Source organism: Peromyscus leucopus, chromosome 15, assembly GCF_004664715.2.
Source record: "Peromyscus leucopus breed LL Stock chromosome 15, UCI_PerLeu_2.1, whole genome shotgun sequence".
Taxonomy (NCBI): domain Eukaryota; kingdom Metazoa; phylum Chordata; class Mammalia; order Rodentia; family Cricetidae; genus Peromyscus; species Peromyscus leucopus.
This window is the reverse complement of record NC_051076.1, coordinates 8,547,503-8,608,450: the sequence shown is the minus strand read 5'-3', so window position 1 is coordinate 8,608,450 and position 60,948 is coordinate 8,547,503. Positions and strand designations below refer to the sequence as shown.

The 60,948-nt window shown below is 51.5% G+C and overlaps 1 protein-coding gene across 3 annotated transcripts; it reads right to left on the bottom strand.

The window, feature by feature from the left end:
- Positions 1 to 212: 212 nt before the first annotated feature.
- Smyd2 (SET and MYND domain containing 2) lies at positions 213 to 50,404 on the bottom strand. Of its 3 annotated transcripts, XM_028876766.2 has the most exons (13): positions 47,027 to 47,426; positions 45,947 to 45,998; positions 28,464 to 28,527; positions 20,736 to 20,846; positions 18,661 to 18,721; positions 17,808 to 17,932; positions 12,695 to 12,762; positions 9,863 to 9,965; positions 7,084 to 7,194; positions 5,435 to 5,555; positions 3,879 to 4,053; positions 2,023 to 2,131; positions 313 to 587 (listed from the first exon to the last, which is right to left on the bottom strand). In XM_028876766.2, exons 1-13 carry the CDS (start codon positions 47,031 to 47,033, stop codon positions 507 to 509), a joined length of 1,188 nt encoding a protein of 395 aa, XP_028732599.1. In that variant the 5' UTR covers positions 47,034 to 47,426; the 3' UTR covers positions 313 to 506. The 3 variants fall into 3 exon arrangements, with proteins under 3 accessions (XP_028732598.1, XP_037067043.1, XP_028732599.1); XM_028876765.2 differs by lacking the exons at positions 45,947 to 45,998; positions 47,027 to 47,426 and adding an exon at positions 49,963 to 50,402 and having other exon boundaries at positions 213 to 587; XM_037211148.1 differs by lacking the exons at positions 2,023 to 2,131; positions 45,947 to 45,998; positions 47,027 to 47,426 and adding an exon at positions 49,963 to 50,404 and having other exon boundaries at positions 213 to 586.
- Positions 50,405 to 60,948: the final 10,544 nt, after the last annotated feature.

The window sequence follows — 60,948 nt, the reverse complement described above, 5'->3', positions numbered from 1 at the left end:
GCACCTTCCCTCCTGCCCGCTGGATTCCTCCAGAATCACTGTTCTGGGAAAGTAACTGCAGACCAAAGATGACTGGCCCCACTCCTGGGCAGAGACCTGGGCTCCAGGACTGAAGGAGCCTCCCCACCGCACACTCACGCACGCACGCACGCACGCACGCACACACACACACACACACGAGCATGTCCTCACAGATGCAAGAAGACAAACACTTCAAGGACTGGCTTTTATTCTTTCCTCATTCAGCTCTGTGCAGAGCATTCCAACAGGCACGGAGGAAAAATAATTGCATTTTTAAAGCTCAATCTGCCCCCAAAATCTATATTACATGAAACCATGCCATGACCCTTACTAAAAAGGAAAGCACTGGAGATGAATTTAAGGCCAGAGCTGAACATGAACCTGAAGACACAGCACGAGCTAGGCTTTGCAGAAGGCTGGGGTGGCCCGTGGGGTTGGAAACATTCAAGTCCTCTGAGGTTTCTGAAGGAAAGCTGGGGATACAGTCAGTGACTCTCGATTTCCTGCTTGATCTCGGAGATGTACGGATGGTCCTTGCCGTGAGCTACTTCCATGATGGCAATGGCCTGGGAGAGAGCAAGACAAGGGACAGCTGAGCCCACCCCAGGCTCCTGGCCCACTGCGCCCAGTTCAGCAGGAGGTCATGCTGCGCGTCAGCGCTTCAAGACACAGCATGCAAGCGTCCTCTCACGGCCTCCTCCTCACCCTGCAGATACCCCGGAGGAGACCCAGAGGGCCTCACCTCACACCATGCCTTGAACCCACCATTCTAGACATTTTAGACTCACTGATGTTTTCCAACGGTGACCTAACTGGGTGTTCTTCCCTGGCGTCACCGAGACAATGGACATGACACCAATAGACAATCACACAACTCACACGTCACCTTAGCCAGACCCTGATTCTTCAATCTGGGATATGTGGGGTGTGACCCCATTTTCCAAAATACTCCACAGATGCTTTGGGAAATGTGGGGGACTGGGCAGACCAACTCTGAAGTCTCATTGCGCTGTCAACATCCATGTAAAACAAAGGGATTCTTCCTCTCAGGAGGATGACTCCTCCTCGGGAGGACGAGCTCCCAGAAGGGGCTCTCCACAGGGACAGCAGGGCTGGGGCGAGAGCTCAGGAAGTAAACTGTTGTCTCAGGCCCAGACCTGAGTCCCAGGCCCAGACCCACGGAAGGAAGCTGAGCACGGTGGGCGGCCCAAGCTGGCACTGGTGATGGAGGATCCTGGGAACGCAATGGCAGAGCAGCCCTGCCCTAAATCCGTGACCTCCAAGTCACCGAGAAACTCTGCCAACACTGTGGACTATCTTGAGGGACAACCTGAGGTTGTCTTTTGTTTATAAGTACACCTGCACATGTGTACACACACACACACACACACACACACACACACACACACACACACACACATGCTTGGGGCCCTGCGCCTTCTGTACAACTGTTTTATCCCAGCACAGCTGGTGAGGGTAAAGCTTCCAGCTTCAAGGTTCCTACCTGAAGGACCACCACCATGCACCCTGGACTCCTTAGGTGGCCCCCTTTGAGCCTTCCCCTCAAGAAACTCTACCTCACTGCTCTAAGAGCAGCCCACGTGACTTGCTTCCATGAATGGAGACCACAGTTAAGTTCATTTCAGAGTTTGCCCATGCAACATCCTAACCCTGAGTGACTCTCTAGACCCAGCCCCTGACTCCAGACCAGGCATTGGGTTCTCAGTGCAGGCAGGTGGAGAACTCTCCCCGCTCCCAGCTCAGTCCCCTTGCTGTGTGCACTTCTGTCCTGAAGGGCCTGGTTAGACCAAGCGTGGGCTTCGCAGTGTACCCCGCCTCCAGCTGCTGAAAGCATCCTGGAAGGCCACGGCCAGAGGGTAGTCTAGAGCTGGTCGCCCTCCTCAACCCCTGTGGCCACCGGCCTCCCCTGGCACTGGGGCACATGTGAGTGCAAAGCAGACCTCACTGCCGGGACGCCCCAGCCTCAAGCCCGAAACGCACCTTCTTCAGGGCTCTCTCGCCAGCAGCCTTGTTCTCCAGGCCCATGTACAGTCTTCCCAGCTTCAACCACATGGAGGCCACATTGAGGGAGTACACGGGGTAGTGCTTACTGGAAAGAGACAACACGTCACCACATCAGAGGCTGCCCAGCTCTCTACAGCAGCAGCAAGGCTTCCCCGGCGTCCACCAGGTCCTGGGCCGAGGGTGGGGATGGGCTAGCATGTACCACCAGACACTGGAAGTACTCTGCAGTTGGTGTTCAGGTGAAGCTCCATCAAAGCTGTTGGGGAAATCTTACCATGAGGTGTGCATACACACACCCAGCTCAGACGTTTCTATTTCAGCTACTCTCGGGACAAGGCACTGGGGAACTCTCAAAGCAAGTACTGCTTTCACAGGGGCAGCAACCAGGCCTCTCCCCCCACGCCCCCATCAAACCAGAGAGGTCTCACACACACACATGCACACTCACACACATGTGCATGAAGAGCCCAACCGTCCGCTGTACCCTAAGCCTGCGGAAGCCAGAACACCTCTGATTTCTTTGGCTCTCTCTGCTCTCTAGCAGAGGACCGTGTGTCCGGGTCAGGTGTTCTCTCTGGTTTGAACTCAGGTCTGCTTGATGGAGTATGCTTAAGAAAGAGCCGTTTCCCTGGGAACGGAGCCCAGGATATAGCTGCGGGTGAGTGTCTGAGCAAATATGGAAGATGTACTTATTACAGGCAGTCTGCTCATTTCTGTCCATGCTGATTGTCTGTCCTGAAGGCTGAATTCCCAGGCAGGAGGCAGCAAGCTGCCTAGAGAAGCCTTGGGCCTGTAGTCCACCCACCCCCACCCCCCGAAGCTGAGGAAGGGGCAGGTGGGCTGGGGTGCTGTCTGCCTGTGCCCCTCTCTCAGGGGAAGGTTAGAGACCAGAGAACTTCCTCATCCCTCCTGGAGCAGCAGGGCAAAGGTCAGAGATCTCCCATTTAGCTCATGCCAGGAGCAGGTTTGAAGAGCTGGCTTCCTCGCTGGCTCCCCCTGCTGGCAATCGAGGGCACAGTGGGTGAGTGGACGGCAGAGATCCAGGGGGCCAAGTTTCCAGGCCTGTCTTAGAGCCAGGGCGTCTCTGGCTCCCAGCATATTCTGGGGGAAGGGAACTTGCAGTCTAATGCCTACACTGTTGACAGCAGATTCCCCAAATGCCTAATGTACAGGCCGTGGGGGGCTCTGCCAGGATGGGGCCCCAGGCTTGGAGTGGCTGGCCAGAGGCAGATGACGGTGCTAGCTTCCTGTGCCCCACATTGATGTCTGCTAACCCTCTAGGGTGGGCCATTTCTCCAAGTCATCATCACTACAGGCTGGAATCCCATCTTGTTTTATTTGACTCTGAGAAGACACCAGGAACCACGGCCGGCCCACTGATCCGGGAGATGCCACTGGCAGAAGCGATGGCGTGTATGAGCAGTGGTGGGAAGCAGGCTTCTGAGATGCCCCCCTCACCCCATACACATACACACACACACACACGCACACACACACACACACACACACACACACACACACACATTTCCACTCACCAAGTCACAAGTACCATTTAATACAGAAGAGGTTGGTGGGCACAGATGTAAACGACTGGCCTTCCAACTCTAGCCTGAATGAACTTCTGTGGGTAACCTGTGCCACTCTGCCTCCTGAGGGAGCTCCTTGGGAGGATGGAGGAGGCAGGCTCAGTGGGGCTGAGCCTTGGACCTACACCCAGATGTGGGTACCAAGAAGCAGTACCTATTCTGGGCTGGAGTCCTCCAACACGGGGCGTGAAGGACTACACAACCACCACGCTCATTCCGCGCCTCCCAGTTCCACTCAGCACTCACCTGTAGGGCTTGATGATCTTCTGCCCATATTTCAGGGCTCCTTCCCAGTCCTGCATGTACAGGCAGACGCCCATGGCCTGGTACATCATGTGCAACATGTACACATTGCTGTCCTCGAACACGGAGCTCATCTTCTCCTGGCTGAGCTCGCAGATCTCCAGCAGTTCACTAGGAGGTGCTGAAGGTCAAGGAAATGACGGCATCCCAGGCGGGGCGGGGCTTCCCAGGTGGGCAGGGCTTCCCAGGTGGGCAGGGCAGGGCATCCCAGGTGGGCAGGGCATCCCAGGCAGGGCGGGGCTTCCCAGGTGGGCAGGGCATCCCAGGCAGGGCGGGGCTTCCCAGGTGGGCGGGACATCCCAGGTGAGGCGGGGCATCCCCTGTGGGCCGGGCAGTATTATTTCTTCCCCCTCCACCCACCCCTCACCTCTGGGAAGAGTAAAGTACAGAATGGCAAACAGAATGAGAGAGAATTGCAATCTCCTTGCAGAAACTAGGAAAAACCCCTTATCTGCGTAGCCAGTGCTAGCCTCAGCACAGACCCACAGTGAGGAGGGAGCCCGCCATCTTCAGTGAAGTTCCAATCTCACCCAGGCTCACACTGAGCACCTCAGTGTCTCCGGGGGGAGCATTTTAGGAAGCTGTGCCCCACAGAAGCATTTCCCAAGCACAGGAAAGGACCCCACAACCCTGCCTCTCAAGAGGTCTCTAATGTTAGGAAAGAATGTATCTCACGGGCCTAGAGGTTCAGGTCGCCACCCAGGCTGGTTAGGAAGGAGACCAAGGAGGAGTACAGGTTCAAAGCCCCCCTGGGGATGCTGTGGAAGGCCTTCTTTGTCAGCCTAGACCACATCTTGAAAACAACACTTGAGTTACTGCCCAGCCCACCATCCTTCTGCATGGTTCTCAAGAAACCACTCCTAAAAAAAAAACCCAAAAACCAAGAGGGAAGGCCTGGAGACAGAGCTCAGAGACAGCATATACACGGCCTTAGGTTTAAACCCTGACACAGGGGTGAGAAAGAAAGGGAGGGAGGAGGGGTGGGGGGGGGAGGATAGGTTTTAAACTCTGTCCTCCGAGATGCAGAGTCCAGCTCTTTTCAAACCCTGAGAACACAGTGCAGTGCTGTGGGAGAACATGGACTCTGATGATCCAAACCCTGGATCTGCCACCACCAACAGCGTCCCTCCGACCACGAAGCTCTTCCCTCATCTCTAGGTGGTGATGGCTGCTGTCAGTGTCCCTGTGACCGGGGCTGGCAAGTCTCCCAGCGCTGTGTCTACCTGAACTACAGCATCAACACTCGTGGTCCCCCAGGGGTCGCTTCCCCCACGCGGCACGCCTAACCACTGAGGTCTAGTGAGGACAGTACCCTGGACTGTGGGCAGAGCTGACACTGCCGTGAGGCCATCTGTCTTCCCACAGGCACGCACAGGAGACCTTCTTCCTTCCATATTCAAACCCTTACTCCCAACTCTCCTCCTCCTCCTCCCTTTTCCCAGCTTCCCACCATCCAGCGAGATGGTAGCATGCCCAGACGGGACACACAGAAAGGTTATATTTGTAGTGCTTAGCTCTTCGGAATTCCTCAATGACGTTGCGTGCGTATCTGACCATGTCTCGGACGGCTTCTGCCTGTGGTGGACAGCTGAGCTTCCGGATTTCCACCTTGGCCTTGTCCTGAGGGGGATGTCCACAGAGTCAGGTGTCCCCTCCAGGGCAAACTGCTCAAATCATACCTGTGTTCCCATCCAGAGGTCGAGGCTCTGGTTCTGGGTCTAAAAGAAACCTGACACTCTGTTCCCTTTTTACAAAACCATAAGAGTGAGCTTTCTGGCCAGTCCTCCCGAGGCTGGATCCCAAGTGTGTTTTCAGTGGGTGGAGGTCAGTGTTTGCCCATCTATAAGTCAAGAGAGACCAGTCACCAGGGCTGGCCCTGAAAATCCACAATGTGGGCCATGCAGAACCTGGAAACAAGTTAAAAAAGCCTGGGCCTGACTGTGTGTGTCTATCCATGTGGAGGCCAGTGCTGTGGAATAATGCTTTTGTACACTGGTTTAATAAACGTTGACTGGCCAGTAGCCAGGCAGGAAGTATAGGCGGGACAAGCAGATAAGGAGAATTCTGGGAAGAGGGAGGCTGAGTCAGGAGACACCAGCCCGCTGTCCAGGGAGCAGCATGTAATGGCGCACAGGTAAAGCCATGGAACATGTGGTGACATATAGATTAACAGAAATGGGCTGAGTTTAAGTGTAGGAGCTCTAGTCAGTAGTAGGCCTGAGCTACTGGCCGAGCAATTCTAATTAACATAAGCCTGTGTGTGTTTACTTGGGTCTGAGCGGCTGTGGACTGGGCGGGACACAGGAGAACTTCCAGTTACAGGCCAGAGGTCAGCTTCAGATGTCATCCTCAGGCACTGTCCACCTTGGTTTTGCTTTTGCTGAGCATGGGTGGTGGGGTGGGGGCATGCCTGGGCACAAGGGGTCAGGGAGGGTCTCACGTGCCCTGCTCTCTCATTTCCCACCTTGTTCCCTTCAGATGGGGCCCTCACTGCACCTGAAGCCAGGCTGGCAAGCAGCGCCAACAATCTTACGTCTGTGCTACCTGCACACACCCCCTCCGGGCTGGGGTTTCAGGCACACACAGCAACATGTGCCTTTTTAAATGTGCTACTATGTGAACTCATGTTTACCCCGAGGGAATCACAGCAGCCCCCACTTTGCTTTTTGGTGCAGGGTCTTTCACTGGCCTGGAGCTCGTCAAGCAGGCGAGGCTGGGCTTCAGTGGTCCACCTGTCTCTGCCCCTTCCTCTCCTCGGCCCTAGGGCAGGGATTCTAAGTTCACCTCACCTCATCTGTCTTTATGAAGTGCACTGTGGGAATTGAATCCGGGTCTTTGTGTTTGCGGAGGCAGCGCTTTGCTGAGGGCCATCTTGGCAGCGCAGGCTGCCACTTTTTTCTACCGAATCTACAGAATTTCTACAGAGATCCGGTAGATCCTTCTCCCACCTGCCCAGGGGACTGGGGATGTTTCTCCAGCTGAGCGGCAGATCTGAGTAGAGCCTCGTCTAGCTGGACTCCGTCTGTTTGTCTTTGTCACCCGGGTTAAAAGGGTCAAAATACCCAGTGTGGGGAAGGGCTGCAGCAGGCTCACGGCGGGGGCCCTGGCACCAGTGTGTGCCCTTCCCTCCTCCCATCAGGGAACTGACCTTGTCCTTGGTGGTGCACTCCCGGCACTCACAGGTGAAGAAGTAGGAGTCTCTCAGCCGGTCGTTCCTGTCTTCCGTTGGATACAGCAGGTCGATATAGCTGGTAAACACCTAGGGTGCGAGAGGCCGGAGGTCTGCCACAGGGAACCCACTTCCTCCCACTCTTGTGGCTTTGCAAACCTCCGAGGTGGGGTTATAGGGAGAGAGAGCAAGCAGGGTCACACGGCTTACTCTAACACTGGATCTCTGTAGAGGCTGTGGAACTGTGTCCATCTCCTTGCGGTGGCAAGAAGGTCTATAGGCTCGGTCCCTAAACCGGGAGCTAAGAGATGGAAGGACCCTTCACTTTCCCTCGCTAAACATCAGGCCAAGGACCGCGCTGGGCTCAGGGACAGGAGCCTCAGGACTCACCCCCGTTATATCCTGACGTGGGATGGCTCCACTCTCCCACTGATGTCTCTGCTGGGCACATACAGGGGAGAACAAAGACTTACACACCAGGTCTGTTCATCTTTCCTCCTGACGTCAGTAATAGACCAAGAGCTGGGGGGCGGGGTGCCCTGAGGAGCCCCCAGGGCAGTGTGGCAAACATGACCTCCAGGATGTAAGTGGCCGTGGCCTCACTCAGCAGCAGCTGTGACCCTGATGGCCAGGGAACATGGAAGGGTTCCTTCATTCTCCTGGCCTTGCCTGTTACAGAACAGTCTGGACCTAAGATCTGAAGCCTACAGAGAAGGTCATCCCATCCAGGTGTGCCTGACCTTTTGACCTTGCAACAGGATGTTATTTATATAGCTCATGCCTGAGAACATACGATCAAGTTTTTTTTTTTTAAAAAAATTGATCACAAGATTTGATAATATTTTAAAGATGTTTACGAATTTGTGTTAGGGCCTTTCAAAGCTATCCTCAGTCACATGTGGCCTGCTGGGTAGTGCCATCAGCTACTCAGAGGGACAGCAATGCTTGCGTCCCACACACCCAGGCACTGTCTAGAAGTCTTCAGCGTGGCAGGGTTCATGGGCCCTGCCAGCCAGTCAGGGACAATAGCTCAGGGCTAGAGGCTGTGGTAGCCAGTGCCTCACTGGGGCGTCCCCGACTCAAGGGGCAAGCCTGGGGCATATTTTGGTTCCTCCTTTCTGTCTGAGGGCAAATAACCCCGGAAGTACCGGCTTCCCCAAACTGAAGTCACCGCATGAACAATCCATGATCGCATGCCAACAAAGAAGGAAAACACTAGCCGGCCAGGCCCTGCAACACCCGTGTGCCAGACCAGGCCTGACTCCTTGACATGACTGGCAGACAGTGTAACAGACAGACTCGTCCAGAAGATGGCGACAAAGGCCACTCCAGTGGTGCCACTCAAGGTCCAGACAGCCTATGTGGGAAGGCAGGCCTTCGCCTCTCCTCTCTGGCTCCTCTCAGAAGCCAGGGTTGGGCACTTTAGTCTGCTTCGGTTTAAAAGAGGCCGGAGGCTCATCCCACAAACCACTGAGGATCCTCACTGTCCTGGCTCCAGACTTGGATTCCCACCTCATGCAGGACTTAGCAAAGAGAAGGAAGGGGGCTTGAATGTCAGCTCTGAACTGAAAACCTTCCAGAGAAATCAAAGCTTTGGTCGCTTAGCACTGATAATTCTAAAGTTTTTAAATATTCAGACATGTCCCTCAAAACAGCAGTACTGGTTCAACCAAAACTGAACCTAGAAAGGATGATCACGCAAGAAGACCACAGCACCAGAAAGAGAAGCGGTTCTGGGAACAGGTACCATGTGGCTCTCTCTGCACTCTGCACTAAGGAATGCGGCTGATGGCACCTCCTGTCCCCAAAGTGCCTCTACTTCCCTGATCTGGGCATGCACCTGGACACCTGAGTTCCCTTCTAAGAAAGGAACCTCAGAGACACCACTTGGAACGGTGCCTCGTCAGTACTGCTGGGCTATCTGTTCAATAATGTGATCGCTAACACTGACTGTCAACTGGACACAGCTGTACCCACAAAATGAGAACACTCCTTAATTTAGCTGCCTTTTTTTTTTTTTTTTTGGTTTTGTGAGACAGTTTCTCTTTGTAGCCCTGGCTGTCCTGGAACTCACTTTGCAGACCAGGCTAGCCTCGAACTCACTGAGATCCACCTGCCTCTGCCTCTCGAGTGCAGGGATTAAAGGCATGCACCACTACCACCCAGCAATTTAGCTGCTTTTGTTGAGTATTCTGTCACCACAAGAAAAGGCACAAATACAGACAACCATGTTAGAGCTTTGATAAGTATTAGGGGACGGGAAGGAACTCGCCAGCCAATTGTCTGGAAACAGGGAAACACAGACTGTAAGCCTTGGCTAAGAACTTAACTGAAGGGGGCTGGAGAGATGGCTCAGTAGTTAAGAGTACTTGTCTTTACAGAGGACCCAGGTTCAATCCCCAGCACCCACATGGTGCTGTAACCCCAGATCTAGGGAAATCAGCAGGCATGCACGTGGTGCACATACATATACATGCAGGCAAAGCATTCAGATACACAAAGTTAAATACATGAATTGGGGGGGGAGACTTTAACTCAAATTTATTTCTTATTTCTGTTGGCCTAGGGACATGGCAAAGCACCCATGTATTCAGCAAGGGACTTCAAGCCAGGTCCCAAATCTGATCGATAACAGGGGGAAGACCCAGGGACCGATACCGTTCATCTGCAGGAGTCACCATGGTGGTACCACGTGGATCTGGCGGCTCTGCCTGTCAACAGCTTGAGTCCAGTGCCCGACCACCATGGCTACACTCACCTCGTCTCCTGGGTGGATCTCCTGCACTGCTCTGACTTCGGCCAGGGTCCCTTTGTAGGTCACAATGACATTAGGGCAGCAGCTGTGATTCATCAGTGCAACACTGTCAATCAAAAGAGGAGACCCAGCTGACTGAAGGCGGCGGCGGGCAGACTGCCGGGGCCACCCATTGCTTACCTGGGGCCACCCATTGCTTACCTGGGGCCACCCATTGCTTCACCTGGGGCCACCCATTGCTTCACCTGGGGCCACCCATTGCTCACCTGGGGCCACCCATTGCTTACCTGGGGCCACCCATTGCTCACCTGGGGCCACCCATTGCTTACCTGGGGCCACCCCCCCCCCATTGCTTACCTGGGGCCACCCATTGCTTACCTGGGGCCACCCATTGCTTACCTGGGGCCACCATTGCTACTTGATGGTTAAGAGGGACGCGTCTCTGTAAGATGGCTAAAGTACAGAGCCAGCTCCAACTATTCTAAGAGAATGTTCTCTGTGCATTTAGACTAGCACCTAGCCTTTTTGGGTTTTGTTGTTTTATTTTCTTTTGATTTTTTGAGATGGGGTCTCACATAGCCCAGGCTGATCTAGAATTCACTACGCCAAGGGTGACCTTGATGGCTGCATCCTCCTGTGCCACCATGCCCAGTTTATGCAGTGCTGGGGCCCAAGCCCTCGGCTTCATGCATGCCAGGCAAGCACTTTACGAAGTGAGCCGCGCCTGAGCCCTAATGTCTAACGTGTTACTCTTTCAACATACTCCAATGTGAAATCCTCCTATGAAAGAGGACCTCTAAGCTCCAAGTGAAAACTCTAAGTTTCCTTCCGGGTAGACTCAAAGAACAATGGGCCATTGACTGCCCCCCGAGTACACAGGGACACAGGACAAAGGGACTGTCCTTCTGTCTAAGTGGATCACTTCTCAAATGTTCCCTTCTGATGTTGGGAAGTCCCAGCTGCTTGGGGAGGGGCTGTGAACCCCAAAGGACCCAGAGAAGCACCTCAATCTCCAAATCCAGGAAATTGGGACATGGCCACTCCTGCTGCTCACTGTCTGCTTTTTAGGGACAGGACAGAGAGAGACTCGCCTAGTCGAGGTGCTTTGAGCTTTCTGATTATATCAAGGTCAAAGTTCTGAGAACAGAAATTTCTAAACTACAGGGGAAAGTGCTTGATCTCTAAATGCTGCCTTTGAAATCACACACTCATGTGATTTCAGCCCCAAAGGATTTTTCCCCAATTAAAAATTCCCAGAAACTGGGGCTTATGCTCTTGTGGACATACCTGTCTGTGTATCACCACTCAGAGGGCCAGCACTGCCTGACCTCCCTGAGAGGCCAGACAGAGTCCTTCGCTTGCTTGCCCCAGGATGCGGAAAAGGGAAAGGGCCTCAGGACCACTGAAGGTGTACGGACGGCACCAGCGTGCCTGTTCTGGAGGGGAGTGACCCTCCCTCCCGCTCTCCTGCCTGCTGGAGGTGTAAGCAGAGTGGGTGACCGGCTTTACACCCGGGATAAACAGGCAGCTGGCTCCTGGTCTTGTTCCTGGGGAGGAACATCTGCACCCTGTACTACAGCCTTAGATTCCTGACAAGGGATGTACAGGGCATCAGGCCCCAGAACATCTGCTAAGCCAAGCTCCCAAAGGTCACGTTAAAAGCAAAGCAGAGCAGGCTTCTAGGACCATCTTGGAGAAGTGTTGGGCTATCTCTCTCTGAACAGACTGTTGAACGTGGTGGGGATGGCGCTCAGACAGATAGCCAAGCAATATGGTATCTAGGATTGCCACTTCTGGCCGCCATGGGAGACGGTGAGGTCTCAAATTCAGACACCCTCAGACATTCATAAACAGAGGCCACCGTGCGAGTTCAGCTCAGTACCAAGGTTGTCCAGGTTGTCCTCACAGAGCCCCACGCCTGTTCTTTTCTCTGTTCTCTTCCCAACTACAAAAGCCTGAGAGAGTCTCTGCATTCTGACCCTGGCCATGTTTCCACCTGCAGCTGACCACTGTGGCCTCAGGGCCAGCGCCAGGACCTCTCTCTCTGGTGCAAGCTGCAGGAATCAGGCTCTGCTCACTCAGGATCCTGCCTTCAGACTCCCCTGACGTCGGCAGCCTGCAGCAGATACCCACACCAGGAACTGGTGCATGGCAGGAGGAGCAGAAGGCATCCTCAGCACAGTGTGGATTAGCTCAGGGTGCACAAAGGCTTCCCTGGCTCCACCTGGGAAACGGGGACCAATCATTCTGGAATTTTCATTAACAGCAGAGTCATAAACCTCCATGTTAGCTAGCCTTTCGGGAATTATCAAAATATTCCTGAAGGCACCAGAAAAAAAAAAATACCCAGTAACACTTTCAAAGTTTTCTCTAGCTCACTCTCGGCCTAGCATCCCTCCAAACTGTGCCGCTTTCCACGGGCATATTCCAAAAAGCAGCTCATATATTCCCTACTCAAACCAGGGCTAATTCTTGCATCAGCAATTAATGTCTCACTTGGAGCACAAGAAACAAGATCTCCAGAGCCACAGGCCTGCAGAGAGCTGGCGTCCCAGCGGGCGCGTCCCAGCGGGCCACAGGCAGCTCCTCTGCACGCCACACTCCTTAACCACAGCTCCGGGCCTGGTGGGCCGCCGCCGCCGCCACAGCTCTGCTAACTGCCACCTTCGGATCCTCAAGTGTAGGGGAAATATTTTGAAATGTGGCAGATTAAAAAGCTGTCTTAATTCACTTGGAGTTTCACGTCTGCCACACGCAGTCGGGTGGGTTATGTAAAAAATCAAATCAGTGTTGAGTAAGTACAAAGGGAAAGGAACGGAGTCAGACTCAACCTACTCAGGAAATATCGCCGATCCCAAATGAGAGAGCTCTTCATCTTCAATGGTGAAGCCATTACAGTTCACCTGCAGCGAAACGGGGTGGGGGGGTGGGGGGGGGGAGGGGGGGAGAGAAAGCTCCAGTTACACAGCTCCCCTACCCCCAGCTGCCCGTCATTTCTTCAGCTTCAGCCCTCGACAAATTATCCAAGATGTCCTGGCGTGGAGGTATGGAGGCTGTTCCTGCAGCGTGGCACCCTGTGTCCACATAAATTTACTCATCAGCTCTGAGTTTCAACAAACAGAGTAGACGTGCTGCCGTCAAAGCCTCCGTGTGGCTGCCCTCAGCCGCAGAGTGGTGTGGGGACACTGTGGGGACACGCCATGGGGCTTCTGGGACTGAAGTCTCGTCCATGTGCTGTGGAGAGTCAGATACTCGAGAGTCATGAGCTAATGAGACGAGAGTGAGTGAGTGAGTGATGTGTGTGAGTGATTTCGATCGTATCCACAAATTATCTGCCCCTAGAAAAGGAACCTGGTGACCCAACGTCTACCTCAGAAGGTGAGATGGTAAATTCAAAAGCCTTTCCTCATCTTTGGAATTATGGTCCCTTCCTCTGAGAGGTAGAGGAACGAAAAACCCTGAGGCAATGACTGTCTTTCATGTGTCAGACAAATCACTCTGGCCCGGTCTCGTCTTGGAGAAGAAACGCTGTGTTTAGAGCACTGAGGATGTACGGTTGGAGCCGGGCTGGGGGAACGGCTCAGTCATAAGCCCTGCAAGCATGGGGACCTGAGTTTGATCCCCAGACGCCATGTAAAAAAAGGTTGGGCAGGCAGTGCACTCTTGTAAATCCCAGCCCCGGGGAGGTGAATACCGACAGATCCCTGGAGCTCCTTGGCTGTCTGCCTAGCCTAAGTAGTGAGCCCCAGATCCCAGGACAGGTCCATCTCAAAACACAAAGTGGACAGCTCTAGAGAAAGAACATGCAAGGCTGGCCCCTGGCTTCCTCATGTGTGCATGTGTACACACACACACACACACACACACACACACACACACACACATTCCCTCCCTCCAATGGCAACTCTCACCATGCTGGAGGTCTAACTCAAGGTCAACAGGCTGAAAATGGTGGCTATGAAGGTCAGTTCTGCACATTTCTCTTTCCACATATAGTAACAAGCATGTGTAGGGCACTTGACACAGGATAACCAGGGCGACTTTCAGCTGGTTAGGAGAACATCCCACAGGTGTTCTCTGTAAGTACTGAAGCTCAGGGCTGGAAGACTCAGTGTCTTCTCTTTGTAGAAGATGAGAGAGGAACCAGAGTTACAGTCACAAGGCTTTACAGTCAGTGACGAGGGCTGAGGTGGCTGGGACTCCTGGGACTGGGAGATGTGTGCAAACAGATTTAGCCCCAATACCTCTCAGAGGCCCCACTTCCTCCCACTCCTGGAGACATGGCTACACCTCTGAAGGTTTCTTCCCAAGAGCATTGCTGAGCGCCCCCTCCATCCAGGCACCATGCCGGGTGGCCCAGATCCACCACCTCATAACCCCTCAGTATCTTGCTAGCATGAATGTAGTGGCCCACCTTACAAATATGGAAACCAGAGGTCCCAGGTCCCCATGGTTGAGTGACTGGTTCAAGGATTGTGAGATGTGAGTGGCATAAAGGGAGCCAGAATCTGGGCAGGACATTCTGACAAAGTCCAGGGTCTGCACACCAGACAATGCTTGCCCCTTTCTAAATTTTTTTTTCTGTGAGAGAACTGGGGTGGGAGGGTGGTATGTGGAGGTTCAAGGACAGCCTCTGGTGCCAGGCCTCACCCTCCACCTCACTTACACAGGGTCTCCTGTTTGCTGCAGCATAAGCCGGGCTCGCTGCCCTGCAGTCTTCTGGGGTCTCTCCTTCTCTCCCTATCACATTGCCTTAGGACCACTGCTGGCTTCATCGGGGCACTGGGGATCTGAACTTGGGTCCTCACACTTGCGTGGCCAGGGCTTCAGTTTTGATATCGCTCTGTGTTTTCATAGTATTTTTATTGATTAGTTGGGAATTTTGCATCGTGAACTCCAGGAGTCTCCCATTCACTCTTTCATTTAGCAAGCGTTTGTCAGCCATTGTGGGTTCACTCAGCCACCATCCCTGGTCTGCCATTTCTCATGATAAGCGGCATCTATTACCTGTAAATGTGGCAGTTTTTAATAAATTAAAGGGTTGTTGGAAAAGTGGAGGGGGGGTCTTGGTACAAACCATAGTAAAGGCTGTGGTAACTTTACTTGCAGTACTGAGGACCAGAAAGAAGAGGAAGGAAAAGAAAAAAGGGGAGGGGAGAAAGGAATAGGAAGAGGCGAGTCCTACAGGTTCATAAACCAATCCCAAAGATCTAGGCGTTCCTAAGTGGAAGATTCCACGCTATCTTTTCATGCATCCTGACCAAGCGCATCTTTGGCATTTTAACCAGTGGCTGCCAATCCACGTTAGGTAGGATGAATTGGGATTTTCTTCCATTCAATAAAATGTCTTTGAGCGTGAACTCCATTCCTCGGTGTCACTGGCTAGGTACAGGGCAACAACTTTCTCCTGCTGGACTCATGCCTCATGGTACCCACAATGGCTGACAAGTGCTTGCTAAATCCAAGAGTGAATGGGACATTCCTGGGGTTCGTGATGCAAAATTCCCAAGTAATCAATACAAATACTATGAAAACACAGAGAGATATCAAAACAGATGGAGGGAGAGTCAGCTCCCCAGCCTTCGGGGACTGAGCTCTTGGTCCTCTGGTCCGCAGCCCCTCTGCTACAGTAACTCTGACCGGATCAGCCTCTGATGCCTGTCTTTCCACCCCTTCCATCCCCCTCATACTGTGGGAGTGTGCGTGTATCTCCTATGAACCCAAGGGCCATCACTCTTCCTTTTGGAGAGGCCGTGATGGTGCTTGAGCCAAATTGCATAGCAATTTTCCTGCCAGCCTCCCTTCCTTCCGAGATCTCCCTAGAGAAGAGAAGCGAACTTGCACATTAAGGAAGATGCATGGACTCTGGTGCTTTTTTTCCGAGTCACATCAGGCGTAAGTGCCTTGCGAAAGCTATTCTCATAATTAGCATTTAAACTAGATGTAGGCTGCACACCAAAAATACCCTTCTCAGCCATGCACAGGTTTGCAGTGATTAAAACAGCTCAAAGGAGTGCAGTCACCCTCAGCTGCCAGCTGCTTCGGTGAGGTACCCAACAAGAGCCTCCCGAGCTGGAGGAAAAGGTAGAACAGGACACACAGTTGGGGGCCCAGGCAAGGCCGGAGGCAAGGTGGGTATGGACCATATTTCTTTTGTGCTTTAGCATTTTCTTCAGGGGTACTGAATTCCCCCTAAAACACACACATGGAATATTTGGTGGGGGGCTTAGGATGTGGCTCAGTTGGTGGAGTGTTTGCCCAGAATACAGGAAACCCTGGGTGTGGTGGCGCAAGCCTGGAATTCCTGCACTTGGGAAGTGGAGGCAAGAGAATCAGAATTCCTGGCTACACAGTGAGTTTGAGACTAGCCTGGGCTACATGAGATCCTATTAAATGAAAAATAGGAATGAAGCATGCAGGTGTCACATGAGCAGTTTGGGAATAGATACTAAGATGTGATCAATATAAAGGTTGTAAGGATAAATTACCTTGTGATATATAGGTATGCACATGCCTGTGTGCGTGTGTTCTCTAGGGCACACACACACTTGATTCCATTTCCCCACACGTACACTTGACCTTTGATGTGAACATGTGGTCTCATCTGAGCCAAGCACATCAGCACACGGAAGGCCTACCAGTGTGCATCACTCTGTTAAAGGTTTTCTTTGCCATCGCCTGGGACAAACTTCACTTGGCTGTTCTCCTTTCTCATATAACCACATCTCAGTGAGAAAAACCTCCTGCACACACAGTTTCCCAAAACTCTCTGCCCCACATCCACATCCAACCTCTTCGGGAGTTGTGATGATTAAAACTGACTGCAAACCTGTCAGGATTTAGGTTTGCTCCAGAAACAAACCTCTGGGCATGTCTGGGGAGTGCCTTGATTAGGTTCACTGGAGTAGCAAGAACATGGGTGGCGACATGACATGGGCTGGGGTCTGGGACTGAATGAAAAGCATGCATCATTGACGCTCTGTCTAGCCCCAGCCACCTGCCTTCCCACCGTGGGCTGCATCCTCAAATCATGCGCCCTAATAAACTACTCCTTCCGTAAGCTGCTCTTGCTGGGTGTCTCCCCACAGCTGTGAGAAAAGTGGCCCAGATGCAGAGGAGTGTGCAAACCCAGAGTGTGGAAATGAGCAAGACCATTGGCTTCCACCTGAACATTCCTAACTGGAACCCAGGATTCCTTTTACAAGGAGGAACTTCCTATTATGATAATCACGTGGTTGAAATATATCTACATAAACATTAGGTCTACAGATAATTCACCTAACTAGTAACAGTGTTTCTCACTGGGGTTGAAGTAAGGACTTCCCCCTTTCATCTATAATAATGTTTATTGCGCTTTTACCTTATTCATTCATTATTAGCATATGGAGAGTGTGTGTGTGTGTGTGTGTGTGTGTGTGTGTGTGTGTGTGTGCAGGTAGGTATGAAGACCAGAGGACAACCTTGGGTGTTGTTTCTCAGGCAATGTCCACCTTGTTTAATTTTGTTGTTTTGGATTTTATGTGTATCAGATGCTTTGCCTGTACGTATGTACAGTGCATGCCCAGGACCCATGAAGGTCAGAAGAGGTCATAGGATCTCTCAGAACTGGAGTTACAGATGGTTCTGAGCCACCATGTGGGTGCCGGGAACCGAACCCAGGTCCTTGGGAAGAGCAACAAATGCTCTTAACCTTCAAGCTATCTCTCTATCCCAGTCCACCTTGCTTCTCGAGTAAAGGTCTCTCGTTGGCCCAGAACTCAACAAGTGAGCTAGGCTGGCTGGGCCAGTGAGCCCTAGGGATGCACCTGCTACACCTCCCCAGGGTCCAGGACCTGGTCAGGTAGATACCGTCACCATCTCCACGTGTCTTCATGAGTCAGTGCCGTAGGGAGGGCATGAGAAGGGAAGGGAAGGGAAAGGCGGTCTTCCTGGGCGCTGGCATCCTTACCTGGGCAAAGAGCACCACAAGGCTGCTGTGGTCGGGGAACTCCAGGTGTCTGGAGTAGAACTGATGGAGGGCGGCAATGTCACTCTGGATCAGATCCTTCTTCTCATTGTCTAGCTTGTCCAGATCTGTGAGAAACAATCCGTCACCACAGAAACCCTGGGTCCTTCTTGTTAGAAACATCATGGCGGGCACCACCGAGCCTGGAGAATACTTTCCCCATGACATGGTCTAAATGAAAAACCGTCTCTTCCTCCATCAATCAAAGGTCACGCAGACACAAACTTCCCTCTGGCTGTGAGTAGTGAGGTTAGAAAGAAGCAGCTGTGGGTGACACCCAACCTCAGTGTTCCTTCTGGACCCTGGGATCCAGGTCGCCGTCATGCAGCTGACAGCCCTGACTTAATGTCTTTGGTAAGGCCATCACCTGGGGGCTGAGGAAACAGTTCAGTTGGTAAACTGTGTGCCCAAGGCTGTCCTCTGGCTTCCACACAAACCGGTACATGTGTGCGTGAGTGCCTGCATACATGCACAGCACATGCGTGCATGCACAGCACATGCGTGCACACACAGACATCAGTTTTTCTAGACTGCAGGGCAGCTACTACCCAAAAAACACCCAGCATGTCGGGAGCAGAGAGGACCACTGCATGAGCTCCTACCTCCCCTTAACATTTCCTAATAAACTTATAAACCCAAGGGAGAAACAACGTTAGGGACATACCTCAAAACAGCACGCGAGTCAAAATACAACTAACAGTTTTAAAAATCGCCATCCTTACTCAGAGAATGAGTTATTTCTGCCTTCAATTCATCTGATACATATTAAAAGAGCATCCATTAGAGACATACTTACGGGATTCAAACTCCTTCACAGCCAACAGTTTCTCTGAAGGCGTCCTCTCCGGGTGGATTTTCTAGCAATTGGAGACAAAATCAGAGAGAAACGTTAACGCCTGGGTTCAGACCCAGCACTTGCCTTGTTCTGTCCAAGTGAAGACAAGACAACCATGTTCAAGGAAGAACACTACCCAAGGAGTCCACACTTGGCTCTGAGTCTGCCCGCCCGCCCTCCAGATCCAAAGGGCTTGTTTTAAAAGCTTTGAAAAGACCTGCAGCCTCCCTAACACAGTGCACACACAGTAGGCTCGGAAATGCTCATTACAGAAAAGAACAGGGCCAGAAAACAACTTTTTAGGGACCCGACTTAAAAGGACCATGTCTACAGACAAACCATCCTATTTATTACTTCTCCTTCTAAAAAAGAACAAAATGAAAACCCCTGTCCATTTCCCACTTTCTTTAAGCATAGGCTAAAATGATCTCCAATTCCACATTTCAAAAGGAGCACTTTGGGTTGTATCTGCAAGCCTAGCCGCACTTGAAACGCATGCTGCCTTTTGTTCTAGGCGTCCTGAGAGGAGCTAACAATAGTGAACCCACGAGGCTTTGAGGCCATGAATAAACTTGGTGTTGACAAGAGTTCAAAGGCAGAGCTCGGGAGCTGGCCTGAGGCCTGGGCTTTGTAATCTGGCCATTCAATGTGGGGATACAGGTGGTTGGTCTGGCGGGGCGCTCTCACCTCCCTAGTTAACATGTTAAGCTTCCCCTGGGTAGCTGGTCACCTGTCTCCCCTAATCTTTTGCAAGCTCCTAGAATACAGATGGTCTGTTTTTCTTTTTTTTTTTAATCACCTATCCCTACGGAGATGAAAAGATGGCCAGGTAACTTTTCATTTAATAGTCGATTAGTGGTAATTATAAGGAAAACTAAAGGGAACCTCTAAACTCATTCCAGCACTCAGACAGCAGACTTCTGTGAGAAGTCATCCTGTCGGGGGAGGGGAACACCTCACTCAGGAAAGCACACAAGCTCCATCTGGGTCCTTAGGACAGTACCACCTGAGATCCTGGGAGAGCGAGCTGAGGAGGGAGAGAGTGGTCTCTCAGTGGGCAGAGCTTGACGCAATCAAAGACTGATCACCCCCAGACCTCCACCATTCACATCTTTCCTCTTTCGCCGCCACAGACCTTTAGTTCATAGAGAACTGTCATTTAGGAAGGGGCAGGTGGCCTTCCCCAGGAAAAACCACCCTCATCTCTGTGTCTTACTCTGCAGGCCACCCCTGCTCCACTTACTCAGGGACAGAGAGTCACTTGAGTCACCTGACCCCAGCTGAACGCAGTGGGAAGATGAGCTCAGAGTTCTAGAATGTTCTTCTTCTGTTTACACACCCAGGATCCTAAATTTGATCTGGGGACAGGCACATGCTAACCATTACAATCATATTCCTCTTAGATTGAAACACCAGCAGACAAACTGGAAGAGGAGGGGGTGCTGGTAGGAATGGGAAACAGAGGTGAATGAAGTTCAAGCTTTAATCAAATCTGCAGCTCAGAGCCCCACACGGACACGGACAGAGACCTCGACCCTCCACCGGCATGCTGCCTCCAGTGGATCACAAAGACAAGCCCTCGTGTCTCCCCGCTGACTTCAAAACAAAGGCCTTGACAGCCAAGGCATGCAATTCTCAAGCACTTGGGTAGGACTGGCCACGAATGGACACACAAAGGGGACAGGATGGCTCCACACAGCACAAAGGTCCCTAACCCACCCGGCTCACAGAAGCTCTGGGAATTTCTGGCCAGGTTGCTCGTCCATGCTATAATGTCATGACTATGCTTTCCTATGTAAATAAATTCCCAAGAAACTCTGAACTGGTAAGGCTATGTTCCTGTTCCAGGGTAAGCAATGTCCTAACTGCCCAGGAGAAGCAGCCAAGATTATGCCTGAGTGCCCTCCCATTACATGTGGGTGTGACTGAAGCTGAAGTCCAGGAATATTTAACCACATGTTCAGCCTAGCTCAGTCACTCATCTTTCTGACCTTTAATGAAAACTAATGCGGCTGAACATTATCACATTTCCTCACCTGTTTGGCCAGAATCCTTGCCGTGAGCCGCACTGTCTCCGAAGGATTCCAGTTCTCCCCCAAAACAACCATGGATGAGCACTCTAGCTTGTGCAGAGGCCAGTCTTCTCTCTGGGTGGGTTTTGTAAAATAAAACTGTCAGCATCCACACACAGAGACAGACAGACAGACAAACACACACATATACAGACACACAGACATTGACACACAGTCACACACAGATGGACAGGCACACACAGCCACACACGCATGGTCACACAAACAGACTAAATTTTGAAGAGAACTGCAGTAAGACCCCCATTCCAGGTTGGGTAGAACACACTGTCTTTTGGAAAACTCAGGAATGCTCACAAACTAGAGTCAACAATATATTTTAAAGATAGATACAATCCTCTAACTTTGACACTAGCTTGGTCAAGGTGTTTCTTGTTGTTGTTTGGGGGATGTTTTTAAGGGTCACATGCTCAGGCTGCCTGGAACTCACCATGTAGTTCCAGACTGATCTTCATAACTATCCTCCTGCCTCAGCCTCCTGAGTGCTGGGATTCCAAGTGTAAACCACCATACCTGACTGCTTCCTGTTTCCTTCCTCAGCCGCTCCTGTCTGGAAGTTTATGTGGGCTGAGACTTACTGAGGGCAGGGCCCTGGCCAAGGGGTGTATCTATACGCTGCTGCATTACGACCTCTGGTCTCAAGTCGGGACAAATCACTGACAACCCTCTCTAGGCCATTTTGTACGACTGAGGGTCTGTCACGCACCCAGACTCCAGCAATAATATCCACTGGGGACCTGGTGACACAGGTCCCTCGGATACCTTTATTAGAGCAACTATATCCCTTCCTATATCACCTTGAAACCTTTCTGCCCCTGGTAGAGGGGTGAAGACCGCAGTCATCAACAAGGTGGCGGAAGGACACAGTGGTGCTTTGAAGACCAAAAAGGAAGTACCTTGGGGTGAGAGTAAATGATAACACAGAGGCTTCTGTCACCACAGAAGACCACTGAAGAAGACCACAGAAGACCACTGAAGAAGACCACAGAAGACTCACCTGTCACCACAATGTCAATACTGACTGATTTCAAAACCAAAACCAAAACAAACAAACTGAAAACTAAAACAAAACAACAAACAAAAAAGTTTGGTGGCGTGCCAACGTGGTAGCTCTCACAGAAGACTGGGAGTCAAGGAAGCAGCCATCTTGGTTAGTGTTTATTGTAAACCTGTGGGGGGCCTTCCCCGACTTTTCCCAGGGTACTCTTAGCAGGGAGAAGTGAGGAATATTTAGATAGAAAGAGATATCTAGACAATGAAGGGAAAGACAGAAACACAGGATAGCTTCAGGAGGGCCTGGATCAATACTCAAGAGCCCAGAACTTTATTCAAAAGGGCTTTTTGTAACAACGCTCAGGGACAAGGCAAAAGACCTCCTCTTTACTAGATAAAGCCAAGTGTAGACCCTTCCAAACACCTGGTAACCACACCCATGGTCAGATCACCCCCTTATGCAGCCCTGCTGGGTAAAGCAAGCTCGGAGTCTCTGACCCTGAGTAATTTGGACCTCCACATAAATCTGACACAAACTAGAGTCATCTGAGATGGAAACTTTAAATGAGGAATTGCCTTGATCAGACTGACCTGTGGCCATATCTGTAAGAGAGTTTCTGGATTTATGACTGATGTGGGAGTCCATTGTGGGCAGCACCATCCCTAGGCAGGTGGGTCTGGGCTATAGAAGAAAGCAGGCTAGCATAAGCCTGACGAAGCCAGTAAGCAGCTTTTCTCCAAGGCGTCTGCCTCAGTGCCTGCCATGAGTCCTGCACTGACTGCCTCCTCTGATCACGACCTGAAAGAACAACCTGAATAAACCCTTTCCTCTCCAGGCTCCTTTTAGTCTTGGTGTTTTATCACATCAACAAAAAGGAAACCTAAGCCGTGGCAGAAATGACTAAGAGCTCCAGGAGGAAGGGCTGGAAGGGAGTGGGAAATGCCGTTAGACGCGTGTGTACTTATGGAAGCCCAGGGACACTCTCTTGTGCACGATGGAACTGGTCTGCCCCACACTGCCCTCTGCTTTCCCCAGCCCAGGAAGCAGCAAGCCCACACAGAGGCCAACAACAAACACTAAAGTCACCCTGCAGCCAACGGGACTGATTTGAGTCCCAAAACCCTTGTAAAAAGCTGAGTGAGGTGGCGTGCTTGTAATTTCAGCACTGGGGAGGCAGAGACAGGAGGATCTCTGGGACTCACTGGCCAGACAGCCCAGCCGAACGGGCTAGCCCCAGGCCAGTGAGAGACCCTGGCTCAAAAACCCAAGGTGGACAACTCCTGAAGAATAGCACCCACAGTTGCCTATGATACACACACACACACACACACACACACACACACACACACACATGGGGAGTGGGGTGCAGAGACTCCTCAGCTCTACCAAGATGACTGCCACGTTCCTCTAGCTGCACGCTTGTCTTTGCCCTTCGCTTTGTGAATTTTGGAGAGTGGGGAGGGGGAACTCTTAAGAACTCAGGTCTCAGCTCCGAGCCCTGGATGATTTCTCACCCTGCATGGAAGGTCAAGGCTGTGGGGACAGGCGTTCTCCCGGTTTGCCCCTCCACGCTCTCCTGACTCTGCTGCCACAGCATTTTCCTTCCTGTTCCCTCTCTCAAGGTCCCGGTGCCCCTGAGTCCTTGCTGTGTAGCTCTAGCTCCTAGATTGTCCCATGGCTCCCTAACTGTCCCTGGTCTCCACACCTCTCTTCCTGCCACAAGCCCACCTGCCCCAGACAGCGCTTTCTCCTCACTCTCCTTCCCGAGACTTCTGCTTCTCAGTTCTTCCCACTGCCTGCATGTGACATGAGGAGCCCCATGAGAATAAAGGAATCTCCTCCGCTTTATTCACAGGTGGGACCCCAGGTCCTATACCCAAGTCTGGTCTTCACAAGGCACTCAGGGGAGTTGCTGGGTGAGGGCCCTGGCCCCTCTCCCCCACCGAATCCCAAGGGAAAGACACACAATCCATCCTCATGATTTACTGCAGTGCCCGACATATCCTTGGGACGTGAGTGCTGGGCCAAGATGCTCTGTGGAGTTAAATAACACCCTGCCCAACATAACTGAGAGCGGGGAGAGGAAATGAAGATAAGATATGCCCTCGGGGGCACAGGAGCTGTTTTTAGCTGGAGTCTAAACCACAGAGCCCAAGGTGAGGTGGAGGAGGGAACGGGTCCAGCAGACTCCTCCCCAGACAGAGCAGCCACAAGGTACAGAGGAAGGGACGAGGAGGCCCATGACAACTAAGGGAGAGTAGCACCAGCAGGAAGGACAGAGGGACAAGAGCCCACTGGGGCTCCAGGAACGTGAAAGAAAGCCTAGCCTAACACAGGATCTCAAGCCAGGCCTGGTGGCACAATCCTTTAATCCCAGCACCGGGGAGGCAGAGGTAGGTGATCTCTGAGTTCCAGGCCAGCCTCGTCTACAGAACAAGTTCCAGACCAGCCAAAGCTACACAGAGAAACCCTGTCTTGAAAACCCCAGGGTCTCTACACTTGTTTCCTCAACTGTGAGCAGAGCTTGGTGTCTCCCAGGCAAAAACTCCCTGGAGAAATAAGTGAAACATTAACGTTTATCAAAATTAATCAACTGTATCAATATAGCATATTCATTCAAATAATTAATCTAAAATTAATGTTCATGTAAATAATATATCACCCTGACTTTGATGATGGGTCTGTATTCCAAGGGAAGAGAAGCTCACTGAGTGGAGCCCTGTGGAGGAAAGCGGAGGGCCTGGAGCAGGATGGCTACCAGCCTGGGAATCTCAGAGACCCCCATCTGGACTCTGCTCTGCACCAGCTATGGGAGGCCATGCAGGCCTCTTAATCCCTGTGCACCTGTCTGCTAGGCTGTAAATAACATGATCCTCCGTTACTTAGCAAGTCTGGAACTCTGAGTCTGTGATTTCACACCTTCTAACAGTGATAAATGGACCAAGGCCTGTGGTGCATGGAGGCCCTCAAACTGGACAGTTGGCATTCACTCACACAAACCGGGTACTTCATGGGTACCCGGGGGCCTGCACACAAGAAGCAAGAAGCCTGGCCCATGTCCACTCTTAATTAGTGCCAGTAATTAAGTCAGCTTTGCTGCTGACTTCAAGTAGTTTATGACCAATGTTAGAACCGGAGGTGAAATCAATCCAGGACACCAGGAAATGCGGAAGTTAAGCCGCATGCAGCTAGATCTGCCGTGACAACAATGATCCATGTAGAGTTGACTTTGGTTCATCTGGGATTCCTTCTGGAAGGTGATGTGAGAGATACGGACTAAGAGAAGAATGACAGATATGTTCTCCAAGGACACGGTTCATTTTTAATTGAAAAAATTAGGGCCTGAAGAGATGGCTTGGTGGTTATCTGGTCTTCCAGAGGCCCCAGATTTAATTTTTAGCACCCACATAGAGGCTCACAACTGTGTGTAACTCCAGTTCCAGAAGTTCTGACACCCACTTCTGGCCTTCGTGGATACCAGGCACTGACATGGAACACAGACATACTGGCAAAACACCCATACACATTTTTTAAAATTAAAAATTTTTGAAAAGGAAAGAGAAAGAGAATCTGGTAGAAGTATCAGCTGGCTGAGCATTTTGTTTGTTTTCCCCGTTTTTGTGTGTGTTTTAAAAAACGGAGTCTCTCATGTAGCCCAGGTTAATATATAACTCCTACAAAGCCAAGGCTGGCTTTGAACTCTTGCCTCCCCTCCCAAGTGCTAAGAGGACAGGTGAGTGACATCCAGCTTGACTGTGGACAGTCGGAGAGCAGAGTGGGTCACGGCAGCTGTGTCTCAGGACTGGGTTAAGAGACCACAGTGAGCTAGCTTCACCAGCACTGGACCCAGGACTCTGGCCGCATTCACAGCCTCCCCAACAACGGCAGGGGCCTAACAGCACTGAATCAGACACACCCTCAACTCAGCCCTGACACTGCTCTCTGTTTCAAGGCATTGATTTCTCCCAACTCCGTGTGGCCACGATCACCTAGTTCTTCATTACTAAAGGTCAAAAACCCTCTGTGGCCATGAGCCTTTTTCTTCAAGAATTTCAAGAAAAAAAAAGAAAAAGAAAAAAAAAGAAATTTCAGGTTAAATCCAGCCTGCTACCTTTAGAAATAAGAGGCTCCAGAAGCCACATCACAGGTGCCACCTACAAGGTTACTTGGTCATGTGACACTAGGTTGAACCACAGAAGCTCACAGCTGCAGAGGCTGTCCCCAGGCACCCTGTCCCCAGACAGAGGGACCAGGAGGCTCCATCCGGGTCTAACGCAGCTTAGCACCTCTGAACAGTTCAGTCTCAGGGCTCTTCCCTACCATCTCACTATGACAGAGCCACCTTCCAGCTGGCCTTCAGGGGCTGACGGTGCAAACCCAGAGAGCTTCAGGGAGAGCAATCACTCTGGCTGTGGAGACATTAGTTAATGTGAGTCTGCCCCACAGGAGCTTTGGGGGTCTGCAAACCCAGAAGACCAGAGCATCAGGAACCACGTGGACACCTCAAAATCCCAACACAGACCGGGATGATTCATTGAAATATTGCCACCTTCTGGGACCTACAGAAATATATTTTTGTCAGTGTGCTCAGGGGGTGTGGAGGCAAAGCAGCATGTCACACATTTTGAGATTCTCTACTGCTGAACTGTTCTCAATGTCTCAGAAGGGCGACTCGCCTTAAACTAACCATCATTCACCCACTGCATACCACCAGAGCCCTGGCAATCTCAGAAGCCAGCCATCTTCCCACGCTAGAAAGAGAAGCCTCTTAGCTTTATCCTCTACACACAGCTAGGCTTCCATCCCAGCTGAATCACAGAAAATCTGCTTTGCCGTGGAGTCTAATACTATTTGTAACAATTCTACACGCTTGCCCAGGGCATCACCATTTACACAGGCCTCTCCTTCGCATTCTTCACTATGGGCACTGTGTCCTCACTTGAACTTGAAGAAAGTGTCACATCAGAGATGTCCTGTGACCTGCCAGGCTCCGAGAGCTTGTAAGTGGGAACTCGGGACCTGCCACTTGGCCATTGCCTTGTACTTCCTGCTCTTTCGCCTGGCCTGTCCACCACTGCCTACGCTTGCTTCTAGAGGAACCAGGAGAGAACGAGTTAATTTTTCTAGAGGTGTCTGGCTTACATAGAGACAGTCCCTTGAGTATCCCCCAAATGCCATGGCAATCTAAGCACAGAGCACCCTGGTCACAAGAGGCCAGAGCATCTAAAGATAATGCTGGGCCCTGAAAACTGGACCAAAGCTGACTTCTATGTTCGCTCAGCCTGGCCACCTCAGGGAGCCTGCTGAGGGAGACACAGGCGCACGGCCTCCCGAGCCAAGGCAGCCTCAGCTTCCCACGGCAGCATGGCAGTGTCTGCTCTACCCTGGCAAGGGGCTGTCGTCCCCGGCACTCTGCTGTCTCAGGGCTTAGCGGCGACTCCCACTGCTAAGTGTTCTCTGAGGAGGCAGGTGTGCTTCCGGACAGGGAGAACCACTCACCCCCCTCAAGAGTGGGAGCGTTTGCTACGGGGTGGGGGTGGGGTGGGGCGTGGTAAGAAGCCCCTGTAGAAAGAAGAGGCTGCAAGGCTCGGGGATGGGCAGGTCAAACAGGAGGAGGCAGGAATTCCTACTGCAGGCCGAGGAGATGGCTCTGGGGAGAAACTCTAGTGAGAACGGAGTTCAGATCCCCAGACCCTGTTTAAAGCAGGGCCAGCCTGGGTGCCAGTCTGTAATCTCAGCACTTGATAGGTACAGAGAGGTAGAGAGATAGGTAAGCTAGCTGGACTAGCTGAACCCGTGAGTTTCAGGTTCAACAAATAGAGAGCAATCAAGAAAGACCCCTCCACACACACGCATCCGTGTGTGCACCTACACACCTGTATGCCTACACATGTGAGAACAAACATGCATATGTATCACACACAAACACACATTCTTTGAAAAGACGCAATGCCTAGTGTATCCCACGCCTGAGTGACTATAGACAAGGTTGTGATGTGAGACCGCACGTCCCTCTGCACGGACCGTGAAATGCTTCTCTATGAAGGAAAAGCATCTTTTGCGCAGTGGACGTTTATTGGAAGTTAGGGGACACCCTCCTCAGTCCCTCAGGATACCCTGAGAGGTCTCACCACAGCCTCCTTCTCTGTCTCTCCAGTCCCGTCCTGCAGGAGCCAACCAAGGTGTTCCCATCCCACCTCCGAGTCCCCAACTCAGGCTGCTCACAGGGCACAGGCTCTGTTCCAGTGCACAGCCACAACCCTCTGCTCTGCCGGGCTAGGGGCTGAGTCCGGATGCTATGAGGCTGGGCTTGAACAGGCCAAGAATGAGGAGCCCTGCTGCTGTAGGAATTCTAATACCCCGGCAACCAATGCGCATGCCAGGAAGGCAGGTTTCTTCTTCTCACATCTCTGCAGTTCCCAGCGTTGGCTGAGGGTGTCCTTGGTGCGGACCGCCACCCTTGGTGTGACCCCCCAGCTAACCTAGCCCCCTTCCAGTGTGCGTCTTTCCCACCTCTTCTGCCTCCCACTTCCGCCTGACCCAGGGGCTTCTGGGAGGTGCATGCACACACTCTGGATGGAGTGGGGAAGCTGTGGAGCAGGACACCAACAAGATGACACCCAAGTCCCAACCTCCCCAGGAGAAAGAGAAGCCTTGCCGCCAGCTGGTCCCACACCTACCTGACATTCCGCATCGCAGTAAAACGCCTGCTTGCACCGTCCACATTTTGACAGCCCTTCTTTCCTTCAAAACAGAAAAGGCCATTGCGGCAGTGAGAAGAGGCAGAGACTCAGAGCCAAGGTTCACCTCGCCTGACTCCCCACAATTTCCCAAGAAGGTTTACACCACATTTGGCCCTTGAGGAACAGTCACTGACGCTCACCAAGGCGGCCAAAGACACGAGGGCACACACTCTGGCTCAGCAACCACAGCCCAGACCCTAACACCAACATCACCTGTACTACAGTACTCAGAGTATCAGACTCTTGTATGTCCCGGAGTTCTGGGGCTTCCTAAGACTCTTCAGAAATCAATGAACTCACATTGCTACAGCCCGTGAAGGGTGTCTGGACACAGCTGTGGGACTATTACAGCCCATGAAGGGTGTCGGGACACAGCTGTGGGCTGTTACAGCCCATGAAGGGTGTCTGGACACAGCTGTGGGCTGGTAGTTACAGCCCATGAAGGGTGTCTGGACACAGCTGTGGGATGTTACAGCCCATGAAGGGTGTCTGGACACAGCTGTGGGACTATTACAGCCCATGAAGGGGTGTCTGGACACAGCTGTGGGATGTTACAGCCCATGAAGGGTGTCTGGACACAGCTGTGGGACTATTACAGCCCATGAAGGGGTGTCTGGACACAGCTGTGGGATGTTACAGCCCATGAAGGATGTCTGGACACAGCTGTGGGATGTTACAGCCCATGAAGGGGTGTCTGGACACAGCTGTGGGATGTTACAGCCCATGAAGGGGTGTCTGGACACAGCTGTGGGATGTTACAGCCCATGAAGGGGTGTCTGGACACAGCTGTGGGATGTTACAGCCCATGAAGGGTGTCTGGACACAGCTGTGGGACTATTACAGCCCATGAAGGGGTGTCTGGACACAGCTGTGGGATGTTACAGCCCATGAAGGGTGTCTGGACACAGCTGTGGGACTATTACAGCCCATGAAGGGTGTCTGGACACAGCTGTGGGATGTTACAGCCCATGAAGGGGTGTCTGGACACAGATGTGGGACTATTACAGCCCATGAAGGGGTGTCTGGACACAGCTGTGGGATGTTACAGCCAGGTGCTCACAGGGGGTGTCTGGACACAGCTGTGGGATGTTACAGCCCATGAAGGGTGTCGGGACACAGCTGTGGGGATGTTACAGTCTGTGAAGGGTGTCGGGACACAGCTGTGGGATGTTACAGCCCGTGAAGGGTGTCGGGACACAGCTGTGGGATGTTACAGCCCGTGAAGGGTGTCTGGACACAGCTGTGGGATGTTACAGCCCGTGAAGGGTGTCAGGACACAGCTGTGGGATGTTACAGTCTGTGAAGGGTGTCGGGACACAGCTGTGGGATGTTACAGCCCGTGAAGGGCGTCTGGACACAGCTGTGGGATGTTACAGCCCGTGAAGGGTGTCTGGACACAGCTGTGGGGATGTTACAGCCCGTGAAGGGTGTTGGGACACAGCTGTGGGATGTTACAGCCCGTGAAGGGTGTCTGGACACAGCTGTGGGCTGGCAGCAGCAGGTGAGAAACAATGCTATGCTTAGCGTACAGGAAGCACAGGAATTTCCGTGTAACAAGTGATGCGCACAGCCAGCTGGGGCCTGCTGTTGAACGTGGTGTCAGGGCCTGCAGCTGACTGGTGTGCACAATCACTTTGCACAGGTAACGTTCTCCGCCCTGCTCTCTCTCCAGCACTCTGTCCATGCGGCCTGTTCACTACTGTGTCCATTTTCCTGCTTCTCTCCAAGGACAGGGAAGTGCTGCCTGCTGGTTTCTAGGGGCTAGTGTGTGTGTGTGCGTGTGCGTGCGTGCGTGCGTGTGTGTGTGTGTGTGTGTGTGCGTGCGTGTGTGTGTGTGTGTGTGCGTGTGTGTGCGCGTGTGTGTGCGCGTGCGTGTGCGCGTGTGTGCGTGCGTGCGTGTGTGTGTAGCCAAAGGTCTTTCAAAAATGGTGAAGCTACTGCATTAATCCACATACTATAAAAATCTTAACTTTGGGGGCTGGAGAGAAGGCTCAGTGGAGAAGACTATTTACTGCTTTAGCAGAGGACCCAGGTTTGGTTCCCCAAACTCATACTTGAGACAGCTCACTATGGCCTGTAACGCCAATGCCAAGGAACACGGTGTCCTTTCTGCCTCCCTGGGAACCTGCATACATGTGATACACATCAACTCACACAGCCACACCTATACACACTAATAAAAAATAAATGCTTTGATTCTAAATCTTAATTATTTGTAAAGCTAGGAATGACTCTATCAAGTAAGTCACAGGAAAACGTATAAAAACAGCTGCCAACTGTCAGCAGGGACAGGCTGATGCCGGGGCATTGCAGCTGGTGGGGGGGGTATGCACTGCTGCAGTGTCTGTCACCCTCCTGTTGGGGGGGTGTCCACTGCTGCAGTGACTGTCACCCTCCTGCTGGGGGCGTGTCCACTGCTGCAGTGTCTGTCGTCCTCCTGCTGGGGTGTCCACTGCTGCAGTGACTGTCACCCTCCTGCTGGGGTGTCCACTGCTGCAGTGTCTGTCATCCTCCTGCTGGGGGGGGTGTCCACTGCTGCAGTGTCTGTCACCCTCCTGCTGGGGGGGGTGTCCACTGCTGCAGTGACTGTCATCCTCCTGCTGGGGGGGTGTCCACTGCTGCAGTGTCTGTCACCCTCCTGCTGGGGGGCGTGTCCACTGCTGCAGTGTCTGTCATCCTCCTGCTGGGGGCTCCACTGCTGCAGTGTCTGTCATCCTCCTGCTGGGGGGGTGTCCACTGCTGCAGTGTCTGTCACCCTCCTCCTGCTGGGGGGGTGTCCACTGCTGCAGTGTCTGTCATCCTCCTGCTGGGGGGGGTCCCTGCTGCAGTGTCTGTCATCCTCCTGCTCCACTGCTGCAGTGTCTGTCATCCTCCTGCTGGGGTGTCCACTGCTGCAGTGTCTGTCATCCTCCTGCTGGGGGGGTGTCCACTGCTGCAGTGTCTGTCATCCTCCTGCTGGGGGGTGTCCACTGCTGCAGTGTCTGTCATCCTCCTGCTGGGGGGGTCCACTGCTGCAGTGTCTGTCATCCTCCTGCTGGGGACGTGTCCACTGCTGCAGTGTCTGTCACCCTCCTGCTGGGGGCGTGTCCACTGCTGCAGTGTCTGTCATCCTCCTGCTGGGGAGGGTGTCCACTGCTGCAGTGTCTGTCGTCCTCCTGCTGGGGGCGTGTCCACTGCTGCAGTGTCTGTCACCCTCCTCCTGCTGGGGGCGTGTCCACTGCTGCAGTGACTGTCATCCTCTGCTGGGGGGGGTGTCCACTGCTGCAGTGTCTGTCGTCCTCCTGCTGGGGGCGTGTCCACTGCTGCAGTGTCTGTCATCCTCCTCCTGCTGGGGGGGTGTCCACTGCTGCAGTGTCTGTCATCCTCCTGCTGGGGGGGTGTCCACTGCTGCAGTGTCTGTCATCCTCCTGCTGGGGGCGTGTCCACTGCTGCAGTGTCTGTCACTCCTCCTGCTGGGGGTGTCCACTGCTGCAGTGTCTGTCATCCTCCTGCTGGGGGGCTCCACTGCTGCAGTGTCTGTCATCCTCTGCTGGGGGGGGTGTCACTGCTGCAGTGTCTGTCATCCTCCTGCTGGGGGGGTGTCCACTGCTGCAGTGTCTGTCATCCTCCTCCTGCTGGGGGTGTCCACTGCTGCAGTGTCTGTCATCCTCCTGCTGGGGGGGTGTCCACTGCTGCAGTGTCTGTCATCCTCCTGCTGGCGGGCTTCCACTGCTGCAGTGTCTGTCATCCTCCTGCTGGGGGGGGTGTCCACTGCTGCAGTGCTGTTGTTCTGTCACTCCTTTTTCTTCTTCCTGCTGGGGGGTGTCCACTGCTGCAGTGTCTGTCATCCTCCTGCTGGGGGGGTGTCCACTGCTGCAGTGTCTGTCATCCTCCTGCTGGGGGGGGTGTCCACTGCTTGGCAGTGTCTGTCATCCTCCTGCTGGGGGGTGTCCACTGCTGCAGTGTCTGTCATCCTCCTGCTGGGGGGTGTCACTGCTGCAGTGTCTGTCATCCTCCTGCTGGGGGGGGTGTCACTGCTGCAGTGTCTGTCATCCTCCTGCTGGGGGGGTGTCCACTGGCTGCAGTGTCTGTCATCCTCCTGCTGGGGGGGTGTCCACTGCTGCAGTGTCTGTCATCCTCCTGCCTGGGGGGGTGTCCACTGCTGCAGTGTCTGTCATCCTCCTGCTGGGGGGTGTCCACTGCTGCAGTGTCTGTCACCTCCTGCTGGGGGGGTGTCCACTGCTGCAGTGTCTGTCATCCTCCTGCTGGGGGGGGGGTGTCCACTGCTGCAGTGTCTGTCATCCCTCGCTGCTGGGGGGGTGTCCACTGCTGCAGTGTCTGTCACCTCCTGCTGGGGGGTGTCCACTGCTGCAGTGTCTGTCATCCTCCTGCTAGCTGGGGGTGTCCACTGCTGCATGTCTGTCACCTCCTGTGGGGGGTGTCCACTGCTGCAGTGTCTGTCACTCCTCCTGCTGGGGGGTGTCCACTCCATTGCTGCAGTGACTGTCATCCTCCTGCTGGGGGTGTCCACTGCTGCAGTGCTGTCATCCTCTGCTGGGGGGGGTGTCACTGCTGCAGTGCTGTCACCCTCCTGCTGGGGCGTGTCCACTGCTGCAGGACTGCACCTCCTCTGGGATGTCACTCTGATGTCTATCATCCTCTGCTGGGGGTGTCCACTGCTGCAGTGTCTGTCACCCGGTCACTGCTGCATGCTGTCAGGCTGGGTGTCCACTGCTGCAGTGTCTGTCATCCTCCTGCTGGGGGTGCACTGCGCAGTGTCGTCACCTCCTGCTGGGGGTGTCCACTGCTGCAGTGACTGTCATCTCGCTCCCTGCTGAGTGGAGGGGGGGTGTCCACTGCTGCAGTGTCTGTCATCCTCCTGCTGGGGCGCCGTGTCCACTCCCCACGCTGCAGTGTCTGTCATCCTCCTGCTGGGGGGTGTCCACTGCTGCAGTTCTGTCATCCTCCTGCTGGGGTGTCCACTGCTGCAGTGTCTGTCACCTCCTGCTGGGGGGGGTGTCCACTGCTGCAGTGTCTGTCACCCTCCTGCTGGGTGGGTGGTGTCCACTGCTGCAGTGTCCTGTTATCCTCCTGCTGGGGGAGTGGTTCCACTGCTTGCAGTGTCTGTCATCCTCCTGCTGGGGGTGGTTCCACTGCTGCAGTGTTCTTGTCATCCTCTGCTGGTGGGTGTCCACTGCTGCAGTGACTTCCGGTGCTCATCCTCTGTCCTGGGGGGGAGGTGTCCACTGCTGGTGCAGTGTACTGTCACCTCCTGCTGGGGCCCTGCGATCTCTCACTGCTGCACTTTGTGTCACTGACTGATTCATCTCTCTTGCTCTCGGGAGTGTCCACTGCTGCCTAGTGTCTTCAGGTCATCCTCTGCTGGGGGTGTCCACTGCTGGCAGTGTCTGTCTCATCCTCCTGCTGGCGACGTGTCCACTGCTGCAGCTGTGACTGTCATCCTCCTGCTGGGGTGGTGTCGCACGTGCTGCAGTGTCTGTCACCCTCCTGCTGGGGCGTGTCACACTGCTGCAGTGTCTGTCATCCTCCTGGCCTGGGGAGGTCATCTGCTCACGCTGCATGACTGTCACCTCCTGCTGGGGTGTCCACTGCTGCAGTGTCTTCATCCTCCTGCTGGCTGTCACTGCTGCAGTGTCTGTCATCCTCCTGCTGGGGTCCACTGCTGCATGTCTGTTCATCTCCTGCTGGGGGGGTGTCCACTGCTGCAGTGTCTGTCATCCTCCTGCTGGGGTGTCCACTGCTGCAGTGTCTGTCATCCTCCTGCTGGGGGGTGTCCACTGCTGCAGTGTCTGTCACCCTCCTGCTGGGGCGTGTCCACTGCTGCAGTGTCTGTCACCTCCTCTGGGGGCGTGTCCACTGCTGCAGTGTCTGTCCCCTCCTGCTGGGGGCGTGTCCACTGTGCAGTGCTGTCATCCTCTCTGCTGGGGCGTGTCCACTGCTGGCCAGTGCTGTCTGTCATCCACCTGCTGGGAGTGTCCACTGCTGCAGTGTCTGTCACCCTCCTGCTGGGGGGGTGTCCACTGCTGCAGTGTCTGTCACCCTCCTGCTGGGGGGGTGTCCACTGCTGCAGTGTCTGTCACCCTCCTCTGGGGGTCACTGCGCATGTCTTCCCCTCCTGTGGGGGGTGTCCACTGCTGCAGTGACTGTATCCGCTCCTGCTGGGGGGCGGTGTCCACTGCTGCAGTCTGTCAGTCCTGCTGCGGGTGTCCACTGCTGCAGTGTCTGTCTCCTCTGCTGGGGGATGTCCACTGCTGCAGTGTCTGTCATCCTCCTGCTGGGGGGCGTGTCCACTGCTGCAGTGACTGTCACCCTCCTGCTGGGGTGTCCACTGCTGCAGTGTCTGTCATCCTCCTGCTGGGGGGGGTGTCCACTGCTGCAGTGTCTGTCACCCTCCTGCTGGGGGGGTGTCCACTGCTGCAGTGTCTGTCATCCTCCTGCTGGGGGGTGTCCACCTGCTGTCAGCTGCGTCTGCTGCAGTGTCTGTCACCCTCCTGCTGGGGGGGTGTCCACTGCTGCAGTGTCTGTCGTCCTCCTGCTGGGGGGTGGTGTCCACTGCTGCAGTGTCTGTCACCCTCCTGCTGGGGGGGTGTCCACTGCTGCAGTGTCTGTCACCCTCCTCTTGCTGGGGGGTGTCACTGCGTGCAGTGGGTCATGTCTGTTTCCTCCTGCTGGGGCGTGTCCACTGCTGCAGTGACTGACATCCTCTTGCTGGGGGCGTGTCCACTGCTGCAGTGACTGACATCCTCCTGCTGGGGGGGTGTCCACTGCTGCAGTGTCTGTCACCCTCCTGCTGGGGTGTCCACTGCTGCAGTGTCTGTCATCCTCCTGCTGGGGGGCGGTTGCTGCTCCACCTTTGTTTCCTTGCAGTGTCTGTTATCCTCCTGCTAGGGGGGTGTCCACTGCTGCAGTGTCTGTCACCCTCCTGCTGGGGGGGTGTCCACTGCTGCAGTGTCTGTCATCCTCCTGCTGGGGGCGTGTCCACTGCTGCAGTGTCTGTCATCCTCCTGCTGGGGGCGTGTCCACTGCTGCAGTGTCTGTCATCCTCCTGCTGGGGGGTGTCCACTGCTGCAGTGTCTGTCATCCTCCTCCTGCTGGGGGGGTGTCCACTGCTGCAGTGTCTGTCACCCTCCTGCTGGGGGGTGTCCACTGGTGCAGTGTCTGTCATCCTCGCTGGCTGGTGGTCGAGTCAGACTTCCCTGTCATTCCGCCCCGTGCACTGGGGGTGTCCACTGCTGCAGTGTCTGTCATCCTCCTGCTGGGGGCGTGTCCACTGCTGCAGTGTCTGTCATCCTCCTGCTGGGGGCGTGTCCACTGCTGCAGTGTCTGTCATCCTCCTCCTGTGGGTCCACTGCTGCAGTGTCTGTTATTGCCTCCTTTGCTAGGGGGCGTTGTCACTGCTGCAGTGTCGTGTCATCCTCCTGCTGGGGGGGTGTCCACTGCTGCAGTGTCTGTCATCCTTTTGTCCATGCTGCGGGTGCTGGGGGGGGTCCACTGCTGAGTGTCTGTCACTCTCTGCTGGGGGGGGTGTCCACTGCTGCAGTGTCTGTCATCCTCCTGCTGGGGGGGTGTGTCCACTGCTGCAGTGTCTGTCATCCTCCTGCTGGGGGGGGTGTCCACTGCTGCAGTGTCTGTCACCCTCCTGCTGGGGGCGTGTCCACTGCTACAGTGTCTGCAGCCCAGAGGTGCTGGCACCAGAGAGGCTTACAATTCTTCAGAGACTGAGCATCTCAGCACTGCACCATCTGCCCTGTGTCTCACCAGTGCAGGCACCCAACTCCTCCCTGATGGAGAGAGGGACCCAGGAATGTCACCAGAGAATAAGCTGGCTACTGCAGCTTGCAAGGCAGTCAGTGCCTGACTGCGGGGACTGGCTGGACGACAGGCAGGAGGAAGCTAAGTCTTGATGCTGAGACATACAGAAACACACCCACTTTACCAGCTTCGGTGGTTCAGAAAGGAACCCCCTCACTTAGTGGAGTGAACTCTCCGGCTTGAACCACCCATGGCCCCTCTGACGGCCCCAGACTCTGACTCTACATTTGGTGACAGGGAGGCGGGACAGGCTTAGAGCTGGCTGCTTGCCTTCTTGCAGAGGCAGAGAAGGTCAGAGGGCACTCAGAGACAACTGTGAAGTGACATGTCAGCACTTGGCAAGTGGCGTGGCCTGGGCAGTGATGCCGGGGGCTGCAGCAGAGGCAGTTAGGCCAAGGAAGGGACACTCAAGATCCCCCCAGAAGTGGGTTACCACCGGGAGAGGCCCCTCTAAGCCAGCCAGTGAAAAGCCATCTTTATAATTCATTTTTGTCTGTAGGAAAAAAGACCTGAGACCTACTTCCTTGACAGTTCGATGAAAGTTAGTAACTTTTCTCAATAATCTATCCGGTGCCCCTACCAAACCTCAGGAATTGTGTAAAATGTCAAAGACTCATAAGCCAGGAAGGCCCACCCTTAGGACCCACGATGCTGCCTTGTGGTGGCTTGTGTTTCTACTCAAAGCACTCGGGAGGCAGAGGGAACAGGATCAAGATTTCAAGGTTATCCTTGGCTACAGAGGGAGTTCAAGGCCAGTCTGGTCTACCTGAGACCCTGTCTCAATCCCATGCCTCCCAAAACACGGAAGAACACCTGAAACCAAAGCGAAGCCCATCCCCTCGAGTAAAGAGTAGAAAGTTACAGCATTTTAGCTCAACCGCACACAAAAACGTAAGATTACAGGGGCTGGAGCGACGCTCAGCAGCTAAGAGCACTGGCTGATCTTACGCAGGATCTAGGTTCTGTTCCCAGCACCAACACAGTGGCTAACAGCCACCTGCAACTCCAATTCCAGGGCATCCCATGCCCTCTTCTGGCCTCTCTGGGCACCAGGCATGCATGTGGTGCACAGTCATACATGCAGGCAAACACTACACACATAAAATAAAAATAATTATTTTCTTCAAGTTCAGGAGCCAGCACGGGTTACTGAGGGAGGAATGATTCGGCTTCCACAGAACATCCCAGAGAGAAAGGCATGCTGAGTTAGGGTGGGGCTCGACTGAGTTCACTATGATGCCGGACTCCCTAGGCTGCCCTTCATTAGGACCAGCGAGCCATCAAATCCACCAGCCAGAATCTGGAAAAAGGAAGAAGAGGTACTGTTTCATAGTGGCACATGCCTGTAATCCCAGAATTTGGGGGTGGTGGTGGGAGCAAGACCAGAAGTGAGTTCAAGGCCAGACTCAGATACACAGTGAGTTCTGGACTCCATGAGGCCCTGACCCCCGCCCCCCCCAAAAAAAAATTTGCTGTCAACCCTGACAACTTGAGTTCAATCCCAGGACCCGCATGGAGCGAGAACCTTCCACAGGATAGAACACAGAGGAAGTGCATCTGAGAAGCTCCAGGGGCACCCCAGAAATGTCACTTGGAGATGAACTGCTGCAGGATCGCTTTTCACAAGGCAGGTCTCAATCAACTGTGACATGGGTCAGTGTGATCTGAAGAGGACCGGAAGCAGTGATTGACGTGTGTTCTGTGTACAGAAGGACCTCCCTGTCCAGTGGGGGACACTGGCCTGCTCCTGGGGCTCCCGAGATCACGTCCTCCAGCAATGTACTGTGAGCATGCACACCTAACCTGCTTCCTGCTTCTGGGTGAGTCTCTTTCATCACCACCTCCTGCACGCCACCTGCTTCCTGCTCTGAAGGCGGCGCTTGAGCAGGAAGTGGGAAGAGCCAGCTGCTTTGATAGTTACCGCTAAGGAAAAAAAACCAAACATCACCTGGACAGCTTGGGATGGAGACGGCAAACAGATGCTCAGCTGTCCCCACACTTGGCAACAGACACGAACTCTTCAAGAGTCCTCGGTAGAGTGTCATAAGGTTCCTGCTGTGCAAACGTGACAGCCTGAGTTCAGATCCCCAGAACCCACAGCTGTACAGCTGTACACAGCTGGGGCACAGCTGTAACGCAGCACTGACGAAGGCTTGGGAGTGAGGCAGGGGGATTCTGGGAGATCACAGGCCATATAGCCAATACGGCAAGACACCCGTTTCAAAAACAAAAAGAGAAAGAAAAAGGGAAGTGTGGCAGGAGAATAGTCTTCATATGCAAATACACCCGCATGCACAGGCGCACACCTCAGGCATATGCACAGACACACTGTCCTAGGTAGACTCTCTGGTGCTGTGACAAAGCACTGACCAACAGCAACTTGTGAGAGAGAGGAGTTTATCTGGCCTAGAGGCAGTGACTGAAGCAGAGTCCACGGAGATCACTGCCCACCGCTCACTCTTACCTGCCTTACTTAGCTATGTTGCTTACACATCCCAGCATCCCCTGCCCTGGGTCGACACTGCCAGGGGGCTGGGACCACCATCAGTGAAGGCAATGTCCCCACAGACCTGCCTACAGTACAGTCTGATGGAGGCGGATCCTAGACTGAGGTTCCCTTTTCTCAGGTGTGTCTAGTTGACAAAAACAAACTTTGACACACGTGGAAGAAAAAAAAAAAAAGAGTCATGGGTGATCCTGAACCCACAACGGGCCGAGTCAGAACCTGCACCATGGCAGCAGGGATGTACGAATGCTGGAGAGACAGACAGACAGGAGGGGAGCCTGTGAGTGCCTGAGGATGAGTGACAGGAGCCTTCACAGGGGCTCCTTCTCCACAGGAGCAGGCGAACACTGAAATAAGCCTGACTTGAAGAACACACAGAGCTAAATCTTGACTTGTGAAGTAACCTGTTCCGAAAAATGCAGATGTCCGGGGGAAGCTGTGCCAAACAAAAACCAGAAAGCCTGAATTTCCTTAAAATCTATCGACAAAGGAGGCCAGTAACATGAGCAGGTCACTCATTACCTCTCATGGTCCTTAGCCCTGGCCCTGTCTGCAGAGGAAGCACCGAGTCTGTGCCTGGTCTGTGCTGGGGTGATTTTTATAAATACACTTTATTTTAGGGGAGGGGGCACATGCCACAATGCCCGTGGGGAGGTCAAAGGACAACTCACAGGAATTGGTTTCCTTGTTCTACTGTGCAGGTCCCAAAGATCAAACTCAGATGGTTAGGTCTGGCAGGAAGTCCTTACCTGCTGAACCAACCCCATCTCCCTTTTTAAAGACAGGATCTCATGTAGCCCAGGCTGGCCTCCAACTTGCAACATAACCAAGGATGGCCCAGAACTTTTGATTCACCTACCTCTCTACCTCTCAAGTACTGAGATTCCAAGTCCAGCCCCAATTTCCAGTGCTGGAGACTGAACCCACAGCTTTATGCCTACGAGGCTCATTCTTCAACTGAGCGACACCTGCAGCCCTCAGTGCTGGGATGTTTAAATTCTTTAGAAGATTCTACTGTGCTTCTGGAAGGCAGAACGGGCCTGTATTCACACAGCACAACGGAGGGGGGTCATTGGCTCAGAATTTGTTGGGATTGCACTGCTAAGAGCTCTGTTGTGGGTACCGCTTTTCTCGTGAACAAACAGCACCCTCAGCGGCTTTCAGGGTGTTCAGCCGTCTTGCTGATGAACGTTCAGGCAAGAACAGAGTGCCTGGCCCTGGGTTTTTCAACTACCACAGAAAACTCTAGAAACTGGTGCAGGCTTCCAGAAAGGAAACCCGAGCCTTCTTTCCCCACTCTGATTCTCCAGTCACATGCAGGATGAAACCACGCCTCTCCTCCCTTCACTCAGCTTCACTCCCTCATCTTCTTTCGGGGCCTGGCAGGCCGTGGGAGGGGAGCTGCAGATAAGCAGTTAATACATCTGAATTTAGTTTCCACCACTGTAACACATTAACATATAGTTGGAACCTCGAAGTTTCGCTATGAAAATTAAATGTGCAAAGTTTTTAATGCCCTGCTTAGAACACTTAGAACAATAAATGCTGACATTAGGATGGCCCTTTTAATTAGCCGATCTTGTGCTTTTATGTATTTACAGTAATACCAACTACAGAAATATCTCCAGCACACCCACTCAGACTCATAGCTACAGGATTAATGTTTTGGAAGCCTTTGTTTTATGGGCAAATATATAACTTGCTGTGAACAGAAGGGCTCTTTGAACTTAAGAAATGACTATCCACGAGGGAAAAATGAAATGTTACAGAAAATGCAAGTATTTGATTATGAGTGATGGGAACAGAGCGTGGTGGAAGACTCTCCTACCGTTTTTTCCATGGAGGAGACACACAGTGGTTTTCTCTTGCTTCTAAAAGTCGAAAGCCATGGAGATCAACAAGTTAGGCATGTAATTAAGGAGCCCGGCCAGTTAGCCGGTGGCCACAGGTGCTGTTGGTCCACATGAAAAGGATCCGATTCCATCCACTGTCTACTTTCTGCTGCTGAAATGAATGCTTACCGGGTTTGACCATGAAAGGAATTGACAGTGGCGTACAGGGGGGTTGCAATAACAATTACTTTTCACTAACGGTCACAAGTCTGCTCCGCCTAACCGAGGCAGGCCCTGCCAAATGAAAAAGAGAAAAGGCAGAAGCCCAGCGGTGAGGCCCAACTTCACCAGAGGCTGAAATAAGACAATCAGAACCAAAGTTAGCTTCCCTCCCGGCGAGGGTGCTCACACCAGCAAGGCCTGTGGTCCCCTGGGTGAGGAACAAAGATGGAGGGACTGTGGCGATGCCCTATTATAACCCTGGTCAGGGAACCAGGACAGCACTCGGGCTGCAGGGTTTTGTGTGACGGTGAAAGATGTGCCCCACATCACTTTAATACGGGAGGCACGGTAAATCAGGACCCACGCGCAGCGGGGGGCTTCTTCCCAGAGCCGGATGAACCTTCCCCTCGGCTCGAGCTTTGTTCTGAGGCTTGTTAAAAGTTTGACCATTCCTCTGGGGGGAGGCAGGAAAAATTTAGGGCACAAGGCAGCAACTAATATCGTTAAGTTTTCCAAACTGTTGGAATGAAAGCATGCTGTGCCGAGTGTAAGGTAGGCCACCCCCAGTAGCCTGAAGAATTCCTTAGGCTTTGAGGGACCTCAACCCAGGCCACAGCAGGACTCAAGGCTGAAAAGAATTGGAGGATTATCCAGTTCATGATGTAGAACTGGAGATTTTGTTAGTTATTTAGATCCAGGCTTAAGCATGAGGAATAACAGAAAGGTGTTCAGTGAGACACACCTGAGAGTTGGAGTGCGAGCTTCTAGAAATGTGCAGAAGGCAGGGTGTACCTAAGTGTGGGTACACGTGCCTTGAGGGAGAGCGAGTGTCCAGCTGTCTCAGCTTTCACCATACACAGCATGCTGGGGGCCCTCAAGTTACATCCCCCAAGGTTGCTAAGACACCATCTGTGGTGATATATTGTGAACCCTAATAAACTTGCCTGGGGATCGGAGTACTGAGCCAGCCACTAGATTAGACACAGAGGACAGGCAGTGGTGGCACACACCCTTAATCCTATCACTCGGGAGGCAGAGATCATACGGATCTCTGTGAGTTCAAGGCTACACTGGAAACGGCCAGGCAGTGGTGGCACACGCCTTTAATCCCAGTACTGGGAAGCACACACGCCTTCAATCCCAGGAAGTGACGGCAGGGAGGAGAAAGGTATATAAGGCGTGAGGAGATGGACTGAGGCAGTTCAGCTGAGATTCTTTCAGGTAAGGCTTTCAGTCTGAGGATTCATGGAAACAGGATCAGCTGAGGAGTTGGCGAGGTGAGGTTGGCTGTAGTTTGCTCTGCTTCTCTGACACCCCAATATCCGGCTCTGGGTTTTTTATTATAAGATCCGTGTTACAACTATCTCCCTTCTTTTACTCATTTTCTAGGTGAGATAAATGACGTGCTCAGGGATGCCTTGGGCGGAAGTTTAATCTGGTAAGGACATGACAGAGTGAAAAGCGACTCTGGGTTCCACAGGGGTTCAAGGACGTCCTTTCTCTGTAAGTGGGGCTTCTCCTGGGAGGCCTAGAAAACCGCAGGTTTACGCTGAGAAGGTAGAGAGGCCTTCTGCGATTATCAGGGGACCCAACTCCCACAAGCTGTCCTCTGCCTCACTCTGTCTCTTGACAAAAAAAAAAATCCTCTAAAAAGAACTGCACTGTCTTTTCCATCCTTTGAGATGAAGGCTGGGCTGCGTGTCGACAACATAACATATCCTACGGAACATACAGGACTTGGGGTTCTTCCCAGTCTTCTCTAGGGATGTATAACCCCACAAGTGCTCCAGAGGCAAAGACTTTCATATGTGGTTTAAAAAAAAAAAGAGAGAGGGTCATAGTTTATACTCTCCAGAACGTAGGGGCTCATAACTAAAGTCCCCGACCTCCGAGGCCGGAAGGTTATCACTGAACAGCAACAGGAGTGAGTACACTGGAGATTTGTGCAGTGGCAGGTAAGACTGTCCTCGCTCACAGGAAGCATGTCCTACAGGAATATCACCACAGGAACTACCAACAGAGCAGGAGCCGGTGCCTGTTCACATCTGTGAACAGGTCCTTCATATCCACATGTGTATCATGTGTGCATGTGTGAGTGCATGCTGTGTGTGTGGCGGGGGTGCCCAAAGAGGTCTGAGTGTGTGTGGTGTGTGTGAGGGGTGTGTGCCCAAAGAGGTCTGAGTGTGTGTGGATGGGGGGTGTGCCCAAAGAGGTCTGAGTGTGTGTGGTGTGTGTGTATGGGGGTGTGTGCCCAAAGAGGTCTAAGTGTGTGGTGTGTGTGGGGGTGTGTGCCCAAAGAGGTCTGAGTGTGTGTGGCTTGTGTGTGTGTGTGGGGGGGTGGTGGTGTGCCCAAAGAGGTCTGAGTGTGTGTGGTGTGTGTGTATGGGGATGTGCCCAAAGAGGTCTGAGTGTGTGTGGGGGTGTGTGCCCAAAGAGGTCTGAGTGTGTGTGGCTTGTGTGTGTGTGGGGTGTGTGTGTGTGTGTGTGTGGTGTGCCCAAAGAGGTCTGAGTATGTGTGGTGTGTGTGTATGGGGATGTGCCCAAAGAGGTCTGAGTGTGTGTGTGGGGGTGTGCCCAAAGAGGTCTGAGTGTGTGTGGTGTGTGTGTATGGGGGTGTGTGTGTGCCCAAAGAGGTCTGAGTGTGTGTGGTGTGTGTGTATGGGGGTGTGTGTGTGCCCAAAGAGGTCTGAGTGTGTGTGGTGTGTGTGTATGGGGATGTGTGTGTGCCCAAAGAGGCCAGAAGAGGGCATTGGATCCCTGGAGCTGGAGTTCCGGACAGTTGTGAGCCACCTGACATGGGTGCTGGGATCTGAACTTGAGGCCTCTGGAAAAGCCACAGACACTCTTAACCACTGAGTCATCCCTCTAGCTCCAGACTGTCCATTTTTGCCACAGATTTTAACAACTTCCGTCAAGTCCTAGGGTATAAAAATCACTTGTACCCTGGTAGGCACGCTGGGACTGGCTTGTGAGCCTTGGCGTGGAGAGCACCCTTCCCTCCCCTCTCAGCTTCTCCTGCCCTGGGGTCTCGTGTGCCCAGGGAATCAGAACCTACTAGCCAACACTCAAGAGTCCTTGTCATTAGGGTAAGTCCTCAACCTGGTGTCAGGACACAGCGGACTTGCCCCAGATAAGCACTTAGGATTTCCAGATGCGCGCTGTCCCAGAAGTGCCCACCCAGCGGCAAAACGCAACCACCCTTTGCACACGAGAGTCACCAGGTTTTTTGTTAACATTGACACAAGGACGTGAGCACTATTTTTAAATTTCTGTTTGAAGATTCGAGGAAACACAGATGTACCCTCAGCACATGTGTGCCCTGGAATGTTTCTAGAACCTTCAAGTCCCCTTTTTTTGGTATTATTTTCCTGCTAAATTTCATATTCCGGTCCTTCGGAGCAGTCTTGAAGAGAGACGGGATTTCTTTCTGTTCTATTGTGTCCCGTGAACGCCTTTGCAATTGAAAAGGAGGCCTCTGAGGGTGGCAGGCAGGGAGTCCGCTGAAGTGACACAAAGTGAGGTGTGCAGCTCTGTGACAGCGCACAGAGCTAATGAGGCCAAGGTCGGGGGTTCAACCCTGAAAAGGCAGGCACTTCAGTCAATTCCCCGCCTGAGAACTGCACCCCTAAACTAGTGCAGCTTTTCTCAGAATCCACAGATGTGAGTGAGGGCTGCAGATGTGGGTGGGAAAGGCACCTGTATGATGCTTCCCAAGGCAAGTCTGTGAGGGGGAACAGAGACCTGGGCATGGTGGCCTCCCACCAGCCCCAGGCAGGCTCCCCTAGGAAACTGAGGGCGCACGGCAGTCAGGCACAAGCTGGGTGCCCTGCTCTAGGTCTGGTTAGTTCCAGGGGAGGATCAGGGCACACACCAGTTCAAAGAGCGGGCCAGAGCCAGAGGGCGCTATCTCTGCCTAGCAGAAAACGGGCTTTCTAAAAAATTAGAGCGGCCTGTGCGACAGATGAAAGAGAGCTGGAACAGGTGCTGTGGCCCCCTCCGCGCAGAATCCACCCTCGGTGCTTGGGGGAGGCAGAAAGAAAGTTGGTCGAAAAGGGTGATTATTTTTCCTTTTTATAGTGACAGGAAGAAAGAGGTGATTAGCCCCAGCACAAAAGAGGGAATCTAAAACATCGAAATACAGTAGACACTTTCTTGGGCATCTCCCCCTACGGTGAACTCTAAAACAGACTCAATTCTCATCCATCCTGAGTTTTTCTGAAGGCCAGATTTAGGCTGCAGCCCCGAGCCTGGGTCTTTACAGAGGAATCGCAGGCTTTTCTTTAAAGAGCATTTTAAAGAACGTTCAACAGGAAGTTGAACCTACTTGTCCTACAAGAATGCCACCCAGAAACTTCATGGCTTTAAAGCCTCACGAGAACGCCCATCTCCAAGCCTCACTCATACAACCTGGGCACAGACAAGTTCTGAGAGTTAAACAAAAGGAAAGGATGTTATTCACAAATAATATTATAAATATTATTATATTATTATTATATTATAAATAATATTATAAATAAATAATAGGTTACTATCCTGTCCTGCTGGACGGCCAGGAAGTGAGGCGCAGAGATGGAGCCGACCCATGTGTCTTCCAGCAGAATGCTTTAAAGCTTTCCCCATGGTCACATGCAGTGATGGGCCACACAGAATGCATGCGGCTCCTAATCAGATTCCAAGCGTCCGCATCTGCATAAGATACAGAGTGAAGACAGCCGAGCCAACTGATTTTTTTAAACATTTTAGAAATGCATTAAGTATGGTGGCGCAGGTCTGCAATCCCAGCTACTGAGAAGGCTGAGGTAGGACTGAAAGTCTGAGGGCTACCTAGATTACAGAGTGAGGTCAGGGCCAGCCTGGGCAACCTAGTAAAAACATGTTTTTAAAAATTAGGGCTGCACCTCAGAGCACTAGCCTTTAACCCAGCAGAGGCAGGCAGATCTCTTTGAGTTCCAGGACAGCCAAGGCTACATAGAGATCCCTGTCTCAGACAAAACAAAACACAACAAATTAGGGAAAGGATTGGAGACACAGTTTAGTGGTGTGCTTACCTGGCCCCTAAGATCAACCTCTGGCTTGCGGGGAGATACATTAGGCTGCTACCTATCAAGGGAAGAGTGAAAGAAGAGAACAGGCAGACTCGGGTCCAGAGCTTGTGTGAGCACGTGGGCACACACGTGTATATAAGCACACTACTGTATACACATACACACACACACACACACACACACACACACACACACACACACACACACGCTTTGACTGTAATAGCCATTCCGGGAAGAATCACAGTGGAGGGAGGAAAAGGGAGTCCCAGTGGCCTCACTAGGTGGAAAATTCTGTTATCTCTCCTTCCCCTTAAATATTTGTTTAATCTCGTGCTGAAGGAATCCGGTGCCTGAGCACTCCGGAGTTGTAAGGTGCTCTCTGGAAGAGCCCTGCCTATGTAGATGTAGTAGTGTTGACACTGTTTCCGGAAATGGTGAAAACCCACCCCAGAGACCATTACCATTCCGAGGTACTCAGGGGAAATACTGGTTTAGCCCTTGGACAGTGAGTAGAGTTCGCACACACATGCCAGGGTCTCCTCTAACCTTTCAAAGCACGTCCCTGGCATTACGGTATTTTATATACAAGTCAATGGAGTCTGAAGACCTGAGTGGCCGAGCTCATCACACAACAACCCAGGCTACAGTGTGACAGCGTCCTCCGCCTGCAGGGTACAGGGGACCTGACCTGTCCTCTCACCTTCCCTAGCTCAGCAGGGTGGGCATTTGAAGGCTCAGTTTACAGGCAGAGGAGCCCAGTGTCTCAGAGACTGAGCACCCACTGCCCACAGACAGCTGCCAGGGACGACATGCAGCCAGCATCCAAACCCATTCCATCCAGAGGCAAGCCCCTGCTTTGCTAGCTCTAAAAACAACGGGAACGGTCACACGAGAATTCCTCACCTGATAAACAGATGGACAACTCCCGAACCCACCCCAGACCAGGGCTCCGCACACATGCCCAAGCCCTGAGCAGGTCCGCAGGGGAGCTGAATTCTCAGCCTTCCTTTTGCTAGCTTTGAGCTTGCAGTCTTTCTGCCTCAGCCCTCCAAGCAGCTGGGATCCCAGGCCTGACACACTCACCTGTCATCTGTATTCCCGAGTGTCACTCTAGGAGCACGTCTTTTGCCAGGGTGTCTTATCTGACTACTTATTTAATAAACGGGGACTTCACAGATGATTAGTGCCTATGCGCAATTTCCCATTTAGGAATCATGATGATTTTAGACCATTTGATGAACAGCTGGAGTCAGAGCAGCATGGAGCACTGTATCGTCTTCCAATGCCATGGTTTGAGGCAGGATCTCTTTCAGAGAACTTGAAGAAAACAGCTCCGGGATTTCACGGTCCTTAATAAAATTAAATCCACTAAAGCCTATCGTGCCAGGTCAGAACTAGGACTAAAGCTGGGGACATGAGGGCAAAAGTCTAACTGCTCATGACAGGACATTCTTTATCACGTCAGTTCTGAAAGTGTGTGAGCCAGACGAAGCACAGGCCGCTCTCCTGCAAAGGCCAAGAGGACCTCCAGGCTCTCCCACACACTCAGAGCAGACATCAGCCCTGTCACATGGTGTCCCAGGAGAGAGAGAATAAAGATCAAGAGAGAGAGAGAACGCGGTCCCCAGAGGCAGAATGAATATTCTAGTACATTCTAGTCAACACCTGGTCACAGCTGGGCCTTTCTCTCTGTAGCCAATTAAATCAAGAGTCAGAACGTCCAATTTTCAGTTTGAAATACATATTCAAAAAAAGGTACATACACATGTATGTATGTGTGTCCCTTTGAAGAGCCTGGCAGAAAACTAACTAGTGACCATAACACGTACACAAACATAAGTGTGTGTGTGTGTGTGTGTGTGAGAGAGACAGCTCTCACCTGGAAGTTATTTATGTTTTTGGGAGTTGTCTCCCAGCAGCTGAGGCAAGAGCTGCATCTTCCCAAATGTCACCTGCCAAGCTGAGAAAACATGATACTAATTTAAAACTCTCAGAAAAAAAAAAATTTCCTTTGGCACTAAAATCCTATTTTGTAGAGATCAAAATTATCAATACTTCTTGGTTAATACAATATCCTCACTCCTGAAGAAATTAAGTTTTTCCTTCCAAGTGAGTTAAATTCTGACATCGTAGAGGTAGCTCATTTCTCTTAAGTGATAATGTTCTCACTATACTTCCAGCACAAGAAAGGATGGAGGTAGCTTTAACTTGGGGGTAACATGGACCTACCTACACCCCCAGACTCCACAGAGGCCTGCATGTGTCTAATAATAACAGGTTAGGCCTCAGTCATATACAAATAGGAGACCAAGTTATGTAGTCTATTAGAATGATCTAGCAAAACTAATCACACTTAATAGCCATCATTGGATGAGGTACAAAGATTTTTCTAGATGCATGGGTCTCAGTTCTTGAGTAAAATTGTAGTTGATTTCTAAGGACTCTGGCTGCTGAGAGACATTTACGTAAGCCGAACAGGAAGAGGTTGTGGAATGGCGTGACTGCCTGGGGCAGCCTGGGAGAGGAAACAGCCAACAACTAGTGACATTAACAATTGTCAATCAGAACAATTAAAGTCGAGAGAGAGCAAACGTTTGTACACATGGCAGGATTCGGGAGGCTGACGGATTGGAGGGTACTCCCGTGTGCCTGTGTGTACAATCAGGACACTCCCAACAGAAGAGAAGCACGTCTCAGCTGTCAACGCGGGTATCTAATTTCAGGAGAGAACTGGCAGGCACCCGAGTCCTTGCTCTGCACTCAGCAAGGTCCACACCACCGCACTGCACACTGTGGCTTCCAGCAAGCTCGGGGACCCCTGATGGAGACCCCTTCTGTGCAGGGTGACCCGCTCTGCTCCCGCACTGCAGACACCCACACTGCAGCAGACTCCCAGCCACAGCGAGGCTCAGAAGATCAAGGGACCAGTCGCAGCAGCCTTTTTAACTTTGGGAAAACCCAGTGCTCACTTCACTCAAACGTCGCAAAGTGGTGCCATGACCCTTTAGCTCTTGGCTCACCAATTCAAAGAGGCACATCACATACAGCCCTTCCGCTGCCCACGGCATGGTTCTGCGTCTAGTTCCTTTCCAGGTCCCCCCAAGCGGAAGACAGTTCTGGCAGGGAGTCCGGGCCGATATTACTCTAATATCCAGCCTTTGCCCATTCTTTTGTTGTCTTATTGTAGAATGAGGCACACGGGTCTGGGAGGCTGAGGGCTTCGTTGAGTGCTGGACTCAGACCAGCCCTCAAGAGGTACCTGCAGAAACTCAGGTTAGCTTAATCTAACCCAGTAGCATCTCCATTTCAAAGATGAAGACATTGACCTTCAAAGTAAGGAAGGCAGGGTCCCTTCCTCGGGCATCCATGGTGGGCCTGGAACAGGCTGAACTCCAAAGCCAGACCTCCTACCTCTGCAAACTTAGCGAGCACGGAAGTGGGTGGGAGTGGAGCCCTGAGCCAGGCCAGGTTTCAGCCCCCTAATTAGTGCCTTGTGTATACACAGTCATTCTTCTTCTCTGGGCTTTCGTTTCCCAACTGGAAAAATGATCTCTTCTGGGCCTTTAAGATTAAGTGTGTCTTCTAAAAGGAAGAGACAGGGTGAAAACGTACCCTTCTGCGTCCCAGCTACCTCAAGGCTTTGCATATGGCTACGGATACAGCTTCTGCACACACACACACGTCATATAGAATGTACTACAATCAAATATTCAACCGTGTCCCCCTCGCCCCTATCCAAGGAGCACAGTCTCATGGGCGTGCCCCACCCCTTTCCTCCTAAAGAGAGACCGGAAGGGTCCTTGGCTGATCGTGTCATCACTCCTGGGGGGAGGGAGGGTTAGGGGGAGCCGCCCATCTCCGGCCGGCCTGGGGCAGGCAGGGCGCCTAAGTTTAAAGCGGACACGCGTGGGGCGGCGTGGGCCGGGCTGCGGGGCAGGCCGTGGCTGTGCGGAGCGCGGCGCACGTGGCCCCGCGTGGCCCCTCCCTCCCGCACGGTCCCCCGCACGGTCGCCGCGTACCTGGCGAAGCAGCACTCGCAGTGGTGGCCGCGCTCGCCCACGGTGAGCACGCAGGCGTAGGCCGGGCAGGAGAAGAGGAGGTCGCCCACGTGGAAGGGTCGCAGCGCGCGGAGCCCCCGGCCCTTGCCCGCGCTGCAGAAGCGCTCCAGGCCGCCGCGGGCCTCGGCGCGCATGCTGGCGGCGCTGCGGCTGCGCGCTGCGGGCCCGCGCGTCACGGGAGGGAGGGAGGAGGGCCGCTCTGCGGCCGCCGCCGGCCTTCAAGGAACTTGGGCGCTCGCTCGCTCGCTCGCTCGCTCGGCTCGGGGCGGGTGCTGTGCCCTGGCCGCGCCCCGGAGCCGCGGGCGGAGGCGGGAGGGCGGGAGGGCTGTGCCTGGGTGCGCGGGGCGCGCGCGGCCGGGAATCCGCGTGCACCCACCAGGCTGATCCCGCGCGATTGCTCCGTGGGAAAGACACCAGTCCAGTCCGAAGGCGTCCAGGCCACCACCCGCTGTGCCAGCAGATGGTGTCACACCCGTCACCCCCCCCCCCCCTTAAGATCCAGGCTGCTTCAGCAGGGCTTAAATGAATGTGATTTGTAGTTGTTGAGCTGTGCGTGCAAAACACACAGGTCTCACCCGCTGGGGGGGCTAGAGAGAGTTCTTTCTGGAGCCAGTATGAGGGGCCATGGCCAGGTTTGGGTTACCCCAAATTCCATGTTCCAAGATTGTAACAGTTTGATAAAAATGTCCGTAATAACACAACAAAGTCATAAATCAAGACACCAAAAATACAGCCGTGGGGCCATCAGGTAGGCTGACTACAGAAGAGAGGTGGCCTCGCTGTAGGCCTCGGATGCGGTCTGACTGCTTTCTTAGAGACGAGGTTTTACCTGTTAATCACCCGGATGTTAGGTGAGACCCGGGCAGGTAAGGAGTGGCTGTCAAAGGAGCTGAAGAGTGCCCAAGAAAAACGGACGTTAAGCTCCAGACCGGCAACATTCCAACCTCCGCAGCAGTTTCATCAACTTGACAGAGGTTCAGTGCCAGCTGTGGTTCTTCCCCAAACTTTTGTTCGCAGGGTAAATCATAAAATCCGAAATTTGTGGTGCTTGAATAAAATTCCTTTAATGATAAAAATGAATAAATCTTCTTCCAAAGACAGAACAGCATGGGAATGGGCTCTTTTCTCCATTTTATTTTCTATTATTACATTATAATTTATTTTTTGTATGCATGAGATTATGTGTGTGAGCATACCCCATGTCATACACACTATGTACATGTGTGGAGGAGGTCAGGGGGCAATTTGAAAGAGTGGGTTCTCTCCTTCTGCCACATGGGGCCTGGGATTCAAACTCGGGTCTTCTGTCAGGCTTGGCGGCCTTTATACTCTGAATCATCTTGCAGGCACCCTTTATCCATTTTAGTAGCGTGGACTGACTGTGGGTGGACTAGAAACTTGGGCCAAGTTTAGCCCTGGGTCATCGAATCCCATGTATTTGAGCTCAGTAATAATTACTCTTGGTTACTGGGTATAATGGTACAACCATAGAGCCAATGCGTTTATTAAACACACTTACCCTAAAACAGGTGTAAGAGTGGAGAAGCTTTTTACATGTTCTCCTCCCCTGTGATGAACAGCGCTCTCAGAGTGTCAGGTGTGCGCCGACACGCCTCTGACACAGCCCGCCGCCTGCTCAGACAGAATGCTTGTCCAGTGCCTTGGCCTGTCCTGTGTTGCTGTAACAGGGTACCGGAGGCTGAGTGGTTTATGGAGAAGAGAGGTTGGTTCAGCTCACAGTTCTGGATGCCTAAGCGTCTTCTCAAATCTTGGAACTCACTCTCTGAACATACCCACCTATGCAGATCTTCAATGTGCTTTTGGATGGTGATTTTGTTTTGCTTTTTAGCATTCTGGTTTTGGCTAGGGTGGGGTGGGTGTCTTACCAGTACAAAGAAGAAAAGATTTACCCAGAAGTAAATAAACAACACGTTTGTAAAACGGTACGCAATAGATTGTTTCCAGAACTCACTGTGCAATGCAATTGAGTAACGCCTCCGCCCCCTTTCTCCCTCTGTGTTTTATTTCCAGTCAGGCTGCCCTCAACCTCCCTATATGCCGGAGAATGACCTTGAACTTTGTATCCCCCTGCCCCTGTCTCCCTGGTGACGGTACTACAGGTGTGCACCACCACACCCGGGTTTGTGGGGGCACTAAGGACTAAATCCAGGGCATCTTGGGGCAGAGGTGGCTGTCACAGGAGAACACTGGAAAACAAGCAGCTCCATTTCAGAAAAATCCATATGAACTTGAGTGACTCGAGATGGGGAAATGGGCAGTGAAGCAAGAGCCATAAAGTTAGGAGCCTCGGCTATGATAAAAACCCGTGCTTAAAATAAATGGCCAGGGCATGGCTCCCAGCCAGCGGGACAGACCGATGACAACACCCTCCATGCAGCTCAGGCTTGTCACTCTGCCACTCAGCGGTCTCACATTCCGTGAAGGAAACTGTATGGCTGCCAGGGCCCGTCTACCGTCGCCTCTCCTGTTTGTCCCATGATTTGGGAAAAGCGTGTTGGAAAGGACGTTTGGAGCCTCTTTGCCTCACACTGAAATGCAGACATGGCACAGGATGAAGGCCCCCTTCGCTTAACTGCCCAAGCCTAGAAGACCATCTAATCCATTTGTAAAGCATCCTTCCAGCTGCAGATTAACACGTGGAAGAAACAGCTCAGGGCTAGGAAATAAAGCCCTAGCAGAGAAGGGACCAGAAAGGGACACAGACCGAGGCCCGCGGCCCGCTCTTGTTCTTCTATATGGCCCTTATCTGCTGCGCATGTGTGGAAGAGATCCCGTTCTGAAGGACCCGGGTAACAACACTCAAAGATATTATTAGGGCCTCATACCTGGAGCGTGTAAACACTGCCTTCTATGGTTAAGAGGGAGACTTAGAAATGTGTTGAGGATCAGAGCTTGGTGAGGGCCTCCCGACTCTCAATTCCATCCCAAGGCCTGCTGACAGCGGGGCAGGAGAGTTGACATGGCCCAAAGAGGAGCCAGCACATGCTGTAGCGACACAGGTTGACTTGATGTGACCCTACAGTGGTGTCTGTTCGCAAAGAAGCCTGTCGTCCCTCAGAGCCCCTGCAGGGAACATGGCCTGTGACATCCTGAGCTCAGCTCAGGTATGCTATGTCCAGATGGCTGGCCTGCAGAACCATGAGAGTGACATGTTTGCTTTTTAAGCTGTTGCACCTGTGGTCACTTGTCACAGCAACCCCAGGAAAGCAATATAAAGTACAAAACAATACAAAGTTGCATGGAAAACCCCCAGGAAGAAGCTGATGTTTTCACGACTGATGGAGTAGAGAGGGTTTTAAAAGACACTGGCTGCAAATTCTGTAAGTAGGAGAGCATTGGACACCCAGGGGATAATTTTATTTAACACAGAGCTCTGACTGTGTGCTAGGTACCTGTGTAAAACATTCTCAGTAGGGGGCTGGAGACATGGCTCAGTGGTCTAGAACAGTGGCTGCTCTTGCAGAGGACCAGGATTGGATCCCGAGCACCCACATGGCAGCTCACAACCATCTCAATTTCAGTCTCAAGGGATACAATGTCCTCTTCTGGCAACCTAGGGTTCTACAGGCATGTGGTGTACATACACACAGGCAACCCCCACTCCCAACGCACAAATAAAAATTTTAAAATTCTCCTTTAGTCATCTACAACTGGCATGTTGTAGATGAAGGCCCGAGCTTAAAATTATGTGTTCAAGGCTGTGGAGGTAGCCCAGTGGTACTGTGCCTGTTTGACATGTACAAGGCCCTGGGTCTGGCGCAAATGACTGCAAAATTTAAAAATTACTTGTCTACCCAAAGTCAGAGTACTTAGCAATGAGTCCATGCCCTGGACCACTTCACTGTGATGTTTCCCAATGAACCAGAGCCCCAGCCCTAGGCCAGGGACATCCCCATAAATGTGACAGGATAGAGCATGACATGACTGTGTGTAGGAACCAGAGTACACTGTGCTCTGTGGGCACTGTGGTGTCAAGGAAGAATATGGGCTGGGGGGGATCAGATTTTGGTTCAGAAAGGCTGTTTTCATGATTTAGTGGACAATGACTTGGGATGGGGGGTGGGGCGGGGCAGGCGAGACAACAAAAGTATCTTGCAGCAAGTGATCTCTGTGGACGCCTGCACTCAACTGGCAGACAGACAGATAGGCAGCTAAATAAATCTTTAAAAAAAATCAAACAAAAAGCTGGGCGTGGTAGCACACATTTAATCTCAACACTTGGGAGGTGAAGCTGGTGTATCCCCGAGAGTTTGGGGCCAGCCTGGTTTACATTATAAGTTCCAGGTCAGCCAGGGCTACACAAAGAAACCTTGTCTCAAAACACCAAGCATACAAAAGCCCTGCTGTTTTGAGGAGCAGTTGGTACCATCCCTCCCACGGCTTGCTCTTCTTTTGAGACCACCAGCTCACAACCACATGGAGACTTCTTCTGAATTACAAAAGCTTGGCCGTTAGCTTGCGTTTGTCCCCAGCTACCTCTGATAACTCAATTAGCCCATATTTTTAAATCTACATCCTGCCGTGTGGCTTTTTTTTTTCTTTTTTTTTTTTTACCTCTCCTCCATTCTGTATGTCTGACTTGGTCCGAGTCTCACTGGCATCTCCCCTCCTCTCTTCTTCCCAGAGTTCTCTCTCTTCCTGGAAATCCAGCCTACTCTCTCCGCCTAGTTACTAGAGGCATTCAGCTCTTTATTACACTAATCACAGTGACACATCTTCACACAGTGTAAAGGAATATTCCACAGCACCCTCCACCTCAAATGCTCTGCTTAAGGTAAGTCTTTCTGTGCTGTGTTGTCATCTAATCATCAGCTTATAATTTATGTGTATATACATATATATGATCTGTCTCTATCATCTATCTATCTATCTATCTATCTATCTATCTATCTATCTATCTATCTATCATCTATCTATCTAATCTATCTCCATCCATCATCTATCTATCTATCTATCTATCTATCTATCTATCTATCTATCTATCTATCTCCATCCATCATCTATCTATCTATCTATCTATCTGTAGCCATTCTAATCCTCTTCTTAGCTATCTCATCCATATTCTATGATCACTATCTAATCATTATCTCAGCCATCCATCTCTATCTACATTCTATCTCATCATTTCCTATCTATATCATCATTTATCTCCATCCTCATCTATCTATCTATCTAATTTTCTAAAATCTCCATTTCTTCTTCCTCCATCCATCATCTATCTATCTATCTATCTATCTATCTATCTATCTATCTATCTATCTCTATCTATCATCTATCTATCTATCTATCTATCTATCTATCTATCTATCATCTATCTATCTATCTATCTATCATCTATCTATCTATCTATCTATCTATCTATCATCTATGACATTGATAACGTTGATCACACAAGCACTTTTCACCAGTGGTGTTTTTTAATTAGTTCCTAGATTTTTATTATACCATAACCAAACAATAAATACTTCTAATTAGGCAAATCTAGAAAGAGTACAGAGAGTTCAATCCACTGTTGATCATAATATTTAAGGCCGTCACCTGTATAAAGAAAGTTTCCATGAGTGCCGAGAAGGGTGTAGCTGTCAAGTTGGAATGTCTGTGGATTCCATTCCGAGGGCCAAAGCCCCATCCCTGCCCCTGCCCCTGCCCCTGCCCTGTGATGTTATCTTGCTGGCTAGCAAAGATGCAGACAGGAACAGAAATAGCCCTTGCTTCTGAGCTCGCCTGTAGTGAGAGCTGAGTCCCCTCATGCATAATTCACAATGTGACACCTGAGCCCAGCTGCATTACAGCATTTCTGTCAGGCATGGTACCCCAGAAGAAACTGTTCATATTGGGGGGAAGGGGAGCCATTGCAATCTTACACACAAGAATCTGATATGTTTGCTTCTTAAATGTCTTTCTTTTTTTCTTTTGTGTGTGTGTGTGTGCACGTGTGTGTTGCTGTGTGTGTGTATGTAGTATGTGTGTGTGTGTGTGTGTGTGTGTGTGTGTGTGTAACGTGCGCCATGGCATGTGTGGTCAGAGGACACCCTGCAGGAGGCTGTTTTCTATTTCCACTCTGCAGGTCCTGGGGATCGAACTTGGGCTGTAAGGCTTGGCAGCAAGTGCTTTGAGCATTAAGCCATCCTGCCAGCCCCTAACTATCTGATTCTTGAGTGACCAGTTTTGCTCACTCTCCTATGGGGCTTAAGCTGATTTTGCTGCCAAGATTCAGGCACTATAATACTTTTGAACAGATGCTGAAAATGGAAGAAAAAGGCAAGCAAAGGCCCTGCTACTGAAATGGTTGTTCCTGAACAGGAGTCATGAACTTTTTTCCCTCTCTTGGAAATCTCACCACTTTCTTATCCATTTAGCAATAACAATAGAATCAACAACAACAATGTACAAAGTGCAGCAAAGTCCAGAGCGCTCTAACATGCTCTGCTATGAGCCATGAACACTTTGTTATTTTTGGGGTGGCAGTGTCATCTAGTGGCCACAGGAGGGGGCTGGATCAGAACTAGACTGTTCCCAGAGGCCATGACCTCCATGTACTCACTGGGAGCTTCTCCTCAGTCCTCCAGGACATCCTGGTGGATCTCATGTGAGAGCAAAGAACCCCACAAAGAAGAGGCAGGTGTGAGCCCCACACTTGTGGTCTCAGAGCTATCTGCCTTCTAAGCTCAATCTTTACATAGAATTTGAATACAATTGTTGATTTCTTTTGTCCGAGGGAAGAAAAAAAAAAAAACAAATAAAAGTGTTAATTGCTATGAGTTGAAGAATCCACTGAAGGACTGAATGTGGCAGAATGTCACCAACCTCCCCAGAGCAGATGCTCAGGTGTCCTCTTGATGAGGACTGCAATCCTCAGAAAGCCTGTCTGTAGACTAAACACTTGTTACTTGGCAAATTAAGATAAAGGTGAACATATAAGGGTTGTTTGTTTTTTCCTAAGCTGGGAAAGAGCATTTCTCATTTGCTTGCTAACTCATGAGCTTGTGTATTATGCTTAAATACAGCTTAGACCTAAATGATTATTTGAATCTTTTTGGAAATTAAGTACTTTTATCTTACAAACAGTAAAGACTGCATTTTATGAAATCTAGGGAGAAATGACTCAGAAAGGTGCCTGCTGACAATTTCCATCCCTGGGACCCACACAGTAGAATGAGAGAACCAATTCTGACCTCCACATGCATTTGTGGTGCATGTGTGCATACACTCACACACACACAGGCACACAGATATGCACTCACATACATATACACACCACAACACATATACACATACTCACACACATACACTCACACACACATACACTCACACACACATATACACTCACACATCCCAAAATGCAATAAGACATTTTAAAGAAAGAACTCCAGAAGAATGAAGCATTTCCTCACTTGTATTTCTAAAGCACAGTACTTTGAAAGCATCAGCTGAAACTTCTTTTTAATTTCTTGCATTGATTGCTACTCTTCTTTCCTGCACCATCCTGCCTTGTTTCATCAACATTTTATACAGTGAAATCAGAGAAATTGAAACGGGAAGGAGAAAAGAATCAAGCGGGACAAATAAAGACGAGTTCAGAGCAGCTTTTAGCTAAAGTCAGAGGGTGAACACCGAAGAGCTGTGTAAGGGATAAATGTGCACAAGTTGTGTGGCCTTCATCGTCTCCTGATTCATCAGTGCCAAATGTCTCCTTCAGATGCTGTGGAGGACTAGAAATTAAGTTAAAGCCAGACCTTGTTCTCCAGGAGTTTAGAATCTAGGAGAGGAAACATATCATTAGAAAGCTATCAAAACCACTAGCTGTTCAGCCTCGGGCTCTCAGGGGCATCAGTTTTGATCACTGCTGTAGCCCCGGGCAGTGCCAGACAGAATGTAGGTGCTCAATAAACACTACTTGAAGGAATGGAAAATACAACACAGATGGTATTCAGCCGTTTGGGGATTATAAACAAATACTGGCTATCACAGAGGCAGGCGGCTTTCCAGCACACTGAAATTCTATTTTTAACGTAGAAAGATGAAGCTCAGCCAACCAACACACTCTCATTGACATGCTGTTGTTTTTCAAACCCATCAACTGCTCGTCTTCTTTGGGGAAAGATTATAAACACAGTACTTAACCCTGGGCCTCAGGAAAATGAGAGACTCACACTAGAAGAGCGCTTGTGGAGACAGGGGCAAACATGGAGGATTCTTTTAGGCAGTTGCTTTGAGGAAGGAAGTTTATCGGGGAAGTATGGCAGGGGAGGCATTCTGGGCTGTGGCAGCAAGAGCCTCAGGTGACATCAGACTTTGGATTGTATCTAGTGCTGAGTCATAGGTAGTCATAGCCGATTTCCTGGCAACCCCAGACCACACCTCTGAGGATTCCTCAACCTCCCAAAACAGTGCCAGCAGATGGGGACCCAGTGTTCAAACACAGGAGCCTAACGGGGCATTTCAACCATGGCAGTATGACCACTATGTGCTCCTGGCCCTCCAGGCAGACTCCAGAGAGTTTCCTGCATTTAAATAGGACTTCAAGGAAAAATATCAAATACACAATAGACGAGACTTCTGTAAACTTGACAAAACTTGAATGCCAAGTTGGGGAAATGTGGAAAGGAACCTCATTCAAGTCAGTTTAGTTGTAATGTTTTACTATTTAAATTGGCTGCAACAACAACAACAACAAAATGCCTGTGTTCCGGGGAAATAATTAGGCCTATTCAACATTTTTAAATCTTTCACTGTTTAGCAACAACTTTTGGGATACTTGACCAAATGCACATGGTTTCTGCTTCTGATGGAACGCATTGCTAAAGGGACCCCTTTTCTCCTAGCATGGCATTTGAAAATGGTGTGTTGTGTGTGTGTGTGTGTGTGTGTGTGTTTTGAATATATTCCGAGTACATAATATACATGTATGAAAATGTCATAAGGAAAACTATTACGTTGCATAATTAGTACATGCTAATAAAAATACATGAAAATAAAAATGCTATGTGCCCCCAGGGAAAAGAAACAAAACTAAGGAAAAGGCTCCAGTTCTGCCTACATTTGCACCAGTCTGCTGGAAAAAAACAAAGCCAAAAATAATTCAGTGTATCACTTCTATTCATAACTATATAAACTGACTTATTTCCTAGAGCTGGGCATGGTGCTCTATGTCTGAGTCTCAGCCCTGGCAGCGCTGGGTGAGGCCGAGGCAGAGTCGGATGAGTTCCAGGCCTGACTTCTGGGCAGTGCCCTAATCTTAAAGACAAAGGAATCTGAGATGAGGACATTTTCAAATCAGAGTGCTTTTTAAATACATTTTTAATTGTGTGTGTGTGTGTGTGTGTGTGTGTGTGTGTGCGTGCGTGTGTGTTTACATATGAGTGCAGTGCCCACTGAGGTCAAAGATGCTAGAACTGGAGTCACAGTTGTGAGCTGCCTGTCACAGGTGCTGGGAACTGAACTTGGGTCCTCTACAAGAACAGTACTCACTCTTAACTACTGAGCGGTCTCGCAGGCTCCTCATGGTTTTTTGATGATGGTGGGTACAGAGAGCAGTACTAAATGCTCTAGGGAAAACAAAAGTTGTCCATCTTCTGTGGATCCCGTCACCTTTTCAAAACCATTGCATTAGTCTTTGAATTTAGAGGCATGGACGGCAGGCACAATGGCATCACGGTGTCATTTCCACTTTTCAGAACTGTTAGTGAAAGGTCTCTGAACTTTAAACAAACCTTAATTTAATTGTTGAAAATTAAATATCTTAATTTCTTTCAGGCTCTGGTCATGGACATTGATGTGTATCCCATGGTATTTAACACACTAGATTATCATAGGTCAAGAAACGTGAGGCCATATGCAATTGAATGGGGTCATAACTTTTATTACAATTTTTATTTCTCTGTATGTGCTCAAGTATTTATTTATTTATTTGCAGAGTTTCACTACATAACGTGCTGATCTCCAATTCACAATCCTCCTGCCTCAGTCTCTTGAGTGCTGGGATTATAGGTATGTGTCACCATACCTGTCTGCTTAAATTTTTTTAAATTTGTGTGTGTGCCACATGTGTGTGAAGGCTCCCAAGGAGGCCAGAAGCAGGAACTGGATCTCCTAGAGCTGGAGTTACAGAGGGTTGTAAACTGCCCTGCCTGGTTGTAAAGACCTGGAACTAGTCTCAGGTCTTCTGAAAGAACAGCAAACGCCCTTGACTGCCCCAAACTGACTTCTATTGTCGGGAAACGTTGACCTGCATCATTATTTATAATGGCTGCATGCTCTTTTGTTATACTGTCATTTAATCACCAACCTCTAGCTTATAGACATGAAAAGCATTTGGGATTTTGTTTGTTTTTAAGACAGAGTCTCACTGGGTAGACTTGGCTGGCCTACAACTTTTGATGTAGACCAGGCTGGTCTCTAACTCAGACCTGTTGGAACACGATCCAAAAATAAAGACATGTGAGGGGAATTCTGAGTGTTTGTTAGAAAACTCCAAGAACATAGAAAAGTCTTGTGCCTTAGTGTCTTCAGAACCTGGAGTTGTTCTAGGGATGTTTTCAAGCTCCTCCCAGGTGTGGCCGGTGGAGTGACTTGACTTCAGCTGTCATTACTCCTGTGCCTCTATGGGCAAACATGGTTTGTCACGTGTGGCTTGTCCTGGATTGACACCTTAACTCTTCTTAACCCTCAGAGTAAAAATTGCCTGAGGCTCTGAATGAAGTTGGCTATTGCATGGGACTTTAGTCCACCTCATTTTTGGGCTCCATTCTTCCAGGTTCCACTGCCATTAGAGTGGTAAACAGAGATCCACCTGCCTCTGCCTCCTGAGTTCTGGGAATAAAGGAGTGAGACTCTACACCTGGCTAACATTCGGAATTAAAAAAATAATAAACTAGTTCAAACAATGATCCTTCAACGGAGTCACTTTCCATTTGGGAGATGTCG

Coding starts and splice junctions, on each gene's coding strand:
- Smyd2 (XM_028876765.2), bottom strand. CDS start 50,135: ATGCGCGCCGAGGCCCGCGGCGGCCTGGAGCGCTTCTGCAGCGCGGGC. Junction 9,966..12,694: donor GGATCGGCGATATTTCCTGA/GTAGGTTGAGTC, acceptor TTTGATTGACAG/TGTTGCACTGATGAATCACA. Junction 588..2,022: donor GCGAGAGAGCCCTGAAGAAG/GTGCGTTTCGGG, acceptor GCTCTCTCCCAG/GCCATTGCCATCATGGAAGT.